The sequence below is a fragment of the Grampus griseus genome (genome assembly GCF_964374135.1).
Source record: "Grampus griseus genome assembly, chromosome: 6".
Lineage (NCBI taxonomy): Eukaryota > Metazoa > Chordata > Mammalia > Artiodactyla > Delphinidae > Grampus > Grampus griseus.
The window spans coordinates 28,356,085-28,428,173 of NC_139000.1; the positions used below are offsets into that span (position 1 = coordinate 28,356,085).

General features: G+C 36.6%; 1 protein-coding gene across 1 annotated transcript; it reads right to left on the reverse strand.

Annotated features, from left to right (window-relative positions):
• Positions 1-8,602: 8,602 nt before the first annotated feature.
• Positions 8,603-58,966, reverse strand: SMC2 (structural maintenance of chromosomes 2; the record flags this gene model as incomplete). The annotated part of the gene is made up of 24 exons (XM_082656755.1): positions 8,603-9,475; positions 10,367-10,514; positions 13,606-13,766; positions 16,888-17,004; positions 19,333-19,533; positions 21,424-21,618; positions 24,804-24,947; positions 25,986-26,179; positions 30,307-30,431; positions 33,628-33,763; positions 35,710-35,914; positions 43,213-43,332; positions 43,716-43,854; positions 44,612-44,729; positions 45,240-45,399; positions 46,939-47,172; positions 50,140-50,289; positions 50,521-50,754; positions 52,031-52,075; positions 52,282-52,392; positions 55,017-55,055; positions 55,667-55,789; positions 58,022-58,171; positions 58,799-58,966. The coding sequence occupies 24 exons, from the start codon at positions 58,964-58,966 to the stop codon at positions 9,317-9,319; spliced, it is 3,576 nt and encodes a 1,191-aa protein (XP_082512881.1). The 3' UTR covers positions 8,603-9,316.
• Positions 58,967-72,089: the final 13,123 nt, after the last annotated feature.

The window sequence follows — 72,089 nt, forward strand, 5'->3', positions numbered from 1 at the left end:
AGGTGTGGTTCCTTTTCCAACAATTTTGCCTAAAATGCAGGAACATCTTTTACCTGCCTTTATAGTATTTTTTTTCCCGTTCAGGAACATTTTAATTATGTCTCTGGTTATTGCTCTTGTTAGAATTGTGCTAAATTTTCTAATTTCTAAATGGGGCTACAGCCACATTTGAAAAATTTTTATCCGTTTTCCTTTTATATTTTAGGAGGAAGTTTCAGTTTTATTCTCCTGATATCTGATTAGATTTTCTAGCATCAATTTTCCATTCAAATTAATTTGTTAAGAGGACAGTTGAAAGTCAAATAGACTTTTCTCAATCCAGTCCTAGACTGCCTTTCCAGCTTTTTTAAAAATTGAGGTGAAACTGACATATAACATTACATTAGTTTCAGGTATACAATATGTCAATATTTGTATATATTGCAAAATGATCACAGTAAGCCTAGTTAACATCCATTGCCATAGTTATAAAAATTTTTTATGAGAACCTTTAAGATCTCTCTTATCAAATTTCAAATTACAATATAGTATTAACTATAACCACCATGCTGTACGTTACATCCCCATTATTTATTTTATAACTGAAAGTTTTTACCTTTCGACCCTCTTCACCCATTTTGCCCATCCCCCACCCCTGGGAACCACCAATCTGTTCTCTGTGAGTTTAGGTTTTTTTTGTTTTGTTTTAGATTCCACATGTAAGTGAGATCATATGGTATTTGTCTTTCTTTGTCTCACTTATTTCACTTAGTATAATGTCCTCAGAGTCCATCCATGTTGTTGCAAATGGCAAGATGTCCTTCTTTTTCATGGTTGAATAATATTCCAGTGTGTGTGTGTGTGTGTGTGTGTGTGTGTGTGTGTGCGTGTATCACATTTTCTTTATCCATTCATCCATCAATGGACACTTAGGTTGTTTCCATACCCTGTCTCCATATGCTAGTGGGAATAGGGTTTAACATGTTTTCTGTACCTTATATGTTTCAAGAAAGGGCAAACATGTACCATTGTCTAATTTAATTTTTCTATCATCCTATCAGTTTGATATTATCAATTTCACATTATGAAAGAGGCATAATAAATAGGTTGCATTACATTTGACATTTTTACAGGACTTTGTGAAATTAAAAATTAGACCCAAAATGGGAGAGCTAGTCCAGCTAGCTTTCCTTAGTCCCAAAATAACAGGCAGGAAGGGTGTTCTGAAGCTGTCACCTTTCAGGAAGGTGGAGAAGCTTTATCCTACATAAAGTATAGTGGAACAGAGATGTGAAATACTAGTAAAAATGCTGTGAAAAGAACCTTGCCTTTGTTAGAGAATAATGATCCTCTATACAAACTATGTAAGTATATCTTTGATATACTATAGTGCAATCTTTTTCAAACTGCAATTTGAGGATCTCTGGGGAGCAATCTCAGGATACATTTTCAGGTCTGTAATGCCGTCAGTTAAATTTTTGTGCTTTTAATTTTGGTAAGTTTAAAAATACATACATATTTGGGCCTCATCTCAATAGCTTGCATATTAAGCATTGCATGGTGATTTCATCTATACTTCTGTAAACAGTCTCTTTAGCATGAAGTAGAGGTATTTTAATAGGCTATGAAATAAAAGAACCGAGGTGTTCTTAATCTGTACACCCAGCAGGTGATGAGAAAATGACATTATAGCGTGCCGTACAAGGTTTTATAGTGAAGAGTGAGAAAAGTGGTGGGAAAATGATTCATTACAAGATTCACATTAACATGCTGCTCTTCAGAGTCTCGCTCTAAGCATTAACTGTTTCACCTTTACCTGCATAATTAGATGTTATTGAGCTAAACTTTGTTTTTGTGGTGGTTTGTATTTTTTGTTATTTTACAGTTTTATGAGAATGGAAGGCAAAAGGAGTTGATTTAGAAGTTATACATATTTAAGTAAATCTTGTGTGTAAAGGTTTTTTCCTTTAAATACTTTTTACATTTTAAAATAATATTTTAGAAACAGTTGTGTAGTTGAAAGATCATGAACCTTGGCATCAGACACTTTCAAATTCTGATTTTGCTGCACCTTAACTGAGGAGGTAAATTAACTTCTCTTAGCCTCTGTTTTCTCATCTATGAGAATGATCACAGCAACTTTGTTGTTAAAATCAGGTAACAGGTGAAACTACATGCAATGCATGCTTGTCTTCTTCCTTTCTTTTCTCTCTTTACCCTGAATCTACATTTTGCCTTCTCACGTTTTCAATAGCAACCCACCAGGGAAGAGCGTAGGCCGTGGACTGGCAGCACAGTGCAGTTTTGGTTCATGTAGCCCTGGTGGAAATTACTTGAGAGAGGGAGTGGAAGATAAAGCTAATGTATTGGAGTTATTTATAAAAGTAAATTATTCATGCTCTTTCTGGTCCCCAAAAGCAGGGGTAGTCAGGGTATGTTTAACACCTGCCTCCTTATGCTGAGCTAGAAGCACTCTCAGGATAAAAGTATTTTTTAGATTTTTCTTTTTCTTTTCTTCAAATTAACATCTGCTGTGGATTTTTAATCCTAAGTAATTAACAATGAAGCAAACTTCTATACCTAAGTTACTAAGGGATTTAAAATTATGTCTTTGATTAAAGTTGATGTGAAATAAAAACCTTTCAACTTTGGAATACAATAGTTTAGACAATTTATATACTTTTCACACCTACAAAAATATCAGCAGAATAGGAAATAACAGATAATAACATATAAAAGGGCTGATACCATCAATTCTTTTAATTCTTTGGAGGAAAAAATCTCTAGCATGAAATCCTGGCTTATAAAATTTTACTGCGACACTTCATTTTGCAAGCATGGTTACGTGACAAAATCCTACTAGTAACTTTTCAGAGTGAATATGGGTTCATCTATCTCATTCTAGTTAGTTTGATAATCCATACAGTGTGGTAATGGTCTATTCCATCTTTAACTTTTTTGATTCCTTATACTCATTTACTAAGCAAATAATCTTTGAGATCAAGGCACTACTAGGTTACGAGCTCTAAAGAGATGCACTCAGCAGTTTATAATCTACTAGAAGAACTAAGACGTGTTCAGTTACTACAACTTTGGACTATTTTTTGATGCCATTTGAAGGGGATGGGAATAGAGAAGTATCCATAGAAGTGGCGACTTTTGAGCAGAATCTTGTGAGTACACTGTCGGTAGGATGGTACAGAGTAACTTCCACGTGGAGAGAAGAGCATGTGCAAAAACGCAGAGATAGAGAAAGCTGTGTTCAGGAGGGGCAACTGTTGCAGATTGGGTGGGGTAGGCTCCTTCATAAAGACAGTTTAAGATAGGCTGTGATTAGAGGGCTTAGAATGCCAAAATGTCTAAATAGGGCAGCAGTGTGCACTAGGACCAATATGCAGAATGGAGCAAGAGTGAGCCTTGAGATTTAAAAGAACTTTAGATGCTTAACGACCATCAGGTAACAGAGCTCATCCTATAACCCGGGTAAGTGGTAAAGGATAATACGTGAAGCCTCAGGCCATTGAAGAAAACTCTGGTCCTTAACTGGTGGCAAGAAAAGGGACTGTTTATGCCTACCATTCTGTCACACCTTTAGGGATTAGTAGCCATACTATCTCACTAAACCCTTAGGACTAATCTGCAATCTTTGTTCTCTACAATGGATTTAAATATATCACTCCTTGCTCCCACCCATGCATGACATGTGACATAAGAATCTCAGCTATGCAAAATAATGTGAATGTTCTCTCAGCTCCAGGTACAAAGCAAGGAGTATACCTAACTTACAGTTTGTTATATCATAATGGCTAGGAGTATGGCTCTTCAGCTAGACAGTCTGAGTTTAAATCCTGCCTCCACCCCTTTCTACTTATACAACTTATTCAAGTTTCCTGTCTAGAGTTGAGAATAAATATATAGTTGGGAAGGGGAGGAGTATTAGATAATGTAGATATTCTTTCTTGATACTAAGAACAAAATGCAACAAGTGACAGCTTCTTAAGCCAGTTGCTATGTGGAATCTGAAACTGTATCAAAAGTTCTCCTACCAGGCTTCCCTGGTGGCGCAGTGGTTGAGAGTCCGCCTGCCGATGCAGGGGACACGGGTTCGTGCCCCGGTCCGGGAAGATCCCACATGCCGCGGAGCGGCTAGGCCCGTGAGCCACGGCCGCTGAGCCTGTGCATCCGGATCCTGTGCTCCGCAATGGGAGAGGCCACAACAGTGAGAGGCCCGCGTGGCACAAAAAAAAAAAAAAAAAGTTCTCCTACCTTCTAACACTAGAATCACTGGTCTTTCCTGTAATTAGAATGGCTATTTTACCCATCCACGATTTTGTAACATCACACATTGGTCACTGGAAAATACCATTCACTGAGTTATGCAGATCTTCAAAATGTTAACACATTTCATAATATCTAAAAAAAATCCCATGTGTTAATATTACTACCAGTGTTATCAGAAAAGTCTTTAGTATTGAGAAGATGTCAAGTCCACAATGAGGAATACAAGGTTGCCAAAATTCTAATTTTCATTTGAGAGCTACAATTTTATTATTTGCAACAAAAATGTCAGGTTCTTATGACAGGCTCTCTTTGTTCATTTTTGACAAATGTCTACCAAATACCATAGACTTAATAACTATAGTTTGTCTTAGTCTATCTGTTCAAGTACAAATGGAATTCCATGAAAAGGGTTACTTCAGCCCCCAACTGAAATAACTGCATTTCTGAAAAAAAACATGTTTTGATATGTGCTTTATACATAATTCTCATTTTATCACTCACGTTATTGAAGACATGTACTCCAGATGTTGAGATGTAACTTTTACAGCTTCATTAAATATACTCAAGTGAAACTGCCATTTTTAAAAAATTCAAATAAATGGCAGTGAAGAATGCAATCAGTACTACTTGTACAGTGTGTGGCACTGCCTTGATTTACGCCAAGTGACAGCAGTTTTACCTACCATTGCTTTTGCACCATTCATGCAAATATCCAATGTTAGTTATAAGTTCTTTATACATCTTGTACTCAATTCTGTCAACTCTGTACACTGAAAATAATTTTTCCTAGTCTGTGGTCTTTTTGTTATCTTTTGAAGAGATTTTCAATTCAATTTTAATGTTCCATTTGTCTTTTTTTTTTTTTTATGGTTTGTTTTTTGTCCTAGGAAATCTTTGCCTAATCTAAGGCCACCAAAATGGTCTTCTAGAAGTGTTTTAACTACTTTTGGGTCTATGACTCATTTTTAGTTACTCTTCCTGTATGTTTCTTTTTCCAAATAAATATGTCAGTACCATCTTTTGAAAAACTTGAAAATGGCTTAACTTTTATAGATGTTGTTAGATTTGGCTTGCTAATATTTTCAGGATTTTTGTTCCTATGTTCATGAGGACCACTGTCCTGTTATTTTCTTGTTTTGTAATGTCTTTGTCAAGTTCTAGTATCAGACAACACTGGCCTCATAAAATAAGTTGGAAGTATTCCCTCCCCCTCTACTTTCTGAAAAACTTTGTATAATTATGCTTGGTGTTATTTCTTCGTTGAATGGAAAAATTTATAAGAGGAACTAAATGGGATTGGAGTTTTCTTTGTGGGAAGATATTTCATAATAATTTCAGTTGTATTCATAGATGTGAGGCTATTCAGGTTTCGTCTCTTCTTGTGTCAGTTTTGGTGAGTTTTATTTTCCTAATTGTTCTATCTTGTCTTAAGTTGTCAAATTTAGTGGCATAAAAATGGTCATAATTTTGCATCCTTTTAAGTAAGGTAAGATCCACAGTGTCAACTCTTCCTTCATTCCTGATATTTGTGATTTGTAATTTCTCTGGTTTACCTGATTGGTCTAATTAGAGATCTACTGATTTTGTTGCTCTTTTGAGAAACAGATGTTGGTTTCATTGATTTTCTCCATTGTTCTTCTGTCTTATACATTGTTGATTTTTACACTTTATTATTTCTATTTATTTAATTTGGGTTTATTCTTATCTAGAAAAAAGATTAAGAGAACTTTAGACCATTGAATTTGTATCTTTTTAAATTTTCTAATAGAAGTTCTTAAATCTATCATTTTCTAACAATTTTTTTAAAAATTGAAACGATACAAAGTATGAGCCCTGACCATAACAAAATTAAACTAGAAATCAGTAAAATAAAGCTCTCTGGAAAATCTCTAAGTATTTGGATATTAAGAAAAACACTCCAAAAAAAATTCAATAGTCAAAATGTAAATTAGAAAATCTTTGAAGACAATATAATTGACAAATCTCCAGCAAGACTGACAAAGATAAAAAGAGAAAAGACACAAATTACCATTATCAGGAATAAAACAAGGGATATCAATTTAGAACTTGTAGACATCAGAAGGATAATGAGGAAATGCCATAACCTCTATACACTAATTTGATAGTTTAGATGAAACAATTCCTAAAAAATACAAGTCACCCAATATGAAATAGATAATTTAAATAGCCCAATAACTATTAAAGAAACTGTACTCATTTTACCACCCCCCTCCCCAATCTCTAGGCCCAGATGGTTTCGCAGGAAAATTCTACAAAATAAAGAATTCACACCAATTCTATACAACCCTCCAGAAAACAAAAGAGGAAACATTTCCAAATTCATTTTATAAAGCTAGTATTACCCTGAAACCAAAAAGTAGAAGAAAAAAAAACCAAAAAAACCCTACAGAACAATGCCCCTCATGAATATTCACAAAAATCATGATCAAACTATTAGCAAACAGAATCCAGCAACAGCTAAAAAGAAATATACATCATGACCTAGTGGGGTTTATTCCAAGGATACAAGGCTTGTTTAATATTCAAAAATTAAGCAATGTAAATTTATAACATTAACAGGTGTAAAGAAGAAGTCATCTGGTCATATCAATGCAGAAAAAGCATTTGAGAAAATTCAACACCCATCCATGACAAAATTATGATCAAACTTGGAATAGAAGGGAACTTCTTTAACTTGATAAAGAGTATCTACCAAAGGCCTAGAGCTAACATTATATCCAGTGGTGAAAGATTGAATGCTCCTAATTTGGGGGAAAAGGCAAATATGCCAGCTCTCATCACTCTTATTTGCAAATGACATGACTGTGGGAGTACTGGCCTGTTAGATTACTCCACCATATGGAAGAGGGATTCTCAAGTCTTTGCTTTTGCATTTGCTGTTAGCATACGTGAAATACCAAAACAAAAATACAAGGAATCCTTTCTTCAAATGTTGGTGGTTCTTCCTAAAGATAATTTTCACATGTTGTGCATACTAGTCATCCAGACCTCTTTTAAATTTACTATGTACAATAAATGCAGATGTTTGAGCTGTCAGAGAGGTAGTGTATAATAGGTTCTGGAGACCAACTACTAAGATTTGTATCTTGGCTCTGCTATTCACTATCTGTATGAACACTGTGGGCAAGTTTCTTAACTTCTCTGCTCAATTCAATTTCGTCAGTTATATAGTGCTGATGACAACAGTTACTTACCTCACTGGATTATTACTAGAATTACTAGGATTAAGTGTGAAAAGGTGTGCAAATGAAAATAGTGTCTGATGTATAGAAAAAGCTCAATAAATATTAGTTACTCATATTATTGCAGATGTTTGAAACAAATGTTCCCATTCCCCTTAATGTGTTCCCTCTAATCAAAGAATAATGACATTACAAAAATTTAATGTTTGGGGATTTCCATTAGAAAGCAAACAAACAAATAGAAAATTTGTTAGCAGAGGAAACAAAATTAGTACATATTCAAAATATTCAATCCCACAAGTTACTTATAAAATGATAATTCAAATAGCAATTAAATATTTTATAACTAGTAAATTAGAAATATTAAAATTAACAGCCAGGTCTGACTAGGTTTTAGTCAACAGGCATACTGTATTGGTGACAGTGTGAACTGATGTAATTCTTTTTGGCAAATGATTTGCAAAACATATATTTGAAAAGAAGTATACTTACGTCTGTTGCATGTGACACTGGACTTCCTGTAACTCAGCATTTTCAGCTTTGTCTCCTTCTCCTCCCACAGTGGACAGAACTAATTCCATATTCAGTCTTTCCAATGTGCCCCACAGTATCAGTTACCTGGGTGTTATCTGACATGCTCAGATATGATATGAGGATGAAGGATGAGAAGTATTAAACCCAGGCCAAGAAGTATGAGCGTACATTAGGAAAAGGATACCACAAAGGAACTGAGACTCAAGTATTAAGAAATGTGGGGCCAAAATAACATACCCAAGGTCAGACTAGATTGTGTCAGAACTTTCAAGATTTGGAGTTCAGAACACATGGTTCTAGGGACATATTAAGAGATACTAAGAACCATATATAGTATTCTTACAGTGTTTATTAGCGCCATCTTTTGAAATCTTAAAGGAAATTCACGGTTTTAAGCTGGAAAGCAGAGGACACTAAGAAATATAATAATCATCAAATTTTGAGTCCTTTTGGTAGAACAGATGGATCTATTTATTTATATATATTGGCTCCTATATTCTCACTCACCAAGATTGTTATTGACTGGATTATGAAAAGGCTGACAAAACTCTTTGAAAATATTAGGAGACTTCAGATAAACTTGCAACAGAGAGCAGCATGCAACATACCTTTCTCCCAAGCTTTTATTAAAATACTCATAAAGATTTTTAAAAAGACAAGACTGCACAGACCAATTACTAAGCATACAGAAACATGATATTCAAACGTCATTAAAATGACAGAAATCTTTTAAGATCTGCTTCCCATCTGAGTCTAAATCAAGGATCTGGCATTGTCCTCAAGGAACTAACCACAAATAACTCAGTGCATGCCTAATAGCTTTCTTTGTGTTCCCTTTGTTGGTCCAGCTACTTGCTTTATAATTCTTCCTTACCTGAATGACATTATTAGCAATAGAAAACACACAAATATTACTGTAGGAATTAGCTAATTATTAAAAGCTGATTATCAGCTATATTTATCCTATAATTTAATTTCATCTGTTTCTTTGTAGTTTTGCTTTTACATACAAAACATACCACCAAATATGTATCTCTGGCTTCCTAATATATAAAAGACTTGTGTAAGAAAAAACATTTGATGACATACATAAAATCACAATCACAGTAATTGGACCACAGTTTACACTAATTCAGAACAGAGGAATTTATGCTCATTTATAAGTGATTATATAAAGGAAGAGAAAATGGGTTAGGTAACAAAATGATTAAATTTTTTATATGAAAAAATTACATGAATCCCAAGTTCTTAAAAAGTTTATGTTTAAAAAACAAGTCAAGGTGAAAGAATAAATTTGTACTTTTAACTTCCGTATGTGATCATTTGGGTCCTTTTGCCTTGGATTTGGTTTCCTTTGGAACTTTTCCATTTTGACACTGAGTAAATCTGGCTACTGTAGAAACACCATCCACAAACTTGGTTTTGAAAAGGACGTTTGCATTGTTGAACATACCTTCCTTTAGGGACACCACAATGAACTTAAGGGAGAAAGAAAAACAGCATAAAGTACTTTTTGCAGTATCCTTGAAGAAGTTCACTCTTTTTATACTGAGGTTAAGAATCATTTGGTGATACTTTGTTATTGCTTTAAATGCTTGGCTCCATGCATATGCACATCCTCAAATGCAAGTAACAAATAGTTATTATTAGGCACCTCAATGAATTCTTTCCATATGCAGTTTTAGGAGTCTCTTAATTTTACTCTGAATACTTCATTACCCAAGTTACTATCTTCTGCTGGTTGGCTGCTTGTTGCTATCTTCTCCAGTTAGTATCACTGTCTTGTTGCTAGCCCTAAATGCCACTGTTAGCTGCTAAAAAAACTGCCACAATAAATACACAGTCTATGATAACTATGGTAAGTGAAGCCCCCCAGAATTGTTCAATGCATTATCTATATAATCATATTTAGTAGCCTTAGTTCCTGCAGCAACAGTTCAATAAAAACAAACTGTTTTTAGCTTCAAGGGTTTTTTAAATCACTTTCTAGGAGGAATGAAGAGTACCCCATCAAGTGCCACATGATTTTCTGATATATTTTTCAGGTGTATCCTTGAAACAGTCTTGTTTTGATTGTGTATCTTCTGGCAGCTAGCTAGAGAAAATAATTACCCTAAAAAATTCCAAATTACAAAAAAATTAGATTCTCCCTCATGTTACAACCTATAATTTATAATTCCAGGCCCTTTTCTTTAATAAGAGACAAAACCCTCTTTTCTTCTATACCCATTTGAATAGAAATATATTTAAAGAGATACATAACACCTTAGTATTCCTCAATCCTGAATATCTTATTTATACTGACCATTACTAAAAAGTAGTTTTAGAAAACAAACTAGAACTATTCTGAGACTTTTTTTGGTTCTTACCTGAGAATGTGTGAAATGAGTACGTAGCATCTGTCCAATATTCTGAGTATGAGAAAGATCCAAGGCTGCATCTACCTCATCCAGGATGTAAATTGGGGCAGGTTTGAAGAGGAGCATGGACAGTATTAATGACAAAGCCACTAAAGACCTAAGAAAAGAAGGCCGAAAGAAAAGCTGTCAGAACTTGATTTTACCACTTTTTACCAAAGCACTGAAGCAAATCTGCTGTCCTGTTACTATTATGAATAGTGCCAATTTAGCTGAAAGATAGTTATAGAAAAAAGAATCTTAAGTTTCAAACTTGAAAACTTTTGTTTCATTAAAATGTTTTTTACTTTAGCTTTCCATTTTTCCCTCTCTTCAACAAGTTTTATTTTGAATAAAACAGGTATATGTTCTTTCCTGTCAGATAATTAGGATGTTATATTTGGCACCTAACCTTAAGAAAAGATCATATTAGTGTTAATAGTTTTCTCTTTCTCTCCCTAAAACTCTTTTTCAGTTCTTTTCTATATCCCCTTTAACTACAGCTGTTTTTGTTCTAGTCTGGAATGAAGAAATATAACAATTCTTATATTTTTCTTAAATATTTCATTAAAAAGCCTTGTTTATTGTAATACAAATGTTTAGAATTATTTAAAAATAGTATTAAAATTACAGTAACATCTGTAGCACACTTAATTCTGTAACTTCAAATATCTCCTGACATGCAGCACTGGAGTAAATAGTCTAATGCTTACTGTATTCCAATAGGGTATTTATTAAGAAACATGTAAGTGGGGAAAAAAAATTGTGTGTATAAGTAGAGGGGGTCTAGGAAGGTGAAACCAAAATTTCTAGCAAAGGAAATGAATGAAACAGTACAATAAAAACCAAACAAATTGATCTTTACTGCTATAGAGGGTAGCGAGGGTAGCTGAGGTCACTCAAGAAACCTAAAATTACTTTTCAGTGTCTTTCTCTGTACCAAATATTTAAGGCACTGAGCTTAAAAACAACTCATCAACACTTAAACTACTATGCTGGATTATGGTATAATCCATAATAATCTGAAAATAAGTTTATATCATCTTAATTATGGAAATAATTTTTAGGTTCCAGTAAGAAAATAAGCATACATTCTCTATTTTCCTCAAAAAATTTTCTAGGACTTTGGCAAAAACAATTAAAGATGCTGTGATCTAAACTGTGGAATTCAACTTTGATTGACAGGCAGCAGAAGCTGTCTTTTTTGACTTAAAATATTTTGGAATTTTATCAGTAATGAAAAATAAAGAGTGGACTTCTATTCATAAAAATGACAAAAGATTTCATAAGAGAAATTAACAGGTCTTAGTATTTTCTACATCCATAAGAGAAGAGTTACATGATGGCATAGAGCACATGAGAACAATTCAAGAACTGTGGACTGTACATCCTGCAGGGGAAAAAATACAAAATTAATAAACATCTTCAATTATATTGATATTCACAATTTTCTCTCAGAAGGTTTTAATTATTTGGCTCTCTGCAGTTAAGAAGTTAGGCCAAATGACCTTCTAAGTTTCTCTCGATATACTGATTGTCTGAATCACTGCATAACACAAGGCAGGGAGAAACTTCCCTGAAGCCCAGAACATGCTATTTCCAGTACTCTTCTTTCATTTATGTAGATCCAAGTTTCCATTTGGTATCATTTTCCTTTCACCAGAGAACTTCCTTTAACTTGTACAGTTCTGCTGGAATCAAATTCTTCCACCTTTTGTTTTTCTGAAAAAATATATTGCCTTCAATATGAAGAATATTTCTACTAGATACAGAATTCTAGGTTGACACATTTTTCTTTTAGCACTTTATAGATGTTGTTCCAGACTTCTGGCTTGCATAGTTTTTTGTTTTGTTTTTTTTTAACATCTTTATTGGAGTATAATTGCTCTACAATGGTGTGTTAGTTTCTGCTTTATAATGGCTTGCATAGTTTTTAACAAGAAGGCTAAAGTCATTCTTCTTTGTTCCTTGGCACTTAATATGCCTTTTTACCTCTGACTGCTTTTAAGATTTTTCTCCTAATCAATCACTGGTTTTCAGCAACTTTATATGACATGCCTTGCTGTGTTACTGTATGTGCAGGAAGCGAGTGTATGCGTTTATCTTACCTGGGGTTCACAGAAATCAAGTATGTGGGTTTACAGAAGTCATCAAATCTGGAAAATCTGGGTCCATTTTTTTTTTGTTTTTTTCTGTTTTCCTCTCCCTTTGATACTCCAATTACATGTATGTTAGATCTTTCAATATTGTCCCACAGGTCACTGACGCTCTTTTTGTTTTTACAGTTTTGTGTTTCTAAGCTTGACTTGAATAGATTCTATTGATATGTCTTCAAATTGAGTCATCTTTCTTTTATTCTGTCGAATCCGTTGTTAATCTTATGCAGTAAACTTTTCCTTTCAGGTATATTTTTTATCTCTAGAAGTTCCACTGGATTCTTCGTTGATAGCTTCCATGTCTCTCATCACATTCTTTTTTTCTTGTAAATAGTTAATGTAACTCTTTAACCTCCTTGTCTGCTAGTTTCATCACCTGTCATTTCTGGGTCTGTTTTTCCTCTAGGTTATGAATCATATTTTCTCGATTTCTGTCTAGAATCATATTTTCTCGATTTCTGTCTAGTAATTTTTATTAGATGCTGAACACTGTGATTATGTTGTTTATAGTCTCAACGTTGTTGTCTGTCTTTAAAGCATGTTGAGCCTGCAATGAACCTTTGCTAAGGGGTGTCTAAAATAGCCTTCACTTTAGGGGTAGTGCAAATGTAATGCTAATGTGTAGCTCTCTGGGGCTTCCCCAAATTCTAATCTGTTTCCTTCATTTTTTAGTAAGACTACTGGGCTTTGTGTGGGTTTCCCTCCCTGCATCTGCAGTCAAAAAATTGCTCCTAGGGAGAAAGCTAGGGTAAACAGTGGACTCAGCATTTTTGTTTCATTTCTCTCAGGTATCTCCTGGGTTATCCATTTTCCAATGTCTGAAAGTAATTGTTTCTCATGTATTTTGTCTAGTTTTCTAGTTGCTAATCCTTATTTCTACTTTGTTGCCTACTATGTTAATCAAATGTCCTAACTAAAATTTGTAGTCTCACATATTAGGCTCCTTAAATTCTACATGCAAAGATAGCAAAGCAAATCTGAAATAAAATTGGGAGGCAATGAGATGTCGGACTATAATAAAGTAAGAGGATTATTGCAAAGGGATTACTCACTCACCTCTGACCACCACTAAGTTCAGTTAGGTTTTCTTTCCAAGTATTTCCTAAGGCAACCTTAAACTCCAGACCATCCAATACATTTTGCCCTTCTGGTGGTGCAAGCATAGCATTAGCACCGGGCAAAAGAGTGGAAAAAATAGATCCAAAGTCCTTGTTCACCTGGATAAAAAAAAGATTAAAATATCAGAGAAGGTTTTCCAAGAAGAATCAAATGATGTGTATATATGCAAACCAGCAGGAGCATTTTGTTGTCTGTTACCCTAGCTCTGAGGTTGGCAAGTTATGGTCCATGTGACAAATCTGGCCATGCCCGTTCACTTATGTATTGTCTATGGCTGCCAGCAATATAGTCTAGTGGTTGCAACACAGACTACATGGCTCTGAAATACTTATCTGTCCCTTTACAGAAAGAGTTTACTGAGCTTTGCTCTAACTTCCAGGGGAAACTAGAGGCTATACCTCTAACTCTACCATGAAGTTTTGATACAACAAAAGGCCATGGTTGCCGGAATCCTCAGAGACACACAACTGGATAATATAGGAGATTGAACTTTCAGCTGGAGAAGAAAAACAAAAACTCTTTTTGGCATAAAATGTTCTCTTAAAAAATTTGTTTTCTGTTGACTGGTATGGTAAGGCCTGTGGTTATCAGCTAACTTTAAGAAGCCTAAGATCAGGGTGAAGTCTAGGAGAAAAAGAGGCATGAAATCAAACCAGATCTGTTAAAGGTATTCAGTGGTTCTTTTCTATGCTTCTTCTCAAAGCCAAAGAAGTTAAGGTATCAAGGGACAGGAACAGGATTGAGCCCCAAAAGAAAAAGGCTAAAGAAGCTATTTGGCCTATTCCCATAAAGGCTCAGCAGAAGATTACACAGAGATTTAGGACCAATATTCTAGACTGTAACTGAGTAATTTTTGTGCATACACACTTGATCAATGCCTTGAGAATTCAGCCATCTGTCTTCAAAGACATGACTAATAATCTTAGAGAGTTCAGCAGACAAAATTGAGAATGTATACATGCACGCACACATGTGCACACACACACGAGGATTTGACATCCATGTTCTCTAGGGAAATCTCCACCTTCAAGTATAAAATTCAAGTGCAAATACACTTTTTATGAATATTTGTAGTAATAAGGAAATCTCCTAGACATAAACAGTCTCCTAAATATAAATTTACTAAGGAACACATATCTTAAGAACAACTGTACACATGCTAATATCCTACACAGAAAAAGTAGATTCTAGTTTTATCTGGGATAGATTTCCAGAGCTAGGCAAGGTTCATCACAATGAGGAGAGGACTGCTGTCTTTTCTAGGAGAATGACAGAAGATAGCATTGTATTTATAAACACCTTTTCTTTTAAAAAAAATTTTTTGACCAGGCAGGAGAGAGGCAGCTCAAAACTAAGACTACTAAATGCTACTAAATTCCAAAGATGACCATGGATCCTGGATCCCATGTGTAAATTCCTCCAAAAGGGAAAAGACAAACTTTCAGTTAATGGGTAGAGAAGAATATAGATAGGAAATAAACTGAATTTTGAAATTCCAATAAGGCTAGAAGGAAACAAAAAACCAAAAAACACAACCAGTGCCTAAAATACTCTGGCTTTGTCAATCAACTATACTTGAAGCCATAAGGAAATAATGTAATGCGATAATAATAGTACCTACTTCATTAGGTTACTTTGAGAATTAAGTGGGAAAATTAATAGGAGAATAGTGCCTGACATATATCATAAGCACTCAATAAATTTACTTGCTTTGGGAGAACTTTAGAGACTGGGGAAAAATCAGTTTAAAAGATAAATTTGTACTCACACTAAATCCAGGAACCATGGGGAAAACAAAAGACAGACTCTCTCAGATCTAGTGTTAAATCCACATATTGTGCAAGAATAATGGGGCCAACTTTTTGCAAGCATTTTTAAAAAGACAAATACTACAGGGAGACTGAACACTGAAAATAAGTTGTAGAGCAGGAAAAACAATGCAATTGAAAGACACAATTGTTCTGCCATTACCAAAAATAAAGTTCCTGAAGAATTAAAAAGAGAAAAAAGAGGTAAGGTGCCAGTTAAATCCCCGAGGCCCAGGCCTGTTAAAGTACCAAACAGCATAGTAACTATGGAATCTTTTGAGGAGGAGTCTTTTTCTATGGTAGGTATAGGAAAACTTCACAGAAGAGGCTAAGGAATTATCCTAAAGGAGATAAATCTATGCAGCCAGGGAAGTAGAAATAATAGTAAAGAACCTTGAAATCTGCCAAAGTTGTCATAAAACGAAACCAAAACGGTAATTGGGATTCTGTTGCATAGGAGTCCTGGAAATGAATACTGAACTTCCTTGTTTATTACCCAGTTCTACTTCTTAAAAAGCAACAAAAGGCAATTTTAACTTTAGTTCTAATTAGGAAAAGAGAATTCCACTTTTTCTACCTTTTGACTGTTATATTAGGCTATTTCACCTTTCTAAGCTTGTTTCCTCATTTGTAAAATAGAGATAATAATTATCAAAGTTATGGAATTAAGATAATTCATGTAAAATGACAGAACTGCTCTTAACTATAATATAATTATATAAAATTAGTATTACTTTATTAATCTAACATGTATAAAAATCCTTTGCTAAAAATCTAAGAATGCCTAATACTTATGAATTCTGAAATGCAATTAATTTATAAGTGGTAAGGAATACACAATCTTGCTATAGAAACATTTTTAGAACTAATATTTGACCTCTGTGAGTCTGGGCAAGAGAAACTGAAGAGCTAAGAACTCAAGGAGTCCTTTGGAGAGGTTTTCCAACAGTTAGAGAGAGCTTCCCCAATGTGAAACAGATAATGCTTCCAGTTTTAAGCAGAGGATGAGTGGGACTATAGCAGATATTTGGAAGAAGCCTTAGATACTGTCCAATATTAGAACCTATGATCTCATAAGAAGGAAAGAGGGTAAACAGTAACCCAGACCCGGCAAACGATGTAAGAAGGAAACATGTAGAAATCTAGAAAATTAGAAATTTAATATAGCTTAGGAACCAGAGAAGTAGACTATGAGAGCATGATGGAATGACACAACTTATCTGTGCAAATCAGTAGTAAAGTCCAAAAGGACAAAATGCTTTAAAAAGCCTACAAGGTTTTAATTAAGGTATGAGCTGTGCCTCAAACGAAAATTAGCTATTTCAAATTCATCTTAGAGTACAACCCTATTAACTTTATCTTTCATCCTTTCCTCATACAGAATAAATTATACAATTTTTGGTTCAAATACCTTTTGCCAAGCAATATTTAGGGCTTGGTTTTTCTTCTGGTCAAGGTCTTCTATAGTTGCAAGGATTTTGGATTTGTCATTTTCTACAATTCTCTTCTTCTTCATCAAGTCATTATACTAGTAAGATAAAAGGCATCCTTAATTGGGAAAACACAAAATTTTCTTTATATTCTAGAATTCAGTCAAGAATAAAGAGATTTCATTATTCTTATATGCAATATATACAACTCCTATTTACCAAAAAGATATACTACATTGAATTATAATGTAAGCCAAATTAAGGAAAGTAAATATATCATCTATATGTAAAATTCAATTACTATAACTGAGAATTTATAGGACAAGCTGTTGAAATATTTTGACTCCACTAGGATTCCCTTATCTTCCTAGCAGCCAAGGCAAAAAGGAAAATTTGTCATATGTAAACTCAAAAGTAGCCCTGCATGCTTAAGAAGCAAGGTCAGTCTTAGCAGTGACACAAATAAAATTTTAATTCTTCACCATGGTGTATAAAGTCCTACATAAATTGGATCTTATTTATCTCTGAATTTCTGGCATCACACTCCTCCCCAGGCTTCAGCCATATGGTCACTTTTTTTCAGTTTCGTGAACATAATAAGCTCACTGTAGCCTTATGGACCCTGCATTGTTCTTCCTCTATTTCTGACATAACAGGTGCCTCAAGTTTCCACTCAAACATCACATCTTCAAAGTAGCCTTCCCTGGTTAATGTAGAAATTTACTGAAAAAAAATTTGAGGGAGGCAACAGAGGGAGAATAAACCATGAGCAGCAGCAGAACTTTCTAAAAATCCTTTTAACTTATTTCTCCTCAAAGCCTCACATTTCAAGGAGCTTCAAATTCTCCCTGAAAAACTCCAGCCAGTCTTGCTAGTTTCCTTGCCATCCCTCTCCTTTGTGGAGAGGAGGTTTTAGGAGCTTGGCCATATTTTTATCCTATTCCTTGCTAATTCCATGTAGTTTCTTATATGTGGTGACACAAAATATAACAACAAAAGGCCAGCTGCTGATCAACAATAGAGCCTTCCTCTCTGGTAAGGAGATGGGAGTTGGTAAATTCTTTTAAAAAAACATTAGCCCCAGTTATCATTATCTAATGAAGCAAACAAGTAAAAGTAAACAAGTTTCATGATGTTAAGCAGCTCAAATTCAGACAAAATATTTCCTTTCCAAAAAGATGCCATATATTGCAAAGGTTTAATGGAGAAATGTAAACCAGCAGGAACGTTTTATAGAGATCATAGCAGGTGCATTATTAGACTGTTCAGCATCTAACATAGATTCTCTGTAGACACTAATGTCAATAACGGTTTACAAAAACCTGTTACCAAAAAATTTGTTAGAAGTGATTGAGCTCATAAGTATTTCCATTTTTACAGAGCTCTCATTAACTCTGCTATACAAATTCAAACAGAATTTTACAGAATTAAAGAAGGTATAATATAAAATTACTCAGATTGCTATTTCCTATGGAGCCATCAATAGGAACTGCTTTCTCCTTTGGGTTTTTCTAGGGACATGCAGACTATAAAAGGTAGGGGAGATGGATAACATTATCAAGTAACTGAGAGCATTAAAACAGAGAAGACACTGCTGCATTTACAGATTAAAACAGTGTTTATGTATATAACAATCTTAGCCATTTACTTATGTGATGGCTCCAGCATATACTGGAGTCAAAGGAAGACAGGAGTTTTGGAGTGGCTGACCGTGAGGAGGCAGACAGCAGGACACGGGTGTCCCCCACTTTTCGGAAGTTTGCTTTACACCACTACTTTTACAAGAAAAGGTAAAAAGCACAAATAGTGTTCAACATGTGTTTTGCAGTGAGCCCTTAGAGAAGCAGCACACACCCCGAGCAGGGAGAGTGGCACCATCAAGCTCCTCACAGGGAACAACACTAAGCATCTCAGCATTAAGCCACCAGAGCTTTGAACTGTGTCGATGAGCATCTGTGCTTTACCTCAGTTTATTTTATGCATCTGTTAGCAAGATGTGCCCTAAGGTAATTGCTTCTTTGCTTTATACCCTTTCACAGGAATAGTTTCACAGGATTGGCGCTACTTTTGGACAGTGGGGGAAACCTGTACTCTATTTTTCAAAATCTTTCAAAAAGGCAAGTGAAAGAAATGATAGAAATGTGAAGAGCTAACATGATCAAAAATGTTGTTTTTATTTACACCAAAAATAAGAAAGGAGTTGGAAAAGTCATTCAAGGTAAAACAGAATATATAACTGATGATGCAAAAAGAATGAAATAAGAAAAGAAATAACTGGAAAGGGAGAAAGGGAAAATGCAAAGAAAACAAGTTATCAAAAGCATCAAGTAAAAGATTGACTCTAATAATCGCCTCAGGGGTCATATGAAGCCATCAATGCTACTCATATTCTGAAGTGGCCAAATAATCATAGCAAAGTGACTTACCCGCTCTTCGGCTTCTGTCAGTACATTCATAGCTCTCATGTTGACATTTCTTCCTAGTTTCTCCTTCATTTCTTGCAACTTCTGAAGTCTCTGACCAGCTTCTTTTGGGTTGTTAGTTTTGAAATCATAGGTGCTATTGGGTTGCCCAAAGAGGTGTTTCTCTGCATTAATCCAGTCATAATCTTTCAACATTTTGGACACCTAGCCACATGTGATAATGATAATAGAATGATATCATTGCTTACAAACCTTTATTTAAAAATTAGTTTCTTAAATATTTACTAATTTTAAACCACACATTTTGGGAAAAAAATCCCACAATGACACATTTGGAAAAAATGAGATTCACTGTTGACAGTGGACCTATAATAAGTAAGAATATTTTTACCTGGAGGATAGGTAAGAAACTTGAGACTATATAGACAAAGATTTTCCTATTACTCAAGCATGAGAGTAAGAGCCAACTCAAGAGAAACAGTTACAAAGTGTGTGTGTGTGTGTGTGTGTGTATGCACACACATATATAGAACATCTCCATTATAATGAAATACAAGTCAGATGAGGCTCCAGATTTTACCAAATTCAATCAATTGCTTCAAAAAAACAGCTTGTGAAAGTTAAAAGTCTTATAAGAATACTTAAGTCACAGAGTTGGTAAAATCATGGAAGCCTAATCCTGAGTGATATCTAATAATTCTTCTGGAAATTATAATCTAAGTAAAAAACTGTCCTGAATATTGACTCTATCCCCTTGCCACCCTCTTTTGACAAGGCACAGTAAAATACTTCTTCATATAATATAACCAATTAAAGTTTTTTAATTATAGTGCTTAAGGAAGACTTTCTTCTACTAGAATTGTTCAAGGTTGGTTCTGACTGGTAGAATCTAATCCTCTTCAATCATCCTTATTAGTTCCATAGGTACAGTCTCACCACTAGAATCCAAAGTAAAATAATCATTTCTTTCCTGCTGATCTGTAAGCTCTATGAACACATTCTGTGTTCATTCTTATATCTTTAGTGCCTGGCATAGTATGCAATAAATATTTGACAAACTATGTATTTCAAAGAATCCTTGACTTTTTAGCAGTTCCACTTACAAGTCCTTCTTTCTACCCCCTTCCCTAACTGTAAATAAAATCCCCTAGCAATCACCAATACTAGCATTTTCAATTATAAAAAAACCATTAACAGTAAAATTAGCATTGGTAATAATTCAGTGAATCCACTAATAGGAGGCTACTAGGAAAGCAATACTAATAAAATACTAGGATATTATGATGTGGCCATAAAAAAATGTTTTTTAAACCAAGTAATGAACCTGAACAGATACTCATGGCTCTTTCAGAAAGGGTGGAAAACTGTTTTGTATGTTAAATCTCTTGTATTTTTATGATGTTAAAAAGATTTAAAAGGCACCAAACTGTTACACACCAGTAAGAAAACATGCTGAGTGAATTACTAAGACCACATAAATGCAATCTCTTAACTAAACAACGAATTTCTACAAAACCATGTATTTTCTCAAAAGTACTTAAGGCACTGTGACACATGAAAGAAAGAAACTTCAAGAGTAACCAAAAAACTGTGGGATAACTTCAAAAAGATAACTGCTTGGCAAAACATCAGATTTCAAATTCAGCTGCTAAAACTGACTATAACGATCCTCATAAGGACATCCAGAAACCATTTAAGACGTTATTTTAGAAGTTGCCTGTATATATTTCTCTGTGAGCTCCCTAAATTCAATTTGCAATAAGGTAAAGAATACATATTATTACTACTAACACATTAATAACTAGTTCTATGAGCAACTGGGGATAAAAACCAGTCATTTCCATAGGAGACCACTCAATATTTGGTTAAAAACATCTTGGAGATGGAATAAACTCCTGAAATTAAATTTAAAAATAAAACATTTTTGCCTCTTGGTGATTGCTGAGGAGCAGTTAACATAGTTGTAAGCCTCAAAGTTATGTTACACAGTAGTTCTGCCATTTATAGTAAGGTCTTCATTGAGCAGTTTACCAGAATATTTCAACACAGAGGCAAAAATTTGATCAAGGGTAAAAACGAACAACACAAACGTGCCTTTGCAGCAGCATCTTCAGCTTCCCGTTTATGTTTGCTGATGTTGTGGTCCAGTTCCTTAATTTTAAGCTGAGATTCATTGTTTTGCTCCTTATGTTTTGCTACTTCTGCATATTTAGCTTTAACTATGCTGTCTTGGGCTGTTATCACTTCTTTTTGCTTGGTCACCTCTTCTTGAGCTTTATTTACTAACTCCTGAAACAGATCATTAGAAGACAACATATAGCAAGGTAAGATGGAGACATTTTTAGTTTACTGAAAGATCATCTAACAGACTTCTGGGCAAGATGGCAATGTGATTACAGACAGGTAGTCATCTAACCCTCTACATTTTATATCCCCATTAAAATGACTAATGAATTTACAGATAAGTGAAAACTTGTATTACCACTAGAAAAAAAAAAAAGGATGGGATGTACTGTTCATGCTGAAAGCAACAATGTTTCTGCAAGATACAGTGTAACTGGGATCACCTTGGGGAGGAGGGACTACTGGAATCTGACCTGTGAGGTCTCTCAAAAAAGTGGCATTTTGGGGAGTTTACAAGATAATATGACAGACTCCCAAATGACATTGATTAGGAGGGGCAAAGAACAGGGGTGGAAGCAGGTAAGCTGGCATTTGTTCCTTTCCCTTCTATAGAGGTAAGCCATAGGGACTTTACCAGTGGCAGTAGAAAGTCAGTGTTTGGTTCTAGCAGAGGGATCAAAACGGAGATATGGAAGAGGAAGAGAAACTTTTTTGAAGAAATGGATCTGTGGCACAAAGAAAAACTTCTTGCTTTGACTTTTACTATCCCCTACCTCCCGAGATTGAAGTTATTCAACCTCCAAAGTGATAATTACAGCTGGGATTTAGTCTATCAACTCTCACCTCCTCCCTCTCAAACCTCTTTGCTAGATCTTAAAAGTCCTTCTGGTAAAAAGATATGGTCACAGACTTACACAAATGTCTGAAAACAAAACCTAGCTCAACTCAGATTTAGGTAGAGGGAAAACAGATAAGTAGAACAACCTGCTAAAAGACTGAGGAAGAATAGATCTCTGTAAGTGATGAAAAGCACCAGTAAAAATTTAGGAATTTTTTAGGCATGCTCATTAGAAAACAAGATCATTTTGAGCAGTAAACAATACTTGACATTATGGTTAGGTTATGAATGTGCCATAAATGCTTTAATTTCCTTATAATGTTTTATAATGTTTAATTTGTCTCACTTAAGGTCCTTTGCAGGAGGAAGATAAATCACAGCATTCAGCTAAAAAACCCATAACAAAAACCCATGACAAAATCGTGTTTATGAAGATTTCCTCATGCCTAGAGGTTGAAGATTGCATCGCAGGTATGACTGTTTCAATCTTTACAATGGTAAGAAAAAAACAAGGAAATCTATCACTTAAGATTGAGCAAAAATAAAATTTTACTTTTGTTTGAACCTAATTAGTTAGTAGGCAATTTCTCTTCTTAGCTCCCTGAGAGTGTCCTTAGTTACTATTATCAGCAAATGGAAACAATTTAGAATGTAAAGCCTGAAAAAACAACCTTTACAAACTAAGTGATCCACTTTATAGTTTTCCATAAAGAGAAATGGATGCCCTCTTTATAGAAATATGTACGTTTTGATTTTATCTTTATATTTAGATTAAGGAAGAAGTGGCTTATTTTACTTCCACATTTCTCTTTAGAAACATGACATCTAATTTTTTAAAATTCCACATGATGTCCATGAAAGATGGTAGAAAATATGGAGGAATGAGATGAAAAATGAGATTAAAAGACAAGTCAGAAGGCAGAAAAGAAACTGTAGAAAATGTAATCAGAAACACAAAGCTGAAAAGCATTTCCATCCCTTATCTTCAAAAAGAATAAAGAATTGTTATTCTGCTATTGGTTTGATAAATAATGTGTTAAAAAAAAAACAACTTGAATTTAACCACAAACAGAATGAAGAGGAAGGAACTACTTTCTAAAACACTGCATGCTACAACAATTAAAACAATCATCTCAAGGGAAAAACAACAGAAAATGTAAAAGCTGATGACAAAAGGCAAAAGCACACTTTACTATAATGTACGTAAAATGGATGGAACTCCCTTGTTAAAAGCTGTTATATTTTAGTTAACATGAAGATCAATGATATATTACTTACAAAAAGAGTATCTATATAGCCACACAGCAGAAAACTTAAAAATGAAAGTTATATTGAAAAAACAAAAGTGGGTACACTTTGTAAAGCATAGTGACAATATTTAATAACACTACTGTATATCTGAAAGTTGCTAAGAGTACATCTTGAAGTTCTCATCACAAGAAAAAAAATTCTGTAATTATGTATGGTTACTAGACTTATTGTGGTGATAGTTTCACAATGTATGCAAATTGAATCATTACGTTGTACACAGGAAACTAATATAAATGTTATGCTAATTATATCTCAGTTTTAAAAAGTAGGAGTAGAAATAATACGAAATAAAACAGAATTCAAGTTCAGAATTTAAAAACAGGGTTAAGAGGGTATCCAGTATTCATGAGGGACCATTTCTAATATTTGTAGATAATAGAAATGTCTTCATAACATTTGAAAGCCCCTCAGTCCCAAATCCACCCTTTACTTCCTGCTTCTGAGATGGGGACATTTCTCCCTTGCCAGGTGCAACAGTATGAAGCCTCATCAGTAAAGGATGCTATAGGGTCACTGTAGAAGGAAGGGGCTTTACTTCTTTGGTCCAATGTGCTTTTCTCAAAGGCAAGCTTGTCAGGTGCAGGGGCTAGCAGCTTTCATGGCTTCCCCTGGCATCCCAGCAAGTCCACAGGCTGGGCACCTCTCCATGGCACCCTGGAAAGCTATTTCCCAGCAAGTGCCCCTGTGTAGCACTTTCCTATGCATGATTTCCCCTAGTACTCCACCAAACTCCACCACCAGTGGGCCACAGTTATCTTCTACAAGTAGATGTGGTTCTCAGCCCTGCAGGTAAAATGGGGCTCCTTTCCAGATTTGTTTCTTCCAAGGGTGCACTGCCTCAGCCTTATAGGTAACGCTGTTCCCTGTATCTGCTGTTCGTATAGTCTTTAGAGTTTTCTTTATCTCTTAGCAATCAATGCTGCATCATTACAAACTCCTGTTATAGTTAATAATTTTTATTTAAACTTTGCCTGGTGAAATTACTGTGTAGTTTTTGTCTTCTGAATAGACCTGGACCAAAACAGTTAGTAATATTATTTCAGGTCTCTTTCTGGATTGGTACTCATAATTTTAACTCATCAAGACAGGAGTGAAGAGACCATAAAGTCTCTAAAGACCTCTAAAGTCAAACATCTTCAAGCCACCATTTCAGAATTAGATTAACATTTGTAATTTCTCTAATATGGTTAGTAAATCTTACCTTATTTTTAGCCACCTCAGCTGCCATTACTGCAATCTGACCTTCATAGGATTTGATAGCTTCATTTACAGCTTCAAGCTGTTGTTCATTGGATGCATGCTCTCTCTTGAGCTCTTCTAGCTCCAGGGTGATAGCTTCAACTTCCTATAAGAAACACAGCATCTGGGCATTCAACAGGTTATTAACTACTGAAAAATAAATACATGCATGTCAACAAAATTAGTAAGATTCTCAAGCAAGTAAGACCCATAGCTTAGTTACTCAACTACCAAAACATGTAAGCTACTTCTAAAGAAGAAAGGGGAAAGGAAATTTATTTTTCTATATTAAAAAAAAAAAGACAAATGTACATACAATTTTTAAGGGTTCAAAGAACTTTGTATAAACTATATCCTTTATCCTTTTATTCCTATAGGGATAAACGATATACAGTTCTACACAGCAGATAAATTAACAGAGGTAAAGCCTTTTTAAACAATTATTCAGTGACAAAAAAATTAGTTTCTTAATTTTCTTCTTTCCCATTATAGCCTTTAGTTCTTTAGAAAATACTGTGCAAGCTATGAAAGAATCATAAGGTGGGTTAAAAAAAACAAACAAAAAAAAACTATGAACAAAAGTTAGACTTAAGTGAAATTGTACAGAATAGTGATTGAGCACAGCCTCTGCAGACAGAAAAACGCAGGTCAAATTCCAGCCTTGGCACTATCCAAAAGATATAATCAGATATCACCAGTCTATGATCGAATAGCACTTTGTAAATATAACATGCCTGGTCTTACATCATTCTTTCACAGTTTATGTATGTTCACGAAAATGATCAAACAGAAATGTCAACAGTGAATCTCTGATACGACACAGCTCTGCGTACATGATATGAGCTTTGGTCCACTCTTGAAAGAAACATTTACCAAAAGGCAACTTTGCTCTTTCTCCAAAATTAGCAAGCCAATGCAACCCCTACTCAAAATTACATAACACTTAATTCCAGGGTTTCAGAGTAAAGCATATTTTAATTTGACTCATAAGATGTGCAATGTGTCTCCTAAAGAAGTACATCTCACTTTTGGATTTTGTGATAAATACTGATGAATAAGGCCAAGGCCAACCAATGGTGCTCTACCACCTTCAGTTCTATTCTGATGTTCAAAGATTAGTTCCATTTCAAAACAAAGTTATTACCTGTTGTTTTTCTTTCATTTTCTTGGTAGAAGCATCTGCTTTAGTTTTGGCACAATCTAGTTTTTTCTGTGCATCCTTCAGTTCTCTCTCTCTCTCAGCTTCTGCGTTTTTCATTTTATTCTCCAATACTTCGTATTTTTCTTCTGCTTTTTTTTGAATTTCTTTGGTGTTTTTTAAGGTCTCCTCACTTTCCTCTGCATCATAAAGCAGGTAAATATGCCTATGTGAGGTCTTCCAACAACTATTAACAGGTATAGATATTAATGGCTTACAAATTCAACTTTTAATAGAAGAAAAGGTATGGAAAGTTGGAGCCAAGAGTTTTAAAAAAATCAACTGTTCTAACCTTATTCTAGAAATGGTATATTGAAACACAAATCATGCCTAAGAGCCATACTTGAATTATCTAATGATCTGTAAAGAAATTATTTCCAATCACATGAAATTGAGTAACATAAACTTTACCTACAACAACTTAACTTATAAAAAGATCACAGACCATCTTTTTTGGGCTTCCCTGGTGGCGCAGTGGTTGGGAATCTGCCTGCTAATGCAGGGGACACGGGTTCGAGGCCTGGTCTGGGAAGATCCCACATGCCGTGGAGCAACTGGGCCTGTGAGACACAACTATTGAGCCTGCGCGTCTGGAGCCTGTGCTCCACAACAAGAGAGGCCGCGATAGTGAGAGGCCTGCGCACCGTGATGAAGAGTGGCCCCAGCTTGCCACAAGTAGAGAAAGCCCTTGAACAGAAATGAAGACCCAACACAGCAAAAATAAATTAAAAAAAATTAATAAACTCCTACCCCCAACATCTAAAAAAATATATATATATCACAGACCATCTTTTAGACCATCTTCCTTTTATATGACTGTATACTTCCTAACATCAGAACTGAGTGTGTAACTATGGTGTTTTCTTTTTATTTTAGTTATAAGAAAGCTTACAATTTACTTATAAGCAAGCTTACTTAGTGTTCCTTGCTCCTTTATTTTTATTCAAGGAATCTTTTATTAAAGTAGAGAAGCACTGTGAGAACATGTCTAGGATGAAGCATAGGAAACATATTACCTCTAAATTTATAAATTTAAAAATAAAAAAGTAAGATAGAATGAGCATGTGATGGTCAAAACTGACATATACTGTTAAGCGTTAGGACCTAGGTACAAATATAACCCTAAAAGCCATGATTAGACAATTTCCTATACTACTTTTCATTGTAGAAATGTCATTCCAAGAAATCAAAAGAGAAATAAAAAAATACTTTGTCACAAATGAAAATGGAAATACAACATACCAAAACTTACATCATATGTAGCAAAATCAGTTCTAGCTATGAGTGAAGTTCATAGCAAAGTTCATAGCAATAAATGCCTACCTCAAGAAACAAGAAAAATCTCAAACAGCTTTATACCAAAAATCTGTTGTATTTCTATATACTAAATAATCCCATTTACAACTGCATCAAAAAGAAGAACAAACAAAGCCTAAAGTTAGTAGAAGGAAGAAAATAACAAAGATCAGTGTGGAAATAAATGAAATTGAGACTAAAAAGAAATAGAAAAAAAAATTAATGAAACTAAGAGCTGGTTCTTTAAAACTGCCACACTTTTAGCTAGCCCTAAGGAAAAAAAGAGACTCAAAGTCAGAAATAAAAGATGAGATGTTACAACTGATACCACAGAAATATAAAGAATCATAAAAGGTTACTATTAACAATTTTACACCAACAAACCAGACAACCTAGAAAAAATAAATTACTAGAAAATACAACCTATCAATATTGAATCATGATGAAACAAAATCTGAAAAGAGATTATTAGGAGATTTAGTAAGTAATCAAAAACCTCCCAACAAACAAAAGTCCAGGACTAGACGGCTTTACTGGTGAATTCTAAGAAACATTCAAAGAAGAATTAATACCAATCCTTCCTTCTCAAATTCTTCCAAAAAGTAGACAAGGAAGAAATTGTTCCAAACTCATTTTGTGAGGCCAACATCATCCTGATATCAAAACCAGACAAGGGGGCTTCCCTGGTGGTGCAGTGGTTGGGAGTCCGCCTGCTGATGCAGGGGACACGGGTTTGTGCCCCGGTCCGGGAAGATCCCACATGCTGCAGAGCGGCTGGGCCCGTGAGCCATGGCCACTGAGCCTGTGGGTCCGGAGCCTGTGCTCCGCAATGGGAGAGGCTGCAACAGTGAGAGGCCCGCATACCACAGAAAAAAAAACCACAACAGACAAGGACGCCACAAGAAAAGAAAATTACAGGCTATTATTCCTGATGAACACAAATGCAAAAATTCTCAACAACCTTAGCAAACTGAATTCAACAATACATTAAAAGGATCATACACCATGACCAAGTAGGATTTATTCCAGGGATACAAGTATGGTTCAACATCTGCAAATCAGTCAATGTGATACATAATATTAACAAATGAAGGATAAAGTCATGGTCATCTGAAGAGTAGAAAAAGCATCTGAGAAAATTCAACATCTATTTATGATAAAAACTCACAATAAAGTGAGCACAGAGAGAACATACCTTAACATGATAAAGGCTATACATGACAAGCTCACAGCTAACATCACACTCAATGGTAAAAAGCTGAAGGCTTTTCCTCTAAGATCAGGAAGAAGATAAGGATCCTTGCCTACTCTCCACTTTCATTTGACATAGTGTTGGAAGTCCTATAGCAATTGGGAAAGAAAAAAAATGCATCTAAACTGGAAAGGAAGAAGTAAAACTGTCACTATTTGCAGATGACGTATTATAAATAGAAAACCCTAAAGACTCCATCAAAAAACTGTTAGAAATAATAAGCAAATTCAGCAAAGTTGTAGTATAAAAAATCTGTTGTGTTTCTATACAATCCCATTTACAACTGCATCAAACAGAAAATACCTAAAAATAAATTTAACTAAGGAGGTGAAGGACATGTACACTGAAAACTAGGAAACACTGATGAAAGAAGTTGAAGACAGAAATAAATGGAAAGATATTCTGTGCTCACGGATTAGAAGAATATTGTTAAAATGTCCATACTACCCAAAGCAATCTACAGATTCAAGTCAATTCCTGTCAAAATTTCATTGGCATTTTCCACAGAAATAGAATAAACAATCCTAAAATTTGTATGGAACCACAAAAGACCCTAAACAGCCAAAGCAATCTTGAAAAAGAAGAACAAAGCTGGAGGAATCATACTCCCTGTTTTCAAACTTTATTACAAAGCTAGAGTAATCAAAACAGTATAGTATTGATATTAAAAACAGACAGATCAATGGAACTACTGAATAGAGAACCCAAAAATAAACCAACACATACATGGTCGATTAATTTATGACAGAGGAGTCAAGAATATACAATGGGGAAAAGACAGTCTCTTTTATAAATGGTGGAAGGAAACTGGACTTGCAAAAGAATGAAACTGGACCACTAAGACCATACATAAAAATTAACTCAAAATGGATTAAAGACTTGAACATAAGACCTGAAACCATGAAAATCCTAGAAGAAAACATAGGTGGTAAGCTCCTTGACATAGGTTTTGATGATTTTTTTGGATTTGACACCAAAAGCAAAAATGAACAAGTGGGACTACATATCAAACTAAAAAGCCTCTGCACAGCAAAGGAAACCATCAACAAAATTAAAAGGCAAACTACCGAATAGGAGAAAATATTTGTAAATTATATATCTGATAACGGGTTAATATCTAAAATATATTAACTCATACAACTCAATAGAAAAAAACAACCAAATCCAAAAATAGGCAGAGGACCTGAATACACATTTTCCACAGAAGACATACAGACGGTCAACAGGTACATGAAAAGATGTTCAACACTAATCACCAGGGAAATGCTAATCAAAACCACAATGAGAAATCACTTTGACCATTAGAATGGCTATTATCAAAAAGACAAGAAGGGCTTCCCTGGTGGCGCAGTGGTTGAGAGTCCACCTGCCGATGCAGGGGACACGGGTTTGTGCCCAGGTCTGGGAAGATCCCACATGCCGCGGAGCGGCTTGGCCCGTGAGCCATGGCCGCTGAGCCTGTGCGTCCGGAGCCTGTGCTCCGCAACGGGAGAGGCCACAACAGTGAGAGGCCCGCGTACCGCAAAAAAAAAAAAAAAAAAAAAAAAAAAAGGGCAAATTAATAGAAAATTATTAAAGTATTTAAATTGAAAAATGTTTTTAAATTAAAATATTTAAAGTAATTAATGCAGATAAATATATAATAAACACAAAAGCTGCTAAATACCTAAAGTAAGGTTATCAGTAGAAACAGATTAGCACCGAATGTTTTTGTCTTACCAATGATTTTTTTAAGAGCGTCTAATTCTTCCTGTTGCTTGTGATATGAGCTTTGCTGAAGCTTGGTTTGTAATAAATCTGCCTCCTCAGTTTTCATCTCCCACTGCTGTTTTAGTTGGCGATACCTTAAGAAAGAGAAGTTTATAATAAATGACAACAGTTTTTCTGATGTTAGAGACATGCTTTTAAATAACAGGCTCTTACCCAAAACAAACTCATACAACATAATATAAGATGCCACTGGTTACAAGACTCGTTTTGATAACTTCCGCATTTCTGAGGCATCAATTAAACTCAAGTTTGACTTGGTTACTGAAGGTAAACAACCCTAAATGACCAAGACCAATAGTAACTATCCAGAGAAATATTCTTAATTTTAGAAAATACCAATAATCTTTGAATAGGTTTCCTTAAAAATAACTCCTCCCACTGATCCTTATCAAAAAGAAAAACTCCATAACAGCTCCCCATCACAAAAATAGAATACATAACAATTATATAAAATTTCAAAACTTTTGTAATCTATTAATCCCTAGTTTCAAATGTTAAAAAAATAATGTTCCCTACATTTTGTAAGGAGACTGGTAGTTTAAAATGGCACAGTACTGAACTTAAACATTTGCAAAGCACTTTTTTTGCAAACCCTATAATTCTCCCCCAGTTCTGGATGCTTCAAGTTATTTCTTTGGAAGGTATTTCGCTAATTCAGCTGCAGTGAAATTTTAAATTACAGTAAATTCAAAGGTTGCTTGTCACTAGAAATTCATGAGGTTTGAGGAAAAAGTAAGGAAGCAACTTATAAAACATAAATACTCCCTTGAGTATTCTTGTCTGAGACTGCTTGACAGCATAATTTTAACTTGAGTCATTTTCCAACTCATTTAAAAATGTAAAGTGTAGAAATGTACAAAAAGATATAAGCTATTTTCCTGATAAGATATATGAAAGAATGGCTTTAGTTGACCCTTCCACTCTCATTTTTCAAAATCTATTTCTCTTCCTTAACCTCTGGGCCACAATTAGTCTACAAGACATCTCTGCAGAATAATGATCCAGTATTGCTCAACAAAGTTAACAGTTCCAAGCCAAATGTGACCACAAACTCTGCCTTGACAGAGCTTCCATATATCAGAGAAATCTTCTTGTATCTTTCTCACAGAAAAAGTTCATTCACTTTATGGTTAATGTATGTTAATGAAGGTAAAAGGCAAGCTTTACATGTATATAGTGTTTGAAAGTGGGCATTTTGATACAATTTACATCTTCAAATGGCCACTTTGACTTACTGTAGCAATCTTTTCCATATAATACTGTGTCCCAAAGAAGTCTTGGTACCATTCTAAATTTTGATGATTTCAGAAGATGAATGCCAAAAGTTAACCCCCCAAAAAAAATCACTTCAAGTTTTTTAAAATTTATTTATTTTTGGCTGCGTTGGGTCTTCATTGCTGCACATGGGTTTTCTCTAGTTGAGACAAGCGGGGGCTACTCCTCATTGCAGTGCATGGGCTTCTCATTGCGGTGGCTTCTCTTGTTACGGAGCACGGGCTCTAGGTGCATAGGCTTCAGTAGTTGTGGCTCCGGGGCTCTAAAGCACAGGCTCGTAGTTGTGGCGCACTGGCTTAGTTGCTCTGTGGCATGCGGGATCTTCCCAGACCAGGGCTCGAACCAGGAAAGTCTCTCATTTCAAGGTTTTTATCTCTCTCTCTCTCTCTTTTAAAGCTTTATTCAGTATTGTGAATTCTAAATAAAATGTTTGATTTTTTTTTTTGTGCGGTACATGGGCCTCTCACTGTTGTGGCCTCTCCTGTTGCGGAGCACAGGCTCCGGACGTGCAGGCTCAGAGGCCATGGCTCACGGGCCCAGCCGCTCTGCGGCATATGGGATCTTCCCAGACAGGGGCACGAACCCGCGTCCCCTGCATCGGCAGGCGGACTCTCAACCACTGCACTACCAGGGAAGCCCTGATTTTAATTTTATCTCAGTTCCCATTTGCCATCTTCAGAGTGACTAGAAAAAAATTACAATTAAGCTCTCAAATACTGTACTTAGTAAGTTTGTGGCATTTATACTCCTGAAGCTTTTACAGCAAGTAAGGACTGTTCTCCTGGATAACCACATGGCGAGTTCACTCACATCATTCCGGTATTTATTCAACAGTCTTCTCAGTAAGGCTTTCCCTGCCCACCCCATATAAAATTTCAACACCTCTTTCTTTGCCCTGGATAGTTCATAACTCCTTTACTATTTTACTTTTTTCTTCTTAGAACTTAGCATTATCTAACATACATTTTACCAGTTTACCTTTTTATATCGTCTGTTGCCCAGCTACACATATCAAAACAAGATGAAGAGGTTTATCTGTTTGACTCCCTGCTATATTCCCAGCTCCTCGAAGAGTACTTGGCATGAGGCACACAACAGTAAATAACGTTAAGTGACAAAAAAAGGTTACATTAAATAGCATAGTACCAATTTTGAAAAAAAAATGGCATACACATATTGTGTCATACACAAAATATGTATCATACACAAGCAGAACTATCATACACAAGCAGAACATACACAAGTACGCATACATACCTATATCCACACCCACACAGAAAATACACTGTAAGTAAACACTTTAATTCTAGCAGTGACTTTTGACATGAACTTGTTTAACTTCTCCATAGGAAACTTAGCGATCTTCAACATCTACAGGACAGCCATAATGCTGCAAAACTTAGTGCAGACACCCAATCGATGCTATATTACATCATTTCAAACCAAGGACTCAAGTATCCTCTGGCATCAACCTCTAGAGTATCTATGGATTTCCTCACTAATCCCAGCAGAATGTTAACAGAGTGTATCTCAGTAGAAAAAGGGGAATATTTGGCTGACAAAGACACTATTTATATTAAACAAAGACACTATTTATATTAAAAAAAACTGATGTTATCAACTCACAACTTATTCAATAATACCAAGGTTATTATTAAAAAAGTCAGAAGTATTTCTTTTTTGTTTTGTTTTGTTTTTGTTTTTGCGGTACGCGGGCCTCTCACTGTTGTGGCCTCTCCCGTTGCGGAGCACAGGCTCTAGACGCGCAGGCTCAGTGGCCATGGCTCACGGGCCCAGCCGCTCTGCGGCATGTGGGATCTTCGTGGACCGGGGCACGAACCCGTGTCCCCTGCATCGGCAGGCGGACTCTCAACCACTGTGCCACCAGGGAAGCCCAGAAGTATTTCTTTAAATAAAATTTTCTTTCATCTTCTACCATCCAAATCTTTGACCAAGAAAATTTTTAAATACAGCTTAATCCAACCGAAGTCTTACTTTTCAGCAGTGTTTTTAAGGCCTGCTAATTCCTCTTCTAGAGCCTGTAGCTCATTCTCCTTGATTCTCAGCTCATCTTGAACATCTTTGAGTTCTTGAAACTTGGTTAAAATAGAAGCTGCCTGGGATCGAGCACCTGACAGAGGCAAATTGAAACAGGCCTTTGACACCAAGTTACCATGTATTTAGTAAGCAATAAAAACTTTTCTGAGAGAATTATACTTGAAATAATTCAACAGCCAATCTTTAGTAAGTTTATGAAGCTACAGAATTCACTTCATCATTTGAATCTTAGGGCATACATACTTGATAACAAATACTTCTAAGTAGATGTGGTGGATTATTTATTCAAAATAATCATTGCCCTTGCCTACTGGGCCCATCCCTCCCAGGTCCATTTCCCTCTCTACTGTCATCAGGCTTAGCCATGTGCTTTGCTCTAGCCAACCAGTGGGAAACGTACCTCTTCTGAAAGGAAGCTTTAAGAGGCAGCACATAATTTACCATGTTTTCCCCTTCCCTTCCCATGAGAAAAGTATGTTCACAAAAGGGACTTACTTCTCGATCAGCCTGGGTCCCATAATGAGAATAACATGGAGCAGAGACAAGTGACCCACAGTTAATGTAGCATAATTATGGAATAAACTTGTAAGCTACTGAGATTTGGGAGCTGTTTATTACCACATCATAATGTGGTCTAAACTCGATGTAGCAGCGTAAACTGGTTTCACCTGACGTGCACTATAACTGTCTGGCAGTAACTGGCTGAGGTGTCAGGTTGGCAAGAAAACTCTAGGTATGATGGGAGGATGCAAAGGTCAATTAGCAGTGCTATTGTGAGCACTCTGTTTATATGATATGGGGTTACATATTTGCCATCTCTTAAGCAGGAACTGTAAGAACCTCCAATTCAATGAAATCTAAAATGTTTCTTCTATTTTAGATATTTAAAAATATTTGGTCTCTATCTTCCAATTGCAGATGCTAGTCATCTTGTACACTGGGGAACTTGATACTATATCATGGAATTCATTATATTGGCTGTTTTCTTGGCCTAGAAAGAAATTAAGACACTTGATATCTCAAGAGGCATCCAAGTCTCTTGGTTTGGTTAAAAGCACACACTCTGTAATCAGATCACCTGAGTTCAAATTCTGAGCTCTGCCACTTACCAGCAAGTTACTTAATCAGTCTATACCTTAGTTTCTACAACTGTATAATGGAGATGATAGTAATGTCTACCTTATGGTTGCTATAAGGATTAAATAAGCTAATCATTTAAAGTCCTTAGAATAGGGCTTTATAGAATGATAGAAATGTTCCATATTTGCACTGTCCAATTACCCACTAACCACTTGTGGTTACTGAGCCCTTGAAATATGACTAGTGCAATTAAGGAAATTATTTTAATTTTATTTAATTTTAATTATCTTATTTTGGTGTAAAGAGCCACATGTGGCTAGTAGCTACTGTTTTGGACAGTACAGTCTTACAACACTGCCCAGTACACAATAAGTACTATTTAGTGTTTGTTATTTATTACATGGTCACTTGACACGGATCTGGAAACTCAGTGTTGCAAATATTAGAACAAGAAATATATGGTCATTATCTCAGAATTCCTTACTTAAGGCATTCAGGCAGATTTAATTTTTTGTTTTACTTTTGACAGGAGCAGTAACATATACACAAATTAGAAGTTAACATGTTTCCTAAAGGAGAAGTGGGTTAGTTAAGCTACAAATGTACTGACTAAAAAGACTTCATATCCTAGTGACAAGAATATCTTAATAAGACAAAAAGCAAGAGAAAATAAATGGGAATAGACTTAAGATGAATAAGAAAAGCTATAGGACTGATTACTGGCCTATGAGTTCCTTCAGGACAATGACAGTGTAGAATTTCTCAATTAATATTAAGCACCTGTCACAAAGCAGGTATTCAAAAGAAAACTCAATCCTTTGATTAGGAATAAAACACTGGATTAACTCATTCCAAGCCCAATATTTCCTGTTTAAAAAAAAAAAAAACCCATCCTATCTACCACGCAGAATTGTGAGGACAAAATGATATAAAACCTACCTCCACTCAACGTCCCGTGAGGATCAAATACATCACCTCCTAGAGTTACGGTTCTAGTCATTATCCTTTTATCGAAAGCTACCTTTTTTGCATTATCCATATTGTCACAAACAAATGTTGTTCCAAAGACAAATTCCATTGCTTTCTGAAGTTCTGGTTTGTATTCAACCAGGGAAAGAGCCACATGAACATTATTAGGGCCAACCTGGGGGAAAACAGTTATGTCGTGATACATATTACTCCTTTCCTTTCAAATATTATTTTATAAAATAGTAAGAACTGCCACAACAGAAACTGAATACCTATCCAGCACTACAACTCCTTTTGAATTTTCTAAAATGCTATAGAAAACAACACTTTTAGAAAAAAACAATTCCAAGTTTAAACACTGAAAAATCTAAGTAAAACATTTAGCTAGAATACCAGTCATTATGAGAGTTTCGATCAAGCAGAAGCCACTACCAAGTTTCTAAATTCAAAGTGGATTATTTGAACAAACTTTTTTTTTAAACATCTTTATTGGAGTATAATTGCTGTACAATGGTGTTAGTTTCTGCTTTATAACAAAGTGAATCAGTTATACATATACATATGTCCCCATATCTCTTCCCTCTTGTGTCTCCCTCTCTCCCACCCTCCCTATCCCACCCCTCTATTGAACATCCTTTCTTAATTAAAGTACATCAATTTCTGGATCAACACAATTACATAAAATGTTTTGCTTCAATTATTAACTTGGTTGTTCCAAAGTGAATACTTTTTCATTCAAATAAAACATGCTAAGGCAACCACCTGCCAGTTACAGAAATAAAAACAATTGAGTAAAAAAAATCTTTTAAAATCCTTCAATCTTTTATTTTGATCCAACTGTCTTTTCAACCTTTGTTTATAATGTCTACCTCTGCCCACATTTTTAGAACTTAGCATACTTTATGGAGCTTAGTAGTAGCAGAAATCATAATGAAGGCAGCTCTATGTAACATATGTTCAGCAGTGTCCTCTGACATAGCAGTTACCATTAAATGGGTCTGGCTGAGGGATCTGGCTAGAAGTGCTTTTGTTGTTACTTAAAACCCCAATTGACTTCTAACACTGGAACTTGACATAGGACTAAAATAACTTCCAAAACCTTCTAGACTCTAAGGTGATTTTTCTAAGTAAAGGATGTAAATACTAACCAAAAATACCACCTTTCAATTACTCTGTACTCATCTTTCTTCTTCTGATAGTAAACAATTTTCATTGAAGGCGTCTCAATTTCAAGAAATATACTATTCATTTAGTATCTTAATTATACATGCATTTTCAGGTTTCATAGAATTTTCTTTTCAACTCATGCACTTGGAATGCCTGCTCAATAACTGATATCACTGCTGAATGTTATGATTGGCTTCATGTTTTTACCAAATATTATGCAACCACAACAGCCTTTTAAATGTATTTCCCTGTACTCATCTGTTTACTAGTAACCACACCACTTTAGATCTATCTCAGCAGCTGACTGCATATACTGGTTACCTGCTTTGTATGTTCATAGGTTGGTAAGAAATCTAGAAAAGCTCTAATAGAGAAGCATCTCTGCAAGATGGATGGATACCTTCCATAACGGTTGTCACTGTAGTCAGTTTAAGTGTGCCTGGCATGAAAAAACCTGAAGAATTCTTGTATTTATCTATAAGCTCTATAATTCAATTTGGAAATCAAAACTTTTAACATTTAATGCCACCTGATAGTCATGTGACTTAGGTTTAAAGACATTCTAGAAGATGGCAGAGTAGGGTGACGTGGAACACACCTCCCCACAAATATATCAAGAATACATCTACAAATGGAACAATTCTCACAGAGCACCTTCTGAATACTAGCAGAGGACCTCAGACACCTGAAAGGACAAGAAAGATCCCCATGTAACCAGGTAGGATGAAAGAAATAAAAAAGAAAAGAGGAAGTGGGATGGGACATGTACCCCTTTGGAGGGGAGGTGAAGGAGAGGAGAGGTTCCCACACCTGGGGAGATATCCTCACCAGTGGGGAGATCAGATGGGACAGGAGGGGAGCTTCGAGGGCTCAGAGGGAAGTACAGCAACCAGTCTGTGACATGCAGGACAGAGTGAGACCTACACGGACGGTCCGTGCCACAGTCGTGCGCGCCCCAGCCTGAGACACGTGTGGTGGTACGGACAGGGGCTAGGCGCTGGAATGTGGGGTTTGGAGAGCTGACCTGGGGAGAGGACCACTTTTGTCTGCATGGAGTCAGCCTGAAGGGATAGGAGCAACCAGGAATGTTCGTGGAAGAAGCCCCAGCTACCACAGAAGCAAAGTGCTGTTGTTGAGCGGTGTGCGAAGGACACAGCCGCCACTGCAGCCTCTTTCCCCCCGCTGCAGGCACTACGAGGGGCTCCCGCTTGGGCAGCCCCCACATCCTGACCACTGCCCTGGCCCCCTCCCACCTGGGCGGACCCGAGCATCTTGACCGCCGCCCTGGCCCCCTCTTGCCTGAGTGGCCTCACAAGCACCAGTCACCACTCTGGCCCCCTCCTGCCTGGGCAGGCTCATGTGCTCAGGGGCAGCCTCAGGAGCAGAGGCTGGTAGGTCTGAGCCCCAGGGGCCGTGTGACTAAGGAAGAAGAGCTGACGTCTTTCCTCGCAGCTTTGTCAACCATGGATTTACACCTCTGCTGCCGGCTTTGTAAATTTACCACCTACAGACTATCCAAACAGACAACGAGTGCTCCTGCAGCTGAGACAGGTCTGCCTTTAGCAGCTGTGGGCTTTGTGTGGGTTGAACCAGGCCAGGGTCTGAGCTGCCTCCATAGGTCCCACAGCAACTCCATGTGCATGACTGCTGCAGTCCTGGCACCTGACTTCAGTGGATGTGCATTGGTGGCCTGGTGAAAACAATGCTTTAGAGACACCAGGGCCAACTGCCAGCATACCCACAGTTAAGGGGACGAGAGCAGGGCCAACAACAGTGTACTTTGTGAGCCAGCACAATGGGTGGAAGGTGACACAATAGAGCACAATCACAGGTGAACAACTCCAGAGGAGGAATACTCAGTGGTTTCTCTCCCAGTGGGAGGGAAATCCTGCCTACCTCATACCGCAGATCAGAAACACAGCTCAGAAACAGATCTGGGGGCTTCTACTCCAACAACTAGGAAGGAGACCCTGCCCCTGACGGCAGTGACAACCACAGAGGAAAGTGGAGGCCCTGCTCAATATCTAGTGCAGGCTCTGGTCACCACAACACTGGCCACTGCCACCGAATGAAGAAAAAAGAATGAGAAAAAATGAGGACAGCCTCAGAGACCTCTGGGACAACATTAAATGCAACAGCATTCACATTATAGGGGTCCCAGAAGGAGAAAAGAGAGAAAGGGTCTGAGAAAACATTTAGACAGATGTAGCCGAAAACTTCCCTAAAATGAGAAAGGAAACACTCACTCAACTACAGGAAGCAAGGAGAATCAAATACAGGATGAACCAAAGAAGGAACACACCAAGACACATGTTAACCAAACTGACAAAAACTAAATACAAAGATAAACATTAAAAGTAAAAAGGGAAAAGCAACAAATAACATAGAAGGGAACCCCCATAAGGTTATCAGCTGATTTTTTGCAGAAATTCTGCAGGCCACAGGGAGTGGCATGATATATTCAAAGTGATGAGAGGGAAAAACCTACAACCAAGAATACTCTACCCAGCAGGCCTCTCATTCAGATTCAACAGAGATCAAAAGCTTTATAGACTTTCTGCAGGGTTTTTATCATAAATGGATGTTGAATTTTGTCAAAGTTTTCTCTGCATCTATTGAGATGATCATATGGTTTTTCTCCCTCAATTTGTTAATATGGTGTATCACGTTGATTGATTTGCGTATATTGAAGAATCCTTGCATTCCTGGAATAAAACCTACTTGATTATGGTGTATGATCCTTTTAATGTGCTGTTGGATTCTGTTTGTTAGTATTTTGTTGAGGATTTTTGCATCTATGTTCATCAGTGATATTGGCCTGTAGTTTTCTTTGTGACATCCTTGTCTGGTTTTGGTATCAGGGTGATAGTGGCCTCGCAGGCATACAGGGAACTTTCCTCAACATAATAAAGGCCATATATGACAAACCCACAGCCAACATCATCCTCACTGGTGAAAAACTGAAAACATTTCCAATAAGATCAGGAACAAGACAAGGTTGCCCACTCTCACCACGCTTATTCAACATAGTTTTGGAAGTTTTAGCCACAGCAATCAGAGAAGAAAAGGAAATAAAAGGAATCCAAATCAGAAAAGAAGAAGTAAAGCTGTCACTGTTTGCAGATGACGTGATACTATACATAGAGAATCCTAAAGATGCCACCAGAAAACTACTAGAGCTAATCAATGAATTTGGTAAAGTAGCAGGATACAAAATTAATGCACGGAAATCTCTTGCATTCCTATACATAAATGATGAAAAATCCAAAAGTGAAATTAAGAAAACACTCCCATTTACCACTGCAACAAAAAGAATAAAATATCTAGGAGTAAACCTACCTAAGGAGACAAAAGACCTGTAGGCAGAAAATTATAAGACACTGATGAAAGAAATTAAAGATGATACAAATAGATGGAGAGATATACCATGTTCTTGGATTGGAAGAATCAACATTGTGAAAATGACTCTACTACCCAAAGCAATCTACAGATTCAACGCAATCCCTATCAAACTACCAATGGCAATTTTCACAGAACTAGAACAAAAGATTTCACAATTTGTATGGAAATACAAAAGACCCCGAATAGCCAAAGCAATCTTGAGAACGAAAAAAGGAGCTGGAGGAATCAGGCTCCCTGACTTCACACTATACTACAAAGCTACAGTAATCAAGACAGTACGGTACTGGCACAAAAACAGAAATATAGATCAATGGAACAGGATAGAAAGCCCAGAGATAAACCCATGCACATATGGTGACCTTATCTTTGATAAAGGAGGCAGGAATGTACAGTGGAGAAAGGAAAGCCTCTTCAATAAATGGTGCTGGGAAAACTGGACAGGTACATGTAAAAGTATGAGATTAGAACACTCCCTAACACCATAAACAAAAATAAGCTCAAAATGGATTAAAGACCTAAATGTAAGGCCAGAAACTATCAAACTCTTAGAGGAAAACATAGGTAGAACACTCTATGACATAAATCACAGCAAGATCCTTTTTGACCCACCTCCTAGAGAAATGGAAATAAAAACAAAAATTAAAAAATGGGACCTAATGAAACTTCAAAGCTTTTGCACAGCAAAGGAAACCATAGGGCTTCCCTGGTGGCACAGTGGTTGAGAGTCTGCCTGCCGATGCAGGGGACACGGGTTCGTGCCCCAGTCCGGGAAGATCCCACATGCCACGGAGCTGGTGGGCCCATGAGCCATGGCCGCTGAGCCTGCGTGCCCGGGGCCTGTGCTCTGCAACGGGAGAGGCCACAACAGTGAGAGGCCCGCGTACGGCAAAAAAAAAAAAAAAGGAAACCATAAACAAGACCAAAAGACAACCCTCAGAATGGGAGAAAATATTTGCAAATGAAGCAACTGACAAAGGATTAATCTCCAAAATTTACAAGCAGCTCATACAGCTCAATAACAAAAAAACAAACAACCCAATCCAAAAATGGGCAGAAGACCTAAATAGTCATTTCTCCAAAGAAGATATACAGATTGCCAACAAACACATGAATGAATGCTCAACATCATTAATCATTAGAGAAAGGCAAATCAAAACTATAATGAGATATCATCTCACACCAGTCAGAATGGCCATCATCAAAAAATCTATAAACAATAAATGCTGGAGAGGGTGTGGAGAAAAGGGAACACTCTTGCACTGCTGGTGGGAATGTGAATTGGTACAGCCACTATGGAGAACAGTATGGAGGTCCTTAAAAAACTACAAATAGAACTACCATATGACCCAGGAATCCCACTACTGGGCATATACCCTGAGAAAACCATAATTCAAAAAGAGTCATGTACCAAAATGTTCATTGCAGCTCTATTTACAATAGCCAGGAGATGGAAGCAAACTAAGTGTCCATCATCGGATGAATGGATAAAGAAGATGAGGCACATATATACAATGGAATATTGCTCAGCCATAAAAAGAAACAAAATTGAGTTATTTGTAGTGAGGTGGATGGACCTAGAGTTTGTCATACAGAGTGAAGTAAGTCAGAAAGAGAAAGACAAATACCATATGCTAACACATATATATGGAATCTAAGAAAAAAAAAATGTCCTGAAGAACCTAGGGGTAAGACAGGAATAAAGACACAGACCTACTAGAGAATGGACTTGAGGATATGGGGAGGGGGAAGGGTAAGCTGTGACAAAGTGAGAGAGTGGCATGGACATATATACACTACCAAACGTAGAATAGATAGCTAGTGGGAAGCAGCCGCATAGCACAGGGAGATCAGCTCGGTGCTTTGTGACCACCTAGAGGGGTGGGATAGGGAGGGTGGGAGGGAGGGAGACGTAAGAGGGAAGAGATATGGGAACATATGTATATGTATAACTGATTCTCTTTGTTATAAAGCAGAAACTAACACACCATTGTAAAGCAATTATACTCCAATAAAGATGTAAAAAAAAACAACAACAAAAAAAGCTTTACAGACAAGCAAAAGCTAAGAGAATTTAACAGCACCAAACCAGCTTTACAACAAATTCAAAAGGAACTTCTCTAGGCAGGAAAAAAAGCCAAAAAGGAGTCCACAACTAGAAGCAAGAAAATCACAAATGAGAAAGCTCACCAAGAAAGATAAACATAAAGTAAAAGTTGGAAATCATCCAGACACAAATACAGTATCAAAACCAGCAACTGTGAGAAGAGAAGAGTGCAAATGCCAAGAAATGGGAAATGCATTTGAAGTTAAGAGACCAGCAACAGAAACACTCATAGATTTCAAAATCAAACTTATGGTTACCAAAGGGGAAACGTGAGGGAAAGTGATAAATTAGGAGATTGGGATTAACATATACACACTACTATAAATAAAACAGATAACTAACAAGGATCTACTGTATAGCACAGGGAACTCTACTCAATATTCCATAATAACCTATATGGGAAAATAATCTGAAAAATAATGGATATATATATATATATATATATATATATATATATAAAACTGAATCACGTAGATGTACACCTAAAACTAACACAACATTGTAAATCAACTATACTCAAATAAAAATTTAAAAAATAAAATAAGGACATTTAATACTACAACTTTAAAATATCAAAGGGTATTTTAGTCTTCCAACATTTCTATTCTCTCTCCATCTAATTTCACAAAAGCCAACTTATTCTCTTTGGTATCTTAACTTTTTTAAGCATGGTATCACAATAAAATTTTGTGCTTTGATATATGATTTAAATCCGAATTTACTTCAAAGGACAAAGCTAATGTCCTGTAATTAAAAAAAAAAAAAGTGAGATGCAGATAAAGCATATAAAAAAGACTTACAAGATTCTGAGCAACCCTCAGAGTTTCTGGAGCAATACGTCTGGCTGAAATTTTATTGAGTGGAATTATAGTGTATCTGCGCTTCAATTCCCCCTTTTCTAGTAGCTTTTTTCCAGTAACCTAAAACGTTGTGCATTAGAAATGAAAAAAATATTAATGACAGAGAACATTTAAATGGAATGAGTGCAAGTTTAGGAATCCATAATCAAATAAATGCTGAATGCCTACTATCCTGAACGATCAAAATTCTAAGATCGATAATATGCATTCTGGGCTCCTGAGTTAGCATTACTCAGCCATAATAAAGAACGGAATACAGTTAATCAAATATAATCAATAACATAATTAAAAAGTCATTAACTCTATAGTTTTACCCTGTAAAGATAAGCATCCAGCCTTAGGAGAAGCTTAAAACATCAAGAAAGTACCCAGTTCTACTAGGAACACATGATTTTTCAAGCCAAACAGCAATTATAGCTTTTCTTTCATGAAAATCAATTTACCTCTGTGTCTACTACAACATTGTAGAGTCGGTCCCCAGCCACCAATTCTAAAGCTGTGGTTGCAGAAGTATCTTTCACACTAAACAGTGAAGTTACAAGTCCTTTCACACAATTTCTATTCCAGTTTTTCTCTGGATCCCTAAAACAGAAAAGTGGACAAAAATTAATCTTAGATAAGAAAATAGAAAAAGTTGTACTTTAGTAGTCAAGAGCTCTTTCTGACAATAAAGTAATAGCACAAGAATCATATAGTTTTAACGCAACAAAAATTTTCAAATGTCTCAGATGACTAGCCAGCTACAGGCATACCTTTTATTGTGTTTCACAAATACTGCTGTTTTTTGTTTTGTTTTGCTTTTTACAAATTGAAGGTTTATGGCAACCCTGCACTATCAGCTGATAGTATTTTATAGTAATAAAGCCTTTTTTAATTAAGGTATGTACATTGGTTTCTTTACACAGTATGCTACTATACACTTGACTATTGTTTTAAAATCAATTGAAAGATCTTTCAGTATATATTTTTTCAATGTAACAAAAATAACTTTGATGTTCTAATCTTTGTAATACATATATTAAGTATTCATAAAAAAAGAACCATAGAGTAAAACAAACTGTAAAATGTTAATGTTTACAGTTATTTGATATTAATGATATAATAACTTTAAAGGAACTTTCCAACTGAGATTAAATTCCCCTCATTTTGGTTTTAAGATTAGTGGCATTAGTAGCCTTAAATTTCACAAGAATTTCCCCTGCCTACAAATCTGAAACATTCAATAAACACATTTAAGGAAAATGTATCAATTAAGGAAAAGCAGCTTACAATAAATTTCATACAAAAATATATCCTGGTTATTACCATGATGTTAGAATTCAATGTTTAGCTCTCTTACCTGTAGGCAAATCGAAGATTGGGAAATCTGGCCAAGAGAGCTTCATATGTTTCTTTCAATCTACTGATATCACGAGATAGCTGCCTGTGCCTTTCCAGAAGGCATTCCTCCTTGTTTTCTGAACAATAAGTCATAAGTAAATTGAAACCAAGTTTTAAAAACTCAAATATTCTACTGCTTTAAGGAAAATATTAGTAACCTCTATTTCCAAAGCATTTCTAAAAGCAAAATACAAACTTCTGGTAAGTATTAAATAAAAGCATGCTTGACATTCAAATTTCTATCAAGTGTCAAGTAGACATATTTCCAACACACAACACCATTTTCATGCCAAGAAACAACATATGAATTGGATACCTACTAATGTAGAAATATATAAATAACATTTTTGAGTTTTCAAGTGGCACTTTAGAGTGACTAAAGCAGGAAATTCTCAGTATTGAGCTTTCAAAAATTCAAAGGGTTGATTTATACTTATTTTTTGTGACTATATTTATAAATAATTCCTATACTAATACCCACTAATATTAATGGGATAAAATATTTCCTACTTGCTATTTCCTTTATTTAAGGAAGTTTCTATCAATAATCACTACTTCCTAATGATTTAACATCTTTAAAGGCCAACCTTCATAATTTAGCTTTTTCATTTCGGCTTCAAGTTTTTCTCTAAGTTTCTTCACAGCTTCTAAAGCTTCTTGATCCTTCCTATAGCCACCATCCATCTTCTTAATTTCTGTTTGTTTAGTCTTTAATTCTTGTTGGGCATGTTTCAACTTCATCTGAGCCTATAACAGAAAAATGTAACAGACTATATGAGGCAAACAGTGCTAGTGATAAAATGGCCACAGATTCAGATTGCTTTAAGAGACATCAGCCTTAAAAATGTAACTGTTTGGTCACTTGGATCAATATCTCAATAGATCATTTCCCAATGTTTTCACCTCAAAACACTACTCAGAATATAAATGAATAAAAGCTCCAATCATTAAATAATTTGCAATTTAAGTCCATATTTTTAATATTTATAAAACTGATATCAATGAGCTCAAAAATTATATCAAAGAATAACTATCATTAGCTGGTTAAATTAAAAACAAAATAGAAAGCTATTTCTATCACTTTCTTCCCTCCTTTTCCACTTAGATATGCATGTTTGTATTTATGTATATTTGTGTTGTATAATTAACTGTACAACTGTACTGAACAATGAGAAATAAAATTATACAGGAAAAGGAAGCTAAACTGACAGAAAAATTTAAAAGCTATAAGTCTGATATTTAAATGCTAGTTTATATAATTGAGCACTATTCCTTAAAACCATGAACTAGTATTCTAAGATCTAAATGACTGTATACTTCCTTTAAAACTGAATGGTGGACTTTTCCCAATATAAAATAAGTTAACAAAAAAAAACTGACCATCACCTTTTTTGTGACCATAATCTTCGAATGAAAAAGTTGCAAATATATAATAGAAAACCTTGAATGGGATTAATACACACACATCTGTGTATATTTTTAAAGATGAGTCCTCCATTAAAAAACAAATAAAAGAATGTGCGTGTGTATATATACATTTTTTCTTTCTGCCATCAAAACTCCTGCGTTCATAGGACTTCTAAGCTGCACAACTATCTAAACAAATATGAAAACCATTTTATAGATCGAAAAGCCATTGAAGATTATGAAATCAGAGTAGGGAAACCAAAGACTGGAATGGGGGTAAATGGGAGGTAGAGATACTTCCAAGGAGGATACTACAAAGTTTCAGAAACAAAGTTTTAAAGAACTAAGTGTGGTGGACATAGAAATGAAGACATTTTTGTTTTCCTGTTAAAGCTTAAAACTTCAATTTTATGTCAATAAAACAGCAAAAAGATGAAAACAAACTAACCTCAAATATTCCATACAATGCTGAAAGCAGAACAGAGCATTTATGGCACTTATAATTTCAATTAATCTATAAAGGTAGATTTATAACATCTTAAACTAACATTGTCAACAGTTAGCAATCAACATATTTGAACATCTTATACTTTTATAACGTTTTATAACATCTTAATAACATCGTTTTATAACGTTTTATAACATCTTAAACTAACATTGTCAACAGTTAGCAATCAACATATTTGAATTTCATTGTTTTAGGTGCTAAAGAGTGACAGAATATAGTAAACAATAAAAAGTTCCTTGATATTGATCTGATTATTTTCAACATTTTATAACAACTGCCAAAGCATAATGTGAAGGAGCTTCTCAAAAAAAAATGAAAATAAAAAAATTTAAAAAAACTGCAATCACGTAGTGCTTACTGTCTATATTTACCTGTTTGGCTTCTGTCTGAACTTTACTTATGTCATTTTTACAGGCCATCATTTGACCAGCAAGAGTTGCTTCTGCTCCATCTTCATTACTGGACAGGCCAGCGGAAACAGCATTGAAGTGCTGCTGTGCAGCAGCCAAAGCTTCAGCATCTTTATTACTTGCTTCTTGAAGGGCACTCAGCCCATCTGTCATCTTTTTAACCTCTTTTTCCTTTGCTGCTAAAGTTTTAGAATCCTTTAGGAAGAGTTTCAGATTGGAAAGTATTATATTTTAGAAAACCATCCATTTTCTTAAACACATATACCTTTATGTCATCAAATTTCACAGCAATTTGAAGTGAACATGGTAATTTAACCATCATAACTTTATACTTTATTCCCATTTTGAAATTCAGCCTTTCTCAGTTTTTAGGATAAATGTACCTCTTATCCTAATAATACTTTCATTCCATATGTTATAGTCAAATCTGGGAGACAGTGAACTAAAACATCATTGCAAATTTAAACAAACCACTTGAAAAAACTAAAAATCAAGTTCTAAACCTATAAAATTGAAATAATAACCACCCTACCCAAAGCTTCAAAGTAGAGATTTTAGGATTAAGAGCATGAATAGGAAAATATAAGCTATTAAAGGCCATAAATTTAAGTGTTAAATAATTATGGGAACAGCATTACTAACACTTAACACCTTTTAAGTTCTAGTAACCAAGTATCTAATGCTATGTAAGATACCAGCACTGAAAGAAAAGAAAAAGAAAAAAAAAATCTAGTCATATTTACATGAAAGTGACCAGAAATTTTGGCTCACTTAATTCATGATTCATTGGATATTTATTAGATATGTACCAGGCATTATTCTAGACATTAAAGACATAGGGTCCTCAGGGAGCCTACATTTCTAAGGTGGAAGACATAGTAAGCAAATAACTAAAGCAAGGTAAAGGGACAAGAAATGATGGGACTACTGTTTTAAGAATGATGAAGGAAGGTGTTTTGTGATGATATTTTGAGCAGAAACCTAAATGAAACAAAAGGAGTGATCATGCTAATACTAGGGGGACAGCATACTTGGCAAGCTCTGAGGAATATGCTTGGGTGTTAGAGGAACTGTGGTTGGAGCACAGTGAGCAAGTGAAAGCAAGGTAACTATTAAGGACACTACTAAGTATCCCTCCTGGGAGGTGATGGGTTCAACCAGGTTAGCAGTGAAGGAGGTGTGAAAAGTGGCTGTATTCTGGATATACTTTTAGAGTCAACAGAATTTGTTGATGAACTAGATACCATAGAGTTTGAGAGAAAAGGGAAAATTCAGGAGGACTCCAGGTTCTGGAGTGAACAGCTAGGTTAATAGTGGTATCATTTACTTACATGAGAAAAATTCAGTAACTCAGGCAGGTTTGGGTAGGTAGGGAAAATTTAAGAGTTCTATTTTGGTTATGTTAAGTTTTAGACTTCTAAAGTCATCCATATAAAAATGTCAATTAAATAGCTTGACAAATGAGTCCTTCAAAGAAGGAGTCAAGGCTAATTATTGATTTGAAAGGCATCAATATATAGACGGTATTTAGGGCTATAGGGCTGGACGGGATCACCTAAGAAATGAGTGTATATAAAAGAAGTCTGAGCACTAGCCCTGGGGCATGCCAGCATATGTATTTTGATTTGTATTTTCAACCTGGATTCAAGGTTCATATATTCAACTATCAAACCAACATCTCTACTTAGATGTCTAACTGGCTCCTCAAGCCTATTATCCTCCACTCAACAAATGGTAACCATATTGCACACTGTCAAAGACAAATCTCTGGAGTTATCCTTCAGTCCTTTTTCACAGTCAAAAACCAATCTGCTGGCACTACTTACAACAGCCAAGACATGAAAACAACTTAAATGTCCATGGACAGAGGAATGGATAAAGATGTAGTGTGTATGTACACACCCACACACACACACCCACACACAATGCAATATTACTCAGCCATTAAAAAGAATGAAATAATGCCATTTGCAGCAACATGGATGGACCTAGAGATTATCATACTGAGCAAAGTAAGTCAGAAAGAGAAAGACAAATACCATATGATACCATTTATACGTGGAATCTGAAACATGACACAAATGAACACATCTACGAAACAGGAAGACTCACAGACATAAAGAACAGACTTGTCGTTGCCAAGGGGGAGGTGGGTGGGGAAGGGATGGGTTGGCAGTTTGGGACTAGCAGATGAAAACTATTATATATAGGATGGATAAACAACAAGGTCCTACTGTATGGCACAAGGAACTATATTCAATGTCCTGTGATAAACCATAATGGGAAAGAATATGAAAAAGTATATACATATAACTGAGTCACTTTGCTGTATAGCAGAAATTAACACAACATTGTAAATCAACTATACTTCAATTAAAAAAAAAATCTACTGTGTCTGTCTGCTGGACCTATCCTTAAAATACACATAAATTCCCACAACTTCTCTAATATCCCAACTTCTATAGCATTTATCCAAGGGCTATCACCTGGACACCTACTACCTGGATTCCCTGCTTCTTCCATTTATCTTTAGTTTATCCTCAAAACAGCAATAGTCCTATTAAAATATTAAAACATCATGCTTCTGCTCAGCCAACTCCGGCAGCTTCCCATGCCAGTAAGAATAAAGGTCAAAGTCCTTCACATGTTTTGCAAAATCACATGTGATCCTACACCCCATTACCTTTCTGCATTTCTACTAGTTAGTGATAACCAGCTACACTTATCTCTTTACTTTTCCAGTACCTTAGGCACTTGGGGCAATTGCTGTTCTTTTGCCTGGAACACCTTTCCCCACAGCCTCCCAATTTATCTACATTGTTCTCTGACCTCCTACAGGTCTTTAATGAAATACAGCCCTGCCAATGAGACCTTCGATGGCTACCCAATTTAAAATCCCAAACTACACCCCCGTCCCCTATACTACAACCCTCTCCACTGCTTTATTTTCTCTCCACATCAGTTATCACTATATAACATATGATATTTTTCACTTATTTATCATCATTTCCCTCACTGGAACAAAGACCCACAAGGTGTTTTGTCCATTGCTACATCCTACCCCAAACAATTACCCTTGATCCATAGCAGACACTCAATAAATATTAACAGAATGGATAAATGTATACTACTAGAATTAAATTACACTTCTTGTTTGCTTACCTCTACCATATTTTTTTCCAGCTCTTTGCGTTTATTCTCTTCACTTGCCAGATTTTTCTTCTTGAAATCAAAGGCACTCTGAGATTTAGTATTAACTCGCTGAGCTTCTGCAAGAGCATCTTCTAAAGATCGGAGTATACCTCCAATTTCCTATAATCAAATGCACCCAGTTCAATCAATGTACTTAAAAATTTGTTCATGATGCCCTTTTCTTGTATAATTTCTACATAAATTATTGACTTTTTATAAGCTATTTCATTATTATACTTTAAGAAATCGATACAGAAGACAATGCCCAGTAAATCCTAAATAGTTATTTTATAATATATAATTTAATATCTTTTTCAGAGTGTATATTCTATTCTTACATATATGCCTGACCTTATCTTTTCTTTTTTCCAACTCTTCTATTTCATGACTAAGTGCTTTTATTTTTTTATCATTTTCAGACAATTCTTCTTGAAGCTTCACAATTTTATCCTGCATTTCTTTTAACTCCTCAGCTGAGCGTTCTTTGGTATCTTCAGCCAGCAAAAACTGATAAGCAATATATAAACGACTCAAATGTTCTATTTCTCTCATTAGCTTTTGATACTCCAAGTAGGAAGATCTTTCCTGAAAGAGAAATCACCAGTAAAGTATAACTCAAAATTCATATTTTTAAACAAATTTGGAAAGAATCAAAATACAGCAACATGTATACAATTTCCCATTACATGATATAATGGATTTTGTCTTAAACTGAGTGATCATGGATTATAAATTTTAGAAAGCTTTAAATAACATTAGAACTACGGTTAGATAGCATAATACCATCTCTAGTGAATGTGGTTATTTCTTCTCAAATATAATCAGGCAGTTGGGATTAACAAAGAAATGCAGACATAAGATTCACAGACTGGCAGTAATAAGAAGTCTGTATAAATACAACCTACACAACCATGAATGATGCACTATTAGATGTACTTTGTAGTAGTATTACCAAGATGCCCACCCAACATTCATTCATGTAACTATTTATAAGTATTTGCTCACACATTACTAAACTTGATTCCCGTTAGGACCTACTGGGACAAAGTAACAAAATAACAAAAAGTTCCTAACTTGAAGAAACAAATTCAGGGTGATTAAATGACCACTCCATATTTTTAGATTTAGAAAGAACTTGTCAAAATCAAACATGACATCTAGGTTTAAACTCGTGATCTAGTGTTTTCTACTAAATCATACATACAAAAGGCAGAACCTTCAAGATCACAATTTTTCAGTTTTTCCAATAATGTCTATGCTACTATATGGATTCAGAAGAGAGCTTGAGAAATATCAAACTTTAATGAACATTTAATAAATTCCTAAATACATAATTTAAAACCAATGTGCTATAAACACATTCTTTCACTGAAACACTAATTACAATGTCAGAAGCTGCAAAGATTATAGAGAAAACAGTCATCTGTTTCAATACCTTTCGTTTACCAATTGCCTTGACAGCAGCAATTACAATGACAGCCCCCTTTTATCCGAGAAGTTATTCACGCTACCAAGAAAAGTCACTGAGAGGGCCAAATATTTATGAAATATTATTCCATTCAATTCTAAATGTACAGGAAAATTTAGACTTCTCTTCAACAAAGAATTAAAATCTGGCATATTTTCTGAGATTAAGACAGGCAATCTATTTACAAAACCATTATGACTTAATAGATATGAAGTACACTGTCCTCTACAAGCAGAAGGCTAAGTATGGACTACCAACTCTAACGCCTTATCTCATCCGCCAGAATAATTCCTGAGAAGTGGTACACATTTCATCCCCATGTGTATGATCGTCGATACATCACCAATTTTGAGAAACATTCTAGCTGGCTGTCCTCACATATATAGTACATACCTCTTTTAATTTCTGAATGGTTGGAGTAATTTCTTCTTCAAGTATCTGGAAAATAAAGGAAGATCATATTTTTCAGTATGTGAAGTACCATTAAAGAAATTTAAAAGGAAGAAGTAGGATGTAAGACTAAGGAAAACTGAACTAAGGCTGGGCGGAGCGGGGGTGTGGTAGAATTTCCCTTTTTACAGCAGAGAAACTCTAAATGCAAAAGTACTCTCTTCTCTCAAAATATTTTATATAAATTTAATTACCATCTTAATTTCTTTCAGCTTAGCCTCCTTTTTTTCTATAGTCTTCTGGGCAGCTATCTTTTTGTATTCATACATCCTGGTTCCAGCTGCTTCTTCTATCATGGACAAAATCTGGAAAGACGATTGTATTAATGTTTTAAGAATCCAAGACAATGAGTCTCATTGGAATTTACATTAAGGATATTATTTAATGCCTTAACCTAAGTATCTTAACAAAATTATGGATCATAAAAGTTAAGTACATAAAATTGTGCATATTAGCTAATAACCCTAACATTCAAGAAACATTTCTGGCCTTCACTCCAATTCTAAAATCAAACTTTATGCCACGATGAGGTTCCAGAGTGCATTTCCTTTAAAACTGAAGTCAGTAATTCCTTCCTCCTCTTTTCCTTCAAATATGAGTCTTAGAAAAAGTAAAGGCTAACAACATTCAGTTTTCATTTTAGAAATTTCTACTTAAAATTGTTCCAAGTGAGACTTCAGCCATTTTGTTCCTACAAGGATGAAGCATGGCCTAACGTCTGCATTCCAACTGTGGCACATGCTTTAAGAACTTGGGAAAGTAACTTAATTTTCTCTGTGCCTCTGTTTCTTTTTCTGCAGAGTACTGATAATATCTCACAACATTGCTGAGAAGTAAACATGAAGTAAAATAATTCATGAGAAGTACTCTGAAAAAGGCAAATATTAATTACAATTTTGTAAGTAGGACAATTTTGCTAGCACTCCTTTTTCAGAAGCTTCTAGTCACCATCAATCCCTATCTCAAGAGGATTATTTCTCTGAAAACCATTTTGATTTCTATGTATTTGACAGGTTTTGAATTAGAAGTTTTCCCTTAAGATGTTATCTAAAGAAAATAAGCATGACCTATGGTCAAACCAGACTAGTATTATCAATTATCAGTCGTCTTCTTAGTTCTTCTCCATAGAAAAAAAATACCAAAAGAGCTTTTGCTCTTATACAAAACATTCATTCCTTCGTACCAACTCTTTCTCAAGGGGGCTCTAAGAGGAAATTAAGTCTTAATGTCCTAAGCAATCCATTGTATGCAATGAATTAATTTCACTCAAATCTTTTTCTATAGGCTGACATGGAACACCAGTTGAGAAAGGCTACTTTATAGAGGCAAAATTTCTTTTAATACTATATCGGGCACATAAAATTCCTAGACATCAGTCTTGGCAATGATTTTTTTTTGGATTTGACACCAAAAGCAAAGGCACCCAAACCAAAAGTAAACAAGCGGGACTACATCAAACTAAAAAGCTTCTGCACAGCAGAGGAAATCATCAACAAAATGAAAAGGCAACCTACTGAATGGTTTGTAAATCATATATATAAGCGGTTAATAACCAAATACACAAAGAACTCATACAACTCAATAGAAAAAAATCAAATGGAAAAAATGTGCAGAGGGTATGAATAGATATCTTTCCACAGAAGACATACAAATGGGCAGCAAGTACATGAAAAGATGGTCAACATCACTAATCATCAGGCAAATGTAAATCCAAACCACAATGAGATGTCACCTGTCAGAATGGCTATTATCAAAACGACAAGAAATAACAAGTGCTGGTGAGGACGTGGAGAAAAGGGAACTCTTGTGCACTGTTTGTGGGACTGTAAATTGGTGCAGCCACTATGAGAAACAGCATGAAGTCTCCTCAAAACATTAAAACTAGAACTACCATATCCAACAATTCCACTTCTGGACATTTATCTCAAGGAACCAAAGACACGAATTTGAAAAGACATCTGCACTCCCATGTTCACTGCAACATTATTTGCAATAGTCAAGACATGGAAACAACCTAAGTGTCCACTGATGGATGAATGCATAAAGAATATGTGATATTTATATATATAAATAAATTAAATAGAGTATTATTTAGCCGTACAAAAAGGAAATCCTGCCATTTGTGACAGCATGGGTAGGGCCTCGAGGGCATTATGCTAAGTAAATTAAGTCAGACACAGAAAGACAAAAACAGTATAATCTCACTTCTATGTAAACTCTTAAAAAAAAAAAAGTGAACTCACAGGTACAGAGAACAGATTGGCGGTTGCCAGAGGTGGGGAAAGGGTGGTGGGCAAAATGAGTACAGGCAGTCAAAAGGTACAAACTCTAAGTCCTGAGGATGTAATGTATGGCATGGTGACTACAGTTAGTAATACTGTACTGCATATTTGAAAAGTGCTGACAGAATAAATCTTAAACAGTTCTCATCTTAAAAAAAATTTTTACCTGTGTGGTGACAAATGTTGAGTAGACTTACTGTGATCATTTTGTGATATATACATATATTAAATATATGTATATATATATATAGAATCATTATGTTGTACACCTGAAACTACTTTATGAATTATATCTCAATTAAAAAAATAATTTTTTAAAAATTTTGCTTAATAAGGTCCTAAGACTTTTCTTTTACTTCTTTTAAGGATTCTCATTTAATCCTCAGAACAGACCCTGAGGTAAGGATTATTGGCTCCAATTTATGGATGAGGAAAGTAAGGCTCAGAAGGTTTGTTACATAACTTAAAAAAAAAACGGGGCACAGTGTTAAATATTAAAAAACAAAACTATTTCCTCTACTTATCATTCTTAAATGTTTCCAAGAGTTTTAATAATGGAAAAAATTATGTTAAAAAAATTGATTACCTAGAAGATTAAGACAATATCTATAATTACTATTTTTACTGTCCTTAAAGAGTACTCTTACCTCTGGAGGTTTCATATTCAACACTTTTGTAATTCGGCCCTGAAAATAAAATTGGCAAACTTACTATGATAATAACAAAATACAGAAAGAATAACCTAAGACATACATGTTTATCTGCACTGAAGCTGTTGTATCCTAATACACCAATCTTTGGGGAGTTATTTCTTCCACCTACATGAAAAGATGTTTCTTTTATTATAGTTGAGACCAAAGGTAGCTTGTAACTCTAGAATTTTGTTACCCACTTTCTCATGAGTGATACAAATTACATGTTATTAAATGATACAAAGTTAACTCGACCATATTTCCGAAACAGTTAATATTAATGCTGTAGAAGTCTCCAATTCTAAGACAGGTAAGTATATAAATTAATGTTAGCATAATTATTGAACATTTCTTGATTTTTTGGAACAATGGCCCTCCAAGATAAGTCAAAGAAAATTACTTCCAGACATTCTTCAAAATTCAAATGTATACAATATACTAGAACACGTAAGTACAAAAAACTAACCCACATTTCTTAACAGGTGCCCAAACAGCACGCTAATAGTAAAATAAAAAATCCAAACAGAAGCACTTCTCTTATAAGTTAAAAAATAAAAGATGTCAAAACTATTATGAAAGAGATATAAAGACCACAAACGAAATACCTGCATGATGAGAAAGTGAGGGTTGTTAACATTAAGGCCAACAGAACAAAAGAGATCCTGTACTCTGGTATTGTTTGCATTTACTCCATTGATTAAATATTTATTTCTGCCACCAATAACCACCTAAAAAGGAAAGAATTTTAAAAGATATAAATGAACACACACATCTTGTGCTATGATGATAAATTCCCAAATACATTATTTTTCATGTTTGTTCTGTCCAACTAATGGTAAACAAAATCAATATAGGGTAAATAATAAAGAAAGTGTGACATGGTCAAAAAGAATATGAGACTGAGTCAGGATAATTGGCTTCTAATCCAGGGACTTTTACTAACTAGTTACGTAACCAAGCACAAGCCTCCTAACCTCCCCTGCAGTGGATTAGGTCTCTAAGGGCCCTTCTAGCTTCATGTTTCCAAGTATGTGTAGATTGTAGTTTCTATCCCTGATCACCCTCTTTCTACAATTTTCCATACTCAGAGGTTAACCCCTCTTCCTCCCTTTTGATTTCCAAAGGAAAAGAAGTCAGATACTGAAAATGAAAGGCAAATAGTTTAATATCAATCCCTGTCAAGATGCTAAAAGGGATTAGTAAAAGACATGACTGGTAAATACTTGAAAGAAAAAGAGTAACCATGGAACTTCGGTATGGGTTTAATAGGAACAACTTATACTAGATATCAGCTTATTCACACTCTACTACAGCACTTGCATTATCATTTTTTGGGTATGATTGTCTCACCCATATTTTGAGGTCCTTAAAGACAAGGTATGTTTCTCATTCTTTCTATCTGTATTTCCCAGGGCATTCAACAATGCCCAGCACACATTAAGCACTTAATAAATATTAAATAAATATTAATTCACTCCTTTTCCCTGACAGGATTATGAGGGTGGTAGATCATTTATTAATATATTTGAACAACAGTCCTAATTTACCCATAAGTAATTTGAGACAGTCTTTATAACAAAATTATGGTGAAGATACAGGCATATGGATTGCATGAGGACAGGAATTTGGGGTAGATTAGTAGCAGACTTACTTAAAATCCTTAAAGGGTTATTATTTGATAGATGCTTAATGACAGAGAACAGGATTCTGTCCCAATCTAGTCAATCCCCCGCCCTTTTTTTTTCAACCAGAGGCTTTCATTAAAATAGAGAGGGAGGGCTTCCCTGGTGGCGCAGTGGTTGAGAGTCCGCCTGCCGATTCCGGGGACACGGCTTCGTGCCCCGTTCCGGGAAGATCCCACATGCCGCGGAGCGGCTGGGCCCGTGAGCCATGGCCGCTGAGCCTGCGCGTCCGGAGCCTGTGCTCCGCAACGGGAGAGGCCACAGTGAGAGGACCGCGTACCGCAAAAAAAAAAAAAAAAAAAAAAAAAAGTAAAATAGAGAGGGAAATCTAAGTTACATAATGCTAAGTTGGAGAGTAAATGCGAATTAACAGAATTTTTTAAAATAAAATTTTGACAAACTGAAAACATTGTCTGACTATAATAAAAAAAGATTTTAAGGGACAGATGTAAGGTCCTCCCTTGGTTTCAAAAACCTGCTTAGATACAGAACTGGCAGTATGTGGCTAAGTAATAACACATGAACAATTTACAGTGATTTTTAGTAAATCAGATATGAATTCACAATGTATCATGAACTCTCCAACATCATATTGAGAAAAATAGAAGTAGAGTACTTAAAATGAAAGAAGCAACAATTCTGCTTAATCCTGTCGTAGCTAGACCAATTCTGGTATATGTAATTTGAGGTGCCAAGCATTAAAAAAAAAAAGATATAAAAAACTGGAGCAAATTTGTATTCAATTCAACTGAAAGACCTATAAAGAACTAAATATCAATTGAAAGACCTAGAGAGTTAGCTTAGGAAACAGACTTACAGAACACTTAAATATTGAAATACGGAATAAATTAGATTTGCTCCTGATGCTCTCAAGAAAATGAGGATTAATGTGTAAAACTTGAAGACAGCACTTTGACTCAATATATAGGAATAACTTTCTAATTAGACCTTTCCAAAAACAGAATGGGTTACCTGAGAACATAGAAAGATCCCAAGAGCTACAGGTGTTCCAGCACAGAGAGAGAAGACTGTGTGGTTCAAGATTTAAGCATGGTTGAGTGCTTGGACTGATGGATTTCAGATCCCTTTCAATCCTCTTGGTACACGGCAAAATTTGCGTGATCAAAATTTAACATAAGGAAGATATTCTTAAGGAATCTAGTCAGTATTTGATCCATCAATTTTGCTCATAAACTTTCTCTCTCCAGTAGTCACATTGCCAAAACGCACATCAGACCTGCAAGTTTCTAGGTAACCAAATATTTAGTAGCCACTCACCTGCCTTGTTACTGTAATTTCATCATGAATCTCAAATCCTAAAGGACTCTGCTTTTTGTCAGAATTATCAAAGGTGATTGACACGGAGGCTTTGGTAATACCAGCCTGCCCATTTTTGTAAACTAAATCTTGTAAATTAGAAGCCCGAACCTAAAATAAAGGAAAAGTTTCAGTTACAAAACCCCATACTACGCAAAATAGCACTAAAAATGTGCTTCTTGCTGTCGGAAAATCACCCATGTAGTATCCATTAAGCAGCCAAGGATAGGCAGTGGCATTCATAAGCAAGAAGAGCAAAGAAAATGGGTAACAACCTGAAATGGGCACCTTTCTCCATAGGACTTTTTCAACCCTAAAGAGAACTGTTTTCTACTCATTTCTTAACAAAAGCTCATTTGAAAGATTTAAGGAAAGACAGTGTCTACGAATTTCACTATTCATCCAATCCCATTAGAAGGTCCTGAAAAGACATTATAATGGAGAGGCGGGGGGCAGGGATGGGGTGAGGGTACAACTCTGGAATGAGAATGCCTGAGTTTCAGTGTTGCTCCAAACATCTTAAGAAGATGAACCTTAGGCAACTCCTCTAAGTTTCTATTTTCTCACCTAAAATATGGAGTAATAATACCAACCTTTAAAGGACTGTGGTGAGGTATAAGATATTTCACATAAAAATGCAAATGAAGAGGATACTGGCAATAGTCTCTAAGTGCAATGAGGATTCCCTCGAGGCTCCTCAAACTTAAATTCACATAAATGAGAAAGTTTACACTTTACCTGAGACAGGTTGGAGATGCCCAGCAAAAAGCAGATGGAGTCCAATATGTTGGATTTCCCACTACCATTTAAACCAGTGATAGCATTGAAGAGGGGGTCAAAACCATTGACTTCAGTCCTCTGAGCATAGGACTTGAATCCCTCAAGAATGATTGACTTAATGTGCATTTTCACTACTGACTCCGACAGGCAAATCTCTGCTAGAAATCAAGCAAGCCACAAAGCAGTTCTGTACAAAACAAATAACAACACATAAGTGGAATGTAAAACTGGAACCATAATAAATGTAGAAGACTGAAACATAGGAATGACAGCTCTATAGAAATAAAACAGCCACTTGCCAAGCTACTTCCTCTGATGCAAAGGTATCTTTCTTTAACTTAAAAATATACAGGCGTTAGTCTCTAGTTAGAACTTAATTAAACCATTAATTCAACCTGGAAGCCAACCACTTACTTCTCCAGGCTTATCTTCCACCGTTATCATACTCTAGGTAACGTAGGCTGATTATTTCACACCGCATCCCCTTTGCCCATAATGCCCTTCTCCCGGATACTGGCATGGCTCACTCTCCATTCCAACACTCACGTCTTTGCTCAAACGTCACCTAACTGGGGTCCTTCCTGACTTCCCTATATAAAAGAGCACCTCTACCCACCCCCTCGCTCCGCTTCCTTTTTCCTTCATTGCACTTAAAGCTGACACTAAACAGTACTTATTTACTCGTCTATCCAACCTATCACAATGTAATCTCCGTAGCATCTTCGCCTACGTCCACCGCTGTATGCCGGAATAGTCCCTGACTCGAGGGCGCGGGATGGGGGCGAGGGGGGGTTCGTAAATATTTATTAAATAGATAAACCCCACATAAAGAGATGAAGCTTTTTGCTTTCACTCAGGCTCTTTCCTCGCCTCACCAGGCCTTTCTGTCAACACTTCCTCGCCCTACTTCAATGGCAAGAACTAGCCATTCTGCCAGGAACCCCTTAGAACTAACTTTAGTCTGAGGTCCCTTGCTCCTCGGCTCCCCAGCCCCCGACGCCCATCTCCGGCCAGGAATGCCAGGCTAGGCCCAACCGGCCGCGCGCACGCACCTGCCTCACCGCTGCGTCAGGCCGCCTGGGCTTGCGGCACCCACAAAGCTCTTCCTAGTCACTAGGGCGGAGAGTGGGCCAGCCTTGCCCGGCTTCGGGCGCTAAGAAGCAAATTCCACCATAGCGACTACAACACTCAGCCCGCGCTCAGCAGCGGAGAGGAACTATTTATGCCTTTGAATTTAGGCGCGAGCAAAGGACCCCACCTCCTCTGCCTATTTCATTGGCTGGTGCCTCAGAGATGCCTGACTTCCATTTTTCTCTTCCATCAAACAACCAAAGTGACAGGGAGATAGAAAAGAAGGTCGCGACGGTGGCGGCTCCGGGAAAGCGACGGCTTGGGCCTGTGGACTAAAGGAGCTGGTGGCATACGTTGAGCTCGGCGTCCGGCACACCTCGGACAGCCCCGCACCTCCGCCTCGGGGCCTCGCGCTCGCCGGCCCCGCCCAGCCTCAGGCCCGGTTTTGCGGCAGCTGCGTTCGGGAAGCCCTGCCTTCCCGCGGGCCTGGGGGGATTCGCAGGTGCCGGCTGCTGTGTGGTCTGTGAGCAAGGGAGGCAGGGTGGCTTCCTACCGGTCTCCTCGCTCTGCTTCAGAAGCCCCGGAATCTCCCCATGCTGGCGCAGATTCGTCCAAAATGGAAGCTGCCCCTTGTTGGGACTGGGGCAGCGCCGACCGAACTTGTGAGGACTGTGGGTCGCGGTCTGGCTCCACCCCTCGCCGGCTACATCTCGGGTTTAGCGTCCGGAAGGGACGATAGGCTCGCAGCCAAAGCTGTGCAGCGCCCAGGGGAGAAATTGAGTGGGGCCGATAATAGGTGCTGGACGAATAGGAGTTCCCCTCCTTTCACTGAAAAGCTGTAGAATGATAAGCAATGGCAGAACTAACATTTCAGAGAATTTTAGGGGGAACACCTTGTAACAGCTGCTATTTATTGCGTTTCGTGTGCCAGGCTGCGTTCCAAGGGCTTTTAAAAATCCTCGTAGCAACCCTATGAAATCCGTGATATTGCTCTCATTTTACAAATGAGCAAACTGAGTCACAGGTTAAGCAACTTATTCCAAGTAGTAAGCGGAGCAGCGGAGATTTGTTCCCACGCAGTCTTGCTCCAGAGCACGTACTCTTAAATAGTATATTTACTTCTCTTCGTGTATAGATTCCAGTACTAGTAATAACAGATCCTGTTATCAGTGTGTACTTTTCTTTAAAAAAAAAAAGGCCAGTTTACTCACAGTTAAGGATATTGATACTAATGAGTTAGGAAGGGCTTGGCTTCATAGTGCACTATGGTGGTGTCTATTCCTAGGTGATGTATAAAAAGATAGTTCAGTCAGTATGCTGTTTTAGGTTGTATATTTAAAGTTGTTTTCTTCGCCCCGGGTTGGCTTTGCAATATTTAATACCAGTCGAACTACCAAGAATTACCAAGAATGAGCCAGTGTTTTGAAGTTCTTTCTCTACTTAAGAGAATAAGTTTTATGAAGTTTTTTGTTTGTATAAGAAAGAATTCATTTGTTTACTCCCATCCCACCCACTTATATAAGTCAATCATTACAGGCCTAACATCATTTAGTCAAGCAGTTATCTTTGTGTACTGTGATTCCTTCATCTACACTCCACAGCTCTTCACTTGTATTGATTCTATTCAGTCTTAATATACATTTCTTTTCAACTCTGTCGTCTTCATCACTGAATAAAGAATTTTAATTTGCCAACAAACCCTAATGTGGATTTTACCAAGTTGTGAGATAAGCAGTTCTTTGGGGTGAAAGTGTAAGTGTTAAGACAGACATTATTAGCCTTTGCACTATTTTAATTAGTTAATAACTAGCTGATATTATTTAAGTCAAATGGATAAAAAATAGATGCAAATACACTTGCTGGATAAGAACTTCTGGGTAGTTATAAAAATAAACACATCTAACTACTACTAAAAGTAATTATTAAAATGAAAATTCCTTATAAAAGGAGAGATCTAGAGCAATTTTAGTCTTAGAACACGTCAGAAGCACGAAGTAATTTCCGTTAGTACAGGTGGACTTGAGGAAATCACTAATGGCTGACTTACAACTGGCCCCTGAGATCACCACAGAGAAGTGGAGAACACCAAGGCACAAAGCCGCTAAAACCACTCTAATGTGGAGAGGTTAGGGCTGGAAGTAAAGATAGACTGTAGGGTGGATATAGTATAAATAGAGCACTGTTCTTGTTTCATCACCGTGTATCAAAAGCTTTTGAAAGCTTTAACACTGGCTGGCTAGTGTAGTCTTCGTCCTTATGTAGAAGGCAGCAGCACCAGCAAGGACACTGATAAAAGCCATAAAACAAGACCTAGGAAAAAGACTTGGTCTTCTACTCTTCCAGGGCATTGCCAGGGACCGTCTTTCCCTGGGTGCACTTTTCTAATTTTGGAGTCCTACAGTAGTTCTTCTGTGGACCTGGGTGAATCCTCTTTCCCTGGAATTTAGGACAGAAGGCAAAAACTGAAAGAACTTTACCTTCATTGCAGAAATAAGGAAAGGTTGATTCATTTTGTTGAGAGATTAATTTTTGGTTCAAGGGGATGAACTGAAGTTCACATTGCAAAATTGTATTGAGTAGCAGCACATTTTGAATACACCAAGTATAACCTGTCTGACAAACTTGGAAAGAAATACAGCTGAGCATAATTTAAAATGAGGAATAGAAAAGGAGGTGATTATATTCATTCACTTGTGGGATCTGCTTGGACACATTCATTTTCATTTCAATGACAATATTCTTTTCAATACTCCATGTTCTGTTTGGTGCCTTGTGAAATCTGCCTGTACTTTCATTATGATTTCTATTATTTTGCCTCCTTAGTCAAGTTAAATATCTTTATCTTCTCTTTCAGGTACTTCTACTATTTCCAGCTTTTGAGTTCCTAACTCTTACTGTTTACAGCAGTGGCTGACTCTTACTCATAGTGATTTATTTCCTCCTGTGGTGCTGTTCTGGGATGGGGTTGTTTTGTTTATGGGAGTCTCTTATGCCCTGAGTTGTGAAAGCGTCCTTTCAGACCAGTTACACATTTGTTTCTGCCAGGGTTCTTTGACTCTTAAAGATCTGGGTACATTTGTAAATGATTGTTTCTCAGTTTGTGGTTCCTGAATAATACAGATATTGTAAATTTATATCTGTTGCAGGTCTGGGGTTTTGATTGCTCAGGAGTCATCTTTGGTTTTATTCCCCTATCCAAAGCTCCAGGCAAAGAACAAATTTCCTTGCCTCTTACCCAAGCTAGTAGGTGGAGTTTTTCCAATCCCAATGACTGGCAGATCTTTAAGGCTCCAGGTTTTACCTAAGGGCCTAGTTCCAGCTCCTCTGACTCAGTGAAGCTCAAGGGCCAGTGCTTGTGCATTAGAGCCCAGCCACTGGCTTCTGAGCTCTATAGCCAAGTGTAAAATAAATGTTGGAGGGCTGCCTGTCAGTGCCTGCTCTTCAAATTGTCTCTGGCACTTAGGATTTTCTAAGTGTTTTTTGTTTTTTGTTACCGTGCTTGATATATGGTTTACATGCCAATAGTTATGTTTTACCCAGTATTCCTGTGAGTTTATAAAGGGAATTTTAGTCAGCCAGGCTAGAGGAGGTCTTCCCATTGACCTTTTATGAAGCACATCAAGGATCTTTGTTTTGCTCCTGCTGAACCTTGCTTTCAGATTCTCACATTCCACATTCAAATTAGCTTTTCCTAAAAAACAGAGAAAGATGTCTGGTACTAGCGCTTAAGAAAATATTTTCATGCACTACTCATAAAATCCAGTGTCTATGTACTTATTTCACATTTTTTCAGTTTTTCCAGTTCTCCTTGGCTTTTATCACTTCCACACTGGTTAATAGCCAACGCTACTCATCTCATTGCTTTTCTGCTTTGCCACACCCCTTCCATTATGGGAGGATTATTCATTCCCCTTTCTCAAATATCATTCTCATTTCATTGTTCTCCCTCTCACAGTGGTCCCTTATTACTTTTTATTTCAAATCCACAACATCTGCTTGACCTTCCTCTATTGGTTTCCTTTTACTACCAACTCAATTCTTACTAGATTTCACTCTTAGATTTTTTTCCCACAAGATCTGCCCCTCTGTAATCAACGTTTCCTCTCTGTTACATTATTCAAATTCCTACTTAAATTTCTACTTCAACAATACTTAGCCACCAGTCTCTGCCCTCTCTAATGTCCTACAAGCTATATATGTTTCTGTATCAGAAATATGATATCTCTTTACTCTGTATAAACTTGGTGAAAATTGCCTACAGAATTAATTCTAACCTCTTTAAGGTGGCATGCCTGGCCTTTCATAATTTATTCTCAACCTGCTTTCCTAGACTCATCTCCTGCAGCTTCTTCCTTAGATTACCATGTCATTTGTTGTTCACTACTGTAAACCAAGCACCAACCAATGACAAAAAAAAAAAGTGTTCGATAACTTTTTAAATGGATAGATGAATGAATGTATGAATTCAATAGGCATTTATAGAATGCCTACCTTATTCTGAGAATTGTACTATGTTCTGGGATACAAAGATGAATAAGATGTGGGCCTGTCCTCAAGGGAGTCCATAGTTGAATAGAGATGACATGTATAAAGACATTAACCAGAGGAAGACTGAAAGGCATTATAAACAGAATAGATTGCACAGGCAAGGGCATAGAAGATAAACATAATGTATGAGGCAAGAAGTAGCAAGATTTAGTGTAGGAGATACACAGAAGCCAGATTATGGAGCATTTTATGTGCCATCTTTTTTTTTTTTTGCGGTACGCGGGCCTATCACTGCTGTGGCCTCTCCCGTTGCGGAGCACAGGCTCCGGACGCACAGGCTCAGCAGCCATGGCCCACGGGCCCAGCCGCTCCGCGGCATGTGGGATCTTCCCGGAGCAGGGCACGAACCCGTGTCCCCCGCATCGGCAGACGGACTCTCAACCACTGCGCCACCTGGGAAGCCCCTATGTGCCATCTTAAAGAACTTTTTGTCATCCCTGAAATATTGATGTTCTCTTCTTTGTTATCTTCTTTGTATCTTTGCCCATGCTGAACTTGAAATGCTTATCCCTTCTCCATATCTACCCCCATGTGTATTTCTACTGATACTTGTAACCCCAAATCTTATCCATTTCTGGATGATTTATTTGCAACCTCTAATGTAATCCCTTAACCCTTTATCCAGACTTTTCTTCTGACCTATATTGCTATTGTGACATATCTTTGTGACATAGCACATAGTAGACAATATTGGTTGAATATGAATAAATTTAGGAGATTCATCTGCTGCTTTCTGATCAAGGTAAAGGGAAAGAATAGATTTAAAAAATAAAGACTTGGAAAATATTGAATTATATGACATAATCCACAAACTAGTCAATATTATAAGATTCAGCAAGTTAAGAGTGGTGATTATTTCATTGATCTAACACTGAAAATTTTTTTCAGCTTGCAGTGTTCTTTTTGTGTAATACCACCAGCGACAACTGTGACATTCATAAGGCTGAGGAATCTATCATGATATGAACATTACAGCTTTTGGTTTCACGGAGCTCTCAGCGCCATATACTTTCCTCAGTCCTGCTCTTTTGACCCGTAAAATAAAAAATAGGTTGGATTTAGCATAGGTAGTAGTGCTGAGCAGGGACAACAGGAGGAAAGTTTCCTAATTGGGCTGGTTGGTGGCGTCTTCTTATTTATTATTTATGGCTGTGTTGGGTCTTCGTTTCTGTGCGAGGGCTTTCTCCAGTTGCGGCAAGCGGGGGCCCCTCTTCATCGCGGTGCGCGGGCCTCTCACTATCGCGGCCTCTCTTGTTGCGGAGCACAGGCTCCAGATGCGCAGGCTCAGTAATTGTGGCTCACGGGCCCAGTTGCTCCATGGCATGTGGGATCTTCCCAGACCAGGGCTCAAACCCGTGTCCCCTGCATTGGCAGGCAGATTCTCAACCACTGCGCCACCAGGGAAGCCCCACGCCTTCTTTGTATAGAAAGAAATGTTGCCAGCGATTCTGCTTGGAAGACTAATTTAGAATAATTTTTATTTTGTATATTTTTATTAGTTAATGGGATCTAGAAATGTAATAACCTGGTGAGAATTTCTCTGCAAACGGCAATCAAATTAGTCTTATTCATGAAACTCATAAATAAGCTATAATTCAGCATTTTATGTCTGGGGAAAATAAAACTGGGGTCATGCTGTTTAAGAGGATAAGGGGATTTAACGGAACACTGGGGGATTAACTGGAAGCTTAATTATGATTTAAATTAGAGGTCAAGCTGTGCAATGTGTTTTCTTTCTAGGGGAAAATCTTTGGGGAGATAGAGTATGCTTGTTTAAAGAAGAAACAGAAAGCAAATGAAAAAACAGACTGCATTTTCTGTTTTACTTTTAAAATTTCAAGCTGCTGTAAGTCAAATTGCCCCTGAATTCCTGATGATGGCTGTTGTGAAATTTCTTTGTTTTACTTTCTTTGTGTTATTCTCGCCCTCTATTCCAGAGCAGTTATTTTACTTGACAGTAACAAAAAGATGTAGGCAGCATATCTGCCAGCAAACTAATATGGAAACTGGAGAATAAGGTATTCTCAACTCTTCTAGAATTGTGACATCCTATCATTTTAGGCTGACTCACATCAAATCAGCAACTTCTACAGAGGGAAGGGCCCTGGAAGAATTATAGCCACTCATTTTGCAAATGGGGAAATTAAGGCTTCTGATGATTTTCTTAAATTTATTCTTTATCTCAAATAAATTAAGGTCTAATGAGGAAATAAAATAGGTATATGAATGATTTTAATTCAAAGTATAAAGAAATTGCTTTCCTGCAAAATAAAAATTAAAACAGATTATCAGAGGTTGACTCTGTAGGTAGGATTTTTACTTGTAAAATAACAGTTAGACCTAACAGCCCAGACTTTTACTCTCTGACATTTCCCTCTCCCTCCGACAAATACCTCAATAAGTAGTAGCACAACCACCATGCAGGATTCAGCTGTGGGTGCGGATAGAGTCGGGTGGGGAGTGGGGACAGAAAGCCTGAGAAGGAATTGAAATGATCTGTTCTCCCTTTAAGGCTCTGAAATAAGGCCAAGTCAAGAATGGAACATTTAAACAATCCTTGACTAGAACTTTAAGAATAATATTGGGGAAACAATCAATAGAATATGGTGAAAAGAGAGAAGACTCTAACTTACAAGACACAAAATGGGTCAACAAGATAGTCTGGCACTCACAGGCATAGTGTCATCTGTGTGGGACCCCAGAAAAACAAATGGCACTAGAGTGTCGCATCGGAATCCCTCCTGTTATTCCCCCCGACCCCACCATCTTCCATCCTAGTTTCTCTATGCCTTGCTTGAGAAGCAACCCTACAGTCATTCACTTAAAGGACCTTTTCCTCATATAAGGCAAACTTGTAACACAGGATTGGTGCAGAGTCCCAGGGAAGCCCAAAAGAAGAAAAAAATCATGGCTGTGGACATCATCAAGAGATACATCCTCAGAGGATTTTCCTAGACGGTATTTGAGCTGAATCCTTAAGGAAAAATATGCCTTTGACAGTTGGAGGTAGGGAAACAACAGTCCAAGTGGACAGATCATTTGGGGACAATACAAGGAGGTAATGGCTTTGATAGGAGATAACCCTGTACAGGCTTCCAATAATTTTACTAGCAATTTATACCACTCTTATAGCGGGTCTGTGCCATACCACGCAGAATCCTCCTTTGGGTAGAGGTATGAGATCCTCCAGTTGCCAGGAGTGTTGGCTGCAGATTGCTTACAGCTGAGCCTCTTCCCCAGCATTGTCCTCCACAGAAGGAAGTTGCCCAGCTGAAAGTTACACCTCCTCTTCTGTGTTGGCCCATATCCAATGACTTGATGCAGGGACACAAAAACCCCTTTGCTTCAACCAGGACAACTATAAAGGGCCATCTGAAGAGCTCCCCATGCCATCAGTTGAAGCCTTGTGACTGCATCGCAGTGCGGCTTCTCCATCTGGCCAATTCTGCTTTCTGCACTAGGTCACAGGTGTTCTGCACAGCACTCCCAAATAAACCTACTGCACACATATCTCTGTCTCAGTCTACTCTTTGGGGAATCCACCTAAGATAATGCCAGATAAAATTTGGGATACTATAGGCTATTTTAACAGAATTTAATGTAGAGTTTGGAAAGCCTAAAGTGTGCCTATGATTCAGTTATTAGAAGCGCTGACTCGTGGTCTCTACGGTAACAAGTTGGCATCTCAAGTTAAGTGCTGAATTACTAAACCGATTTATATTCCACTGACAAAGAACTGGAAAGGAAAGAAATACCTGAGCTGTGATTCTTCTGCTCTCAGGCTTTGCCAAACCCATCAATCAGTTCTGGTCACTAAGCGTTAGGTGCTCTATCAGAATGGCTCTATCAGGAAATTATGCTGAGGGGAAAAAAACTAAAAATTACCAAGGGCTTAAAAACAACGACTTATTTCTTGTTCATACTACATATCCATTGCAGAGGGAGGAGGCATTTCTTCTTTTCATAGTCAGTAAGGAAGCCAGCCTAATGGAGCAGCCATTACCTAGAATCTTGTAGATACCTGCTAGAGGGAACAAGAGCTCTGGAAGTGCCTAGAACCAGAATTTAAAATGCTCCATCCAAAGGGACACATGTCACTTACACTCACAATTCACCACAGCTATTTATGACAAGGGGCTCAGGAAATGCAATCTCAAAATGTGCCTGGAAAGGCACAAGGAGAAGGGGAGAACTGGACTATTTGGCAGGCTGTACTAGCAACTAGGGGAAAATCTTGGAATCTAGAAAATCAAAAAAGAAAAGAAATAGGTTAAACTGATAGTTGAATTTTCCACTTTCAATTAAATGGAAAGCATCTTAGTAGTAAGTACTCACGGATCCTTTATTATCTTTCAAATTATATTTGCACTGTTGGATTTTATATTTATCTATTTTGAAAACATGTGTTAGGTATCTGCTATTTACGAAGTGCTATGATAGTTACTCTTAGGGCACAACTACAAAAAGAAATCTCTGGATCTGTTTCTTTAAAGACATATCTAGTTGGAGATATAGGCATTCAAATTATATAGGGGAAGAAAACAAAGAGAAGACGGGGTGCGGGGCAGGCCGTGTTTAGTGAGTGTAAAAGAGGCTAACTGTTAAGTGCCGAGTTTCCAGGTTTGAAGCTGGAGTGGACAAAATTGTGCCTTCTACAAATACGCTTGAAAATAGCCTGCTGATGTGAGCTATACAGAGGGGCTAAACAAAAGTAAATGTTACATTATCGTTTTTAAGTCCACTTCTTGATTTCCATTCCACCCCTCCCATTCCAGATCCTTTATTTATATTAAAAAAAATTCCATAGATAATGCCACAAATGTTTGTGTGGTTAGGACAAATGATTGTGAACTGAAAGGTGATATCATTGCTCCTTGAAATTAAGAGCCCTGCTTTTTTGGTATTCTGCACAGTCCCTTCCAAGTTAATGATGATTTACGGTGATAATTATAGTAAGTTGCTCCTCTAATGCCTAGTTTACATTACTATTAAAGTTATTTCCACAACATGCTCATGAGTTAGGTTCAGGAAGTTTTAATAAAATTATTCCCATACCATAGATAGAGGAATTGAGGCTGAAAGAAGTAAAATAATTTAATCATAATTGCAGTTATCTGTAGCTGTGAACAAACCACCCTAAAACAGTGGCTTAAAATAATAGCGCTCATTTCTTTGCTCACCCGAAGGTTGACTAGGATCAGCTAGTCAATGCTCACCTGGGGTCTCTCAAGCAGTTGCAATCAGGTGATGGCTGGGGCTAGGTCACCTCTAAGGCTTGACTCACATGTTTGATGCCTGGGCTGGGAAGGCTCTAGCATCCAGTGTGAGAGCCATTTGGGCTTCTCAGCCATAGCTCTCTCCGTGGTCTGCCTACATGGACTCTCCACATTGGGTGTGGGCCACCCTGGGAAGGGGCGTGAACTGGGGAAACATGGTTCTCTGCAACTGAAGCAACCCCTGAAGGTGGTGACAGCTGAGGATTGTCTGCCAGTAGGACTCCCAGCAGCTGAGGCAACAAGTTCTTCATTGAAGGAAGATTACTTACACTGGTTCCAAATCCAGTACCCTCCCATTTTGTCACCCATCTCCACTGATGTAACACCACTAGTCTGTTGACATTAATAAATGTTCATTGTGAATTATATAGTGAGAGTAAATAATCACATTGGGACACTGTTAAACAATTACATAGCACTCTGCATGTACATCTATTATGGGAATATGCCATACCTTACTAATTTGTAGGTATCAATGTGAGCACATCAACATTAGCACTCAAATCTTGCTTCAAGCTTCCACATACTCCTCAACAATTCTAGGTCCTTTCCTTTCAGAGTAACCATCCTCAAACATATATGGGAACACACAAGAGATGGGGACATACGGATTATGAATCAGTCCAGGCAGCCGCTTGCTGTCAGCCTATATGTATTGCTCCAGGCTGCACTACCAATGCTCCTATCCCTAATTCCATGCTTGTTGCAGTGGAGATTCATTGCTGGGCATCAAGCTCCAGACTCCTATATTCCACTGCTTAATCAACATTTCCATTAATATCAAGTCAGCATCTCAAATTTACATGTTCAAAACCAAACACTTGGTTTTGCTCACTAAAAAATCACAAAATGACTACATTTCAGTAAATGGCATAACCATTCTCCAAAACCTAGAAGTCATTCTTGATTCCTTTCTTTCCCATGCTGTGTATGAATACCTAAAATTCCATTACTTATTTACTCATCTACTTGTTTATTTCCTATCTCCTCCTCCTAAAATTTTAGTTCCACTAGGTAAGAAAATTCAGATGTTTTGTCCCCTAGTGTGTGTCCAGCACTTGCAAAAACTTAGGACTATGACTTACATAGAGGTAAGGCACTAGGCAAATATATGATGAATGAATTTGTGAAGAAATTAATTAGCTAATTCATTTCTGTTAACTGAGTCAGGATTCCACAACCACCAGCCTCAAAAATTCTACAGAAATGCTGCTCCAAGATGACACATCTCTGGTCTAAGCAGAGATACCTCTCACTGGCCTTAGAATCAGACCATTTTTACCACCACAATTTATTGAAAACCAGCCACTCTCAAGATTTGCTAATGTCACAGCCAAGGTTGCTAGTATAATAGGGATTTCTCAGCAGCTGCTCCGAAACTGTTTTGCCCTTATTTTAACGGCATCATGTCCAGTGATCTATGATGGCATAAGCCAGTATTACTGCTGCCAATATGCAAGTACTTCTGCACTTGTGAAGTATGTTATGTTCATTTGTAAAAAGAAGTGTTCTACAGCAGAGTTATTTGGGTCCCAAGTCATTACTGAGTCTAGTGAAACAGACCTTTCAATTGACACACAGCCCTTTTTATTCTCTCTGGACGTATACACAATCCTACCTGGGTTAGAAGGGATACAAATAAAAACACTGAAAGGGGCCCATGTCTTTTCAGACCAATTCCTTCTACTCATAAAAACAATTCTCTTGCTGAAAGGCTATTGTCCCTTACCAGAGTCTGGCTCCAGTTTATCAGAGTCCATCCTTCTTTCCTTCCTTCTCTCTTTTTCTCCTTCCTTAACAAATATTCACAGAACACCTATCCTGCTAAGTACTGAGGAAAGAAAGATGAATTAGTCTGTAATCCCAAGGTACAGACATATACTTGGAAAGATGAAAAAAAATTGCTTCATTTTATGACAAGTATAAGTTCAAGCTACAATGTGTTACAAAGATAGGAGAGGTCAATTATTATTGAGTAATTAATAAAATCTTAATTCAGGAGGAGAATCAAATTGTGTCTGGCAATATGGTTAGGTTTTTTTCCTTCAGGGTGATGATGAGTATTGGAGGTGAAAGGAGAAAAGGGGATACAGGCAGTGGGAGCAAAAACACAGATAAGCAAAAACACAGAGGCGTGGCCTAACTTGTGACATACCGTAATGTAAGTCAGCCTAAGTTGGACACCCAAAGATTTGTCTTTGTCTTCAATTAAAAATGTATTATGGTTCAGATATAAACAATTCATACAGGGAGAAGGCATCCCTTTATTTCTCTTTTATAAATTTTTCTGATGGATACTAAGATTGGAGAAACAAAGATATTTTAATAGTAGTTATCTCTGTTTAATAGGATTT